We start from the raw sequence: 72,089 nt of genomic DNA, 5'->3' as shown, positions 1-72,089 counted from the left end.
TTTTTTAGGTGAAGTACTTCTTGACTGAATTCGAATTCACAGGATTAGGCAGGTTCTTGCCATCCATCTCGGTCAATATCAATGCTCCTTCAGAAAAAGCCTTCTTTACCACATAAGGTCCTTCCTAGTTTGGCATCCACTTTTCTCTAAAGTTCTTTTGTATGGGAAGGATCTTCTTCAGTACCAAGTCCCCCTCATGGAATTCTCTGAGACGAATCTTTTTGTTGCAAGCTCGCATTATTCACTTCTGGTATATTTGACCATAACGGATAGCTTTTAGCCTCTTATTTTTTGATCAAATTCAGTTGATTATATCGGGATTAGATTCATTCTACTTCATCTAGCTTTAGTTCTGATAAAACTCGAAGGGAGAGAATCTCAACTTCAATGGGTAAAACCACCTCCATTCCATAAACCAATGAGAAGGGCATTGCCCTAGTAGAGGTCCTGATAGACGTCTTATTAGCATAAAGTGTAAATAGTAACTTCTCATGCCAATCTCTATAAGTCTCAGTCATTTTTCCCACAATCTTCTTAATATTCTTATTGGCTACCTCTACTGCGCCATTCATTGTAAGGTGATATGGCGATGACTTGTGGTGCTTGACCTTGAATTTGCTACAGACCTCTACTATCATGTTGTTGTTCAAATTTAATGCATTGTCAGATATAATCCTTTCTAGCATCCCATACTGACATATGATCTCCTTTTCTAGGAATTTGCTAACTGTCGGTTTTGTGACGTTGCCGTACGAAGTAGTCTCTATCCACTTGGTGAAGTAATCAATTACTACGAAGATGAACCGATGCCTATTAGAAGCTTTTGGCAAGATCGACCCAATGACATCAATGCCCCATATAGAGAAAGGCCATGGGGAAGTCATGACATGAAGAGGTGAAGGAGGCACGTGAATCTTGTCTCTATAGATTTGGCACTTATGGCATTTCTTGCCATAATTGATACAGTCTCCTTCTATGGTGGGCCAATAATATATGAATCTCATAATTTGTCTAGCCATTGTGAAACATTAACTTGTGTTCCGCAGACACCATCATGGACCATTTCTAAGATTTGCTTAGCCTCAACAGCGTCTACACATCTTAGCAGAACCTGATCCTCCTCTTTTATATAAGATCTCTCCATCTAAGACATAGTCACTGGCCAGCCTTCTCAATGTCCTCTTATCATTTTCAGTTGCTTGGTCAGGGTACTCGTGATTCTTTACATATTGCAATATATCGTGGCACCAAAGGTGGTCGTCCTTTTCCTCTTCTTCGATGTTGCAAAAATGAGCCAGAGCCTTATAAATGCTCATCTGGATAGGTTTCACATCCCTTTGTTTGTTTACTCTGATCATAGAAGCTAAAGTAGCCAAGGCGTCAGCCATCTGATTTTCATCTCGCGGGAGGTAATAGAAGGTGACGTCACCAAACTCCTCGATTAATTTGAGAACCAACTAAAGGGTGCTAGGGTTTCTTTTTTTTTTGAAAAGATGTTTAGGCTTTGGGCTTGTTGGGCCACTAGGGTTTTTTGTAATTTGGGCCTGTTGGGTTTGTTGTAAATAGACTTGGTATTTGGAATTTTTATTTGTTTGGTTTTATTTATTATTTGTATTTTGTCTTGGGCCCGGGCAGAATTGGGTCATTACATGCTCCACTGCAACTTCAGGGAGACAAGATTTGTAACCTTTAGTCTGCTCCACTGTAACTTTAGGGAGATAAGACTTGTAACTTGAGGGAGAGAAGACTTGTAACTTGTAGCTTTAATCTATTCCACTACAACCTCTGGGAAAGAAGATCCGCTATCTCCAGTCTGCTCCACTGCAACTTCAGGAAGATAAGACTTGTAACTTCAACTTGTCCCATTGCAACTTCAATGTAATAGGGTTTATAGCTTTAATCTACTCTATTGTAACTTCAGAGAGATAAGATTTGCTATCATCAGTATGCTCCACTGCTACTTCAGGGAGATAAGACTTGTAACTTCAACCTGCTCCACTGCAACTTTAGGGAGATAAAGTTTATTATGATCTATTCTACTGCAACTTCAGAGAGATAAGATCTGAAATTTATAGCTTTAATCTGTTCCACTACAACTTCATATAAATAAGATTCGCTATCTTCAGTTTGCTTCACTGCAACTTCAGGGAAATAAAATTCGCTATCTTCAGTTTACTCCACTACAACTTTAGCGAGATAAGACTAGTAACTTCAACCTGCTCCACTGCAACTTCAGAGATATAAGGTTTGATATGATCTGCTCTACTGCAACTTCAGAGAGATAAGATCTGTAATTTTATAGCTTTAATCTGTTCGACTACAACTTCAGGGAAATAAGATTCGCTATCTCCAGTTTGCTCCACTCCAACTTCAGGAAGATAAGACTTATAACTTCAACTTGTCCCATTGCAACTTCAATGTAATAGGGTTTATAGCTTTAATCTACTCTATTGCAACTCCAGAAAGATAAGATTTGCTATCATCAGTCTGCTCCACTACTACTTCAGGGAGATAAGACTTGTAACTTCAACCTGCTCCACTGCAACTTTAGGGAGATAAGGTTTGCTATGATCTGCTCTACTGCAACTTCAGAGAGATAAGATCTGTAATTTATAGCTTCAATTCATTCCACTGCAACTTTAGGGAAATAAGGTTCATTATCTCTAGTCTGCTCCACTATAACTTCAGGAAGATAAGACTTGTAGCTTCAACCTGCTCCACTACAACTTCAGGGAGATAAGGTTTGTTATGATCTTCAATACATCCCACTACAACTTTAGGGGTATAGGATTAGTGGCTTCATTAACCTGTTACACCATTCTCTGGGTAACATGACCTGTAGAATCCATTTCATGGGCCTATTTATGCCAAGTGAATAGGATGTCATGAACAAAATGAATCAAATGTTCCTAACTAGATGTGTATGAATGATATTTGCATGAATACAAAATGTTATTTTTTGAGAATGATCATTTTTTAATGCTTAGGTTGAAATTGCTCGTTGTTCATCAAGGTTCTATCACTGACGCATTAAGCTACCTTCTTACTAAGCTGGTATCTTTGACAGAAAACCTGAAGAAATAACCATAATTTAGATTATTCTTTCTCAAATGTTTCCAACCCTTAGGTTTGGTTAGTTCTAAATAATAATCTTGTTTCAGGTCCTCATACTATTTAGAAGCTTTTAAAGTAATATGCAGAACTCCTTTTGCTTGAATATTATTAGTCCATTAATCGTTATTTCAATGAAAAATGCTTGACAAAGATTATCACAATGGACAGGATGAAATTTTATTGAGAGCAAAGCTCGAAATGACTAAGTTAATCAAGATAGCAAATTTTGCTAAGATACGAAATGAATAAGATGAAAACAGGTACCCCCAGATACCGTAGCATGAGCTTCTCTGCACAAAACTTCTCGAGGACCCTTTGAACTTGATACGTGTTTAAAAGTTCTAGAAGACTTTGTTGATGCCTCAAGATGTAGCATCCCATCTTCTTATTAATTCAGAGAGGACAAGACTACTACATGCCCCCCTTTGATCAAAAATTTGAATTGCCCACTCCTGGGTTTTCAATTCAAAACTCCATTGGTCTCAATGCGCCATTTGCGGGTTTTCACATTGGCCTCTTCTTTTCCTTTTTTTTTCTATTCTTTTTCTTCTTTTTTTATGAAATATTTTTTTGATTGAATCTGAACTCATAGGATTAGACAATCCCTTGGTATCCCTCCCAGTTAAAATCAACGCTTTTCCAAATAAGGCCTTTCACTTTCTTCTGAAGTCTTTTAATATGAGAAGGATCTTCTTCGATACTAGGTCCCCCTCATGGAATTCTCTAGGGTGAACCTTTTTTGGTGAGCTTGCATAATTTCTTTGGTATATTTGACTATGACGGATAACTTGGAACATTTTTTTCAATCGAGATTGGATCCAAAAAACTCAGAAGAATCTCGACTTCAATGGGCAAAATCGTGATAAGCCAAAGAGAAAGGCGTTGCCCGGGTAAAGGCTTTTTTTATCGTACCGTTCATTTTGGGGCGATATGGTGTTAATCTTGAACAGACTATAAACTTCTGATTTCGTGCTGTTGTTTAAATTTAGTGCATTGTCAGATATGATCCTTTTTGGCATTTCATACCGACATATGATTTCTTTCTTCAAGAATTTAATTACTGTCGACTTTGTGACGTTGGCGTAAGAAGTGACCTCTACCTACTTTGTAAAGTAATCAATTACTACGAAGATGAACCGATGCTTGAAGTTTTTAGCGATATCAGCCCAATGACATCCATGCCCCACATAAAGAAAAGTCATGGATTTCATGAATTTCATTGATTCTTTGTAAGGTAGGATTTGTTTCTCATCTTATTCTACCATCCCTAACAAATCAGGAGATAAGCTACAGTCTCGGTTATCTTCAAAGTCCTATGGTTCCTCTACACACATATCTTGCTCAAAAGGAGGTTCTGAGTCAGTAGCAGTGTCGCTTATATCATTGATATCTAGAGACTTGTTATAGGGACGAAGGAAGATCCAAAGAACAAAAGAATCGAATAATATTTATTTGTATAATATGATTATGAATGAAATGGAAACAATAAAAGAATATTTGCTCAAAGTGAGAAACAAATATGCATTTTATTGAAATAAAGATGTTAGGCATATGCCTATTTCACAAAAGGATTCTTATTACTTCTACGCTTAGAGTAACAAGTGTGTTTTGAACATTACTCTGAATTAGCTCTAAAAACTACAGGAATCTCTTCCACAGTCCATTTGTTCAGAACACTTTCAGGTATATAAGGGTGAATGCCTGATAAATTTTCTTCCAAAATTCCCTCTTCAGATATGGCGTTGATGTTCAAATTCCCTGACATTCCTTTCAGGCCTTTGACTTCTACAAGAAATTCCAATTCTTTATTATCTATTAGGCTTTGCACCAAAGCTTTGAATTCAATGCACTCTTGGATTTCATGGCCTTCTTCAGCATGGAACTCATAGTAGCTCCTAATCTCTTTTGGTATCTCCTCCAAATTCTGAATGATTAACCCCATTTCTATCATTTTTTTCAAAACTCATTTAAGTGGGGTTTTTACTTCTGCAATATTGGTTTTGGTTCTTTTTCCTCCATTATCAATTATCGCGTTTACCCCTGGGTCTGAATGACTGGGTAACGAATTTCCTACCACATTAGGTCCTAATGGATCATCAAATTTCACGATGCCTATCTTGATGAACCTTTCAACTAACTTTTTAAATATAGTGCATTTTTCAATTAAGTATCATGTTATTCCCGCGTGGTATTCGCATTGGGCATTCATATCATACCATTTCGAGAATGGAGATTGCACGGGTTTCGAGTAGAACGAATATACCACATGCACATCAAATAGATTCTGATATAGCTCTCTATATATCATCGGGATGGGTGTGAACTGGAGTCTTTCGGTGTTTAACTTTGAGTTAGATTCTTACCTTAAAGGGACTTGATAACTAGTGGTTACGGCCCTCGACTGGCCTACAGTGACCGATTTGGAATATCCTTTATCATACATGTTCAGGTTATTCACTTCATTTTTCCTTGTTCTTTGGGGTTGATCTTTTGACACTTTCTCCCGCATCTATCTTCCCACTTCTTATTACATTTTTAATCATTTCACCAGACATTACTATATCTGAGAAGCTCTTCGTAGCACTTCCCAACATATGGTTAATGAATGGGGCTTTCAGAGTGTTGATGAAAAGTATCGTGGTTTCTTTCTTCAGAAGAGGTGGCTGGACTTCTGTCGCCACCTCTCTCCATATTTGGGCATATTGCCTAAAGCTCTCACTTTGCTTCTTTTCCATATTCTGCAGTGTAATTCTGTTAGGTGTCATGTCTGTTACATGGCTGTATTACTTCATGAAAGCCTATGCCAAGTCCTTCTATGAATGAATTTTGACACGACTCAGTTGGTTAGACCATTTGGTAGCTGACCCAATCAGACTATCTTGGAAGCAATGAATTAACAATTGATCATTATTAACGTATCATGTCATTCTTCGGCAGAACATAGTGATGTGAGCTTTAGGATAACTAGTCTCATTATGCTTTTCAAATTTTAGAATCTTGAATTTCGGTGGGTGTACTAGATTTCGGACCAAACTCAAATCTCTAGTGTCAACCCCGCAATGGTAATCATCATTTTCCATTGCTTTTAGTTTTTCTTCCAACCAACTGTACCGATCTTCAAGTTGTTTTGGCAGTTCCACCCTTACTTTTTCTATTTCTGCCATTTCGTCTAGATCAGGAACTACAGGATTGGTTGAATTGTCCCCCGGAATGGAACCTAAGCCTGTCCGGTAGTTCATTTGTACCAAGGTACCAGTCTAATATTGTTAGGGTTTGATAGTAACAGGTGCCCTTTGTGGATGCGCGTCTGGTTGTGCCTGGACAATTAGCAGGGTAAAACCTAGAGGATAGGTAGGGTTTTCATTATCATCACCCTATTAATCGTGGTACCCTTCCCTTTTTCACGTTCTCCAGCCAGCAACTATGCCAATTGGCTTATCATACTCCTTTGGGATTCCAGTATCTAATCCCTCATCTCTTGTAGTACTCTCGCTAACTGTTCTTGCAGTTGCGCTTGCAACTGGTCTTGCATCTCCTTTTCAATCTGTTCTAGCCTTTTCAATCTTTGATTCATTGCTTTGGTTTTGCGGCGGATACCGTAGCGATATTTAGTTGGTGGACTTTTGTTAGTTTCAAGGGTAACTATAACAATTTTGATTAATTAGGGTCATTTTGTGAAATTTAATGCATGCAATGAAATGTAATGCAGATGAATGGAATGAATACAAAAAGATGCTTTGATTCTGATTCAATTATATTAGAACAACTTTAGTAGAAAACAAATCTCTTTACATAAAATAGATATTTGCATATACGACCTTACCCTAATAGTCAAAGTGAAAACATCGATCATCTTCATCATATCCGTATGTTAAGATCAAATCTCGCAAACTTTTCAAAGGGGTGCCTCCTCTATCTTCTTTTTGCTTGATCCAAGCCGTGACCCATTGTTCATTCATCCTCGTGATGCTCATTAGCTTCTTTAAGAAAGTTGGAATGTTAGTGGCTCTTGAATAATCTTTGTCAGTTTGAATTCTCAGGCAATGAATCAAAGTCGTGTATTCATTCATCAGACTATCACCCTCCCTCATTACGTTTTTCGGACCATATTCGGACAACCGCATTGTCTTCCACTTTATCAAGAAATCCATTTTCCATGACAAGCTCTCTATTTAGCAACTGAACGTGAATCAACACTTCTTTTTTGATAAAAATGGCATGCAATCATAGTCAAAGCAAAATAAAGCAAGTCAGTATTAAACACAAAGTTAGGATTCAAAGCAAACGAGAAATAAATAAAGCACCTATTCGGGTAACCACTAGGGTTTGGCGTGGTTCTATCTAGGGTAGGCTTTTAAGGTTCATTATATGTGGTTTGGTTCTAAAGCAAAGATACCTGAACCAGCAGATTCCTCGATCTTCACCCATTATAGGCTCATATGGACCGAGTTCAGTTCAGGGGAATACATTTCCTTATGACTGCACGGAGATGAAAATCTCACGGAGACATAGGTACGAATGTATCTCGAAAGCGATCCACTATCTTGCACGGAGGTGAAAACCTCACGTAGGAATAGTTTCTCACACCTACTTAAAAGGGTATAATCGAGCGGTCATGTAATGCAATGTGCAGAAACATATCAACAAAATGATGAAGATCGTTACAAAACGGATGAAATGCAACAAAATGATCGTAAATTTAAACCATATTTTCAGTTTTCAACGAAAGACAAAAAGTGATCAACACGTGGCTTGACTCTCTTATTTTTAGTTCCCTAGTGGAGTCGTCAAGCTGTCGAAACTATTTTTTTGTAAAAAGGGTCGACTTTGATTTTGAAAACGAAAACGAATATGGGAGTCGCCACCAATCCTTTTTATTAGGTGTGATCGGATCACCTTATGATTTAATCATTTTAATAAAAGATTTGATTTACTAAAATAATAATTTTCGGTCTACAAAAATTCAAGAAGTGGGTTCGGGAGTCGATTACGTATGAGGAAGGATTAGCACTCTCGTAACGCCTGAAATTGGTACCTAATTGATTAATTAATGTCTTAGTGTCAAAAATTGAAAACATTGAAAACATTTAAAATACGATCATTTGTTAAAATATCGCTTAATTGAAACTTTTTTTAGAAAAAGAGCGTATTTCACGTCAATCGAGAAAACAATTATATCCCGTGAGTTAAGACACAATGTCTTAAATCCTCGAAACGAGAATAAACACCAAAATTTTTATTTATTTTAAATGATATTTGATTATCTCGATTTTAGAAAAGAAATCATATTTCGTAAGTTAGAACACGATCTTTTTACTCCTGAGATTATTTAAAATACTTATGTTTAAAAAGGTTCATGTATTCAGATTTATCGAGAAAATCAAAACCTCGTAAGTTAGGGAACGACTTGTTGAATCTCAAAATACGACATATCGCTTATTTAAAAAACTTATGTATTGGGTAATGATTAATGTAACACGAATTGGTAGAAATAAAGTACGGCGTTGATATGCATGGCAGAATAACAATAAATGCGTTAATGTGAGCGATAATATAAAGAATGAAAATAAAATAAAATAAACGAGCTAAAAATAAAAAGACAAATAATAAGGATAACAAACTACAAATTTGAAGCTAAAGACCTAATATTAAATAAATAAGTAAATATTGTATAAAACAATTTAAGAATAATAATATTAATAATAATGATGATGATATTAAAAATAATATAATAATAAAAATCTAAAGTTTTAAATTATATAAGATGATATAAATAAATGACATGATATAATAAAATAAATGTATTTAAAATATTTAGGTAAATAAATAAAAAAATATAATAGAAATAATAATGCAAAACTAATTTATTTAATAATATGGTAATAATAAAAAATAAATAAATAAAAAGGAAAATATAATAGTAATAATAATAGTAAAATAATTAGTTTTAATAATAATATAGCAAAAATAACAAAAAGGGACTAAATTGAATTTTAAAACAAAAATTTAGGGCAAATCAAAAAATAATAAAAGGAAAAGGACCAAGTTGAACGCGCGAATAACAAGGAGGGACCAAATGGGAAATAATCCCCACCCTCCAAAACGCGTAGTTTCAGAGTGGACCAATTTGTAAATCAAAATAAATTATAGGGCGCAATTAAAAAAAGGAAAGAAACTTGATTGCAAACCATAAAAAAAAAAGCAAAATGGCTAAAAGCACAAGTAGCCCATTAATAAAAAACACGCGGATCCTCCTAGGAGGGTCGGGTCGCGCGCGGGTTAGCCTTAAAAATGATGTCGTTTTAGGGCTTTTTAAACCCCATCAAAACGGTACCGTTTTAGCACCCTATAAAAGTCAAATTTTTTCCCAAAAAATTCATTCAGCCCATTATTTTTAAAAAAAACTTTAAAAAGTCTCTCAAGACTCTCTCATCTCTTTCTTTTTCCGGTCAAGGGTTCGACCGTTGGCGGTCGAGCCGGCTGCCAGCCACCGTGGAAAAAAGAAAAAAGAAATCTCTAATTTTTTGATTTTGACCCTATTTTACTTTCTGCTTCAAAAATAAGAAAAAAGAAAAAGAAAAAAAAGAAATCTCTAATTTTCTCCAAAGAACCGTCGCGTCGAACACTAAAGTCTCGGGTTCCCGACACCAGAAAGAGCCTCCGATGATGGAGGGAGAGGAAACGTCCCCGGTAAGTTTCCTATTTTTATTTTTATAAAATAATAAATAAAAAATAGAAGATTTAACTAAAAAAATCACCTTTCTTTTACTTTGAATTCTTTTTCTTTCAATATCCCCTTCGAAAAATTTACAAAATATTAGTTACAGCTTTGATAGCTGAATTACAAAACGATTGGTCTCTATTTTTTGTTTTTTTCTCTGTTGTTTTTTCTCGCGTGTTTGTTGCGTGTTGCAGGAGTCCATCTTTCCTTGCAGGTAGCGGTGGCAGAGGTGTCAGGGGCTAGGTGTGGCGGCAGCAGGCTGGGGGCTAGGGTTTTCTTTATTTTTTTTCTGTTTAGGTTGTGGGCTTGTTAGGCCTTAGGGTTTTTTTTTTTATTTTTTTGGGCTTATAATTTGGGTCTGATGGAATGCTAATATTTGGGATTTTTATTTATTTTTTTGTGTTTGTTTTTTTGGTCTGATTTGGGCTCGAGCAAAGAGCAAAATAGGCCCGTTACAAAATACACTGGAGAAAGAGAATAGAGATAAAGCTCACAAGTGTATGTAAGAAGAATGTGAAAATATTAAGCTCTAAGGTTGTTTGATTGCTGTTTTTTTTTCTTGAAAGTGTTTTTCTTGTTGTTGTAGGTCTTTGGAAGATGGTATTTATACCCCCTAATAGATTTCAAACCACTGAGGTTGTTGGTGTAGTGAATATGGCCATTTGGGATGTAAAACTAGAGCATTTAATTGGCCTACAACTTCGAGTATCGATACCAGATAAAAGGGTATCGACAATTTTTGTAATAAATATTGATTCAATGACTGTTTGGATTTATTAATCAATACCAAAAAATGTTTTATTGATACTTTTTAAAATAGGTATCGATACTGGATCGATACTTTGTAGGGTTTATAAAAAACAAAATGCTATTTTGGTATTGTTTTTAAGAAATGTATCGATTATTTTTCAAAAAGTATCGATACCAAAAAAATGGTATCAGTAATTTTTAGGGTTTTTGAAAATAGAATGCATATTTGGTCCCGATTTTTCAAAGAGTATCAATAATTCCAAAAATATCGACACTTGTCCAACTGGAATCGATACTTTTTTGACTTGGAGCAATTCCGACTTGTTTGAAAATTATTTTGATGTGTTAAAATGATTTTAACTTGATTGAAATCATTTTGATTTGGTTAAAATCATTTTCACTTGATTTTAAATTTGTTTCAAAATTTTCTAAGAGTTTAATGTAAATATTCAAAGTTTTATTTCTTAGGCTTCAAACTTAAAAATCATTTTTTCAATTTTAACTTATATTAAAAAACACTTCAATTTATTATATCAAAATCTTTTATCAAATAAAGCTTGGTTTAACAAACTGCTAGGGAAGGTGTCGAACAAGTTTAGGGCTGGTCGGATCGAGTTGAGATGATTGGAGGAAAACTTTGAACATATCGAGGCCTCCACAAGTGACATTGAAAAGGAATAATTCGCGCGCATTAGTTTTGAGGTTGATTAAGGGTCTGCTAATGCCAGATAAATATCGTAATCTATTACATTTAAGGTGGCTACTACTAGTAGCCGACTTGAAAGAAGAGGGACGACTTAGTTGGGGATCGACAGTGCTGGTGACATTGTACCGAGAAATGTGTTGAGCAACGATACCGAAAAAAGCTAAAATAGGCAGTTGCATGCTTATTCTTCAATTGTGGGCATGGTATCGACTACCATTTCTACGCCCCCAAGTGCAAGTCCTTTACGAATTCCTACTCGTAACATGGTAAAATTCATTTGATAAAATTGTTTCTATTTAGGAATTTTCATTCTTATAATTTTGAAATAACATATTTTTTTGAATAGGTGGAATAACCCCGCGAGACACAACGATATATCGACCGAGCTCGAGGACATTCGACTAACTTTAGGTCAACAAATCGAATTCATAAATTCGTATTGAATGTTTGTATGGATGTCATACGGGGATCCGAGGATTCAAGAATACGTATTGGTCAAAATTTTGGCTGACTGCGACATCTGGCACGTGAAAGTACCATTGATTGTTTTTGCAACGATCGAGATGCACGAATCCGACTGAGTGATGCAACAGTTCGAGTGTACGCAACATATTCCGCCACAACCTCAGGATCTCGATGACCTACACAAGATTGACATACAAGGGAGACTCGAGGAAGATTCGACAACATTCTACAAGAAATATATCGAGATTTGACAGCTCAGGTACGACTACTTGCCAACTCGTGAACCATTTCTCACGCTAGACTTGGCGACATCTTCAGATTACATGGATTGGTTCGGACATCACGGGAAGTTGTATTTACTTCGGCTTCAGAAATGAGTAGGCAACACCGCCGTAGGAGGCCAAGATGAGGGCTCATCAATCCCAGGTCGGGAGAAGATGCCGTAGAGGGATCAATATCTGCTCTAGATGCACATGAGGACCCGGTGACAAGTTAATAAGGTTATAAAGATTTAAATTAGTTAAACGTTATAAGAAAAGAAATGATATTGAATTGAGATATGCATCAATATGCAGAAGGACTGTAAATGAGCCCTGGAGGGTGAATAAATTGGGAAGAGCTATTAGACTCAAAAATGATTGAAATGTTCAAATGAAAGGAAACATATAAGCTTAATTGTGATGATAATAAATGATATGTGAGAAGTGTTGAATTGTCCATGAATGTGATAATGAGATTTGAAAATGATTAAACATTGTAAGTTTGAAATGTAGACATTTATATACGACATTGGATATCGAGAGTAAGAATAAAAAAATTGTGAGTTGACTAATAACAGAAGAGCCAATTTGATAAGTTAAGGAATGAATCATTTGATGTTGTAATATAATGAAACATGATTACATGTTATAAATTAATTAATTGTAGAACTAGGTTTAGCATTGTGATAATGATATGAAGTATTTCATAATTTATTTAACTATTGATTCACTAGTGAATTATGTATGTATATATATAAAATGTGTGTTGAATAAGATTTGGTTATAAGATACACTTGTATTGATTAATAGAATAAACATTGAAATTGTATGCATTTCAATTATTGCTTATATCATTTGATTTGAATTATAGAAATGCAACTTGGCTTTATCGCTCAACACACGGTTTTTGTTTTCTGTGTGCAGGTTAAGTTCAATTTGAGATCCCGAGTATTTACTTCAGCATTCGGTCAAGATCCCGGACTCAACAATATTTGTGTAGCTACCTTTTTATTGATTAAAAGGCATGTACCTACTAGGTTAAATAATGTTAGTTAATTATTGTTTAACACGTTTAATGCTTGTTTTGAATGAATTTGATTAATTAGTGGTATAATTCGAATAGGAATGATCGTAGTCACTTTGACAAAAAATGTGATATCCTGTAGCTCGGACCCAATGATCAGGTCGGGTATACGGTATTACAATATGATATTATCAAATGATAGATAACACAAATCAAATTTCTAAGCGTTTGTTGTATAGAAGCCATCAATCCACAATAAGCTTTGCTTTCGATGATTCGCCTTCCTCTTCTTCAATGTAACAAAACATATGAATTTATCAAAACTAATGGTGTGTTTGATAAACTATTGGAAATTTTCATTTCGTTGAAAATAAAAATTTTCAACATTTAATATCTTAAATGTGTTAAAAAAAGTGTTGAACAAGATAAATAGGTAGGTAGCTCCTTATCACTTAATGTAGAAAATATTAAGTTAGATTTTATTTCATTAAAAATTGAAATAAATTATCCTTTTTTTTAAATGATATCTTCAAATTAACATATTTTTTTCTTATCCAAAATAATATAAAATATTAGATTAATTAGATTAAATTTAAAAATAAATAATATTTTAAAAATCAATATTTACTTTTATAAAACGATTTAATTATGTTCAGTATTTATATTTATTAATTTATTAAACAACTTTCTAATATAAATTCAGCATTTACAAAGTTTTTAGCTATAAAAATTCAGTATTTAATTTTTTATAACACTTAAAGTTTTAGTTTATCATCACTCCTCGTCCTGAATATGGAGCAGCTTTAAAATTCGTGGCTAGCATCCACCCCATTAATGGGCCTACTGAATGCGAAGGATTAATTACTAGAATCCCTCCATTAGATATCTCGAGAAATAAAACAAAAGTTTTATTTTATCAAACACTCCAAGTCTAAATCACTAATTCTATGACAATTAGTCCAATTTTAATCTTAAACAAATTTTTATTATTCTAAATCAATTTAATATCTTAAGAACTTTTATTCAAACAACAATTAATCCTCAATTATCCTAAATTAATGCAACGAATTCTTTTTATTGATTGAAATTAACCAAGATTCAACAATCACTTTTCTTGTTCTAATCTTTTAATTAAATTAGATTATTTTTAAATTTAATCCCAAATTAATGTTAATCTAATCTAAAATATCCCCCCAAATTAACCATATCCACTCATGATTAATCAATTAATCTAAATTTAACTAAAACTAAATTATCCTAACTCACACCAAATTCAACTTAATTATCATTCTAGGATTCAAGTATCCATAAACTAATTCTATCAATATAATTAACTAAATCAATACAACATGAATCCAATAATAAAATTGAAAAATATATTACCACTTGAAGCCAAAGAATCAATTGGCAACGTCAATTTGGAATCAATGGAGAGCAATCAATGGGCAAAAGGTGCAGCAAGCAGTTGCTGATTTGGATGGCTAATTGAATCAATTTTCGAAGAACAAAACGACAAAAAATTGGATGACTTAGGTAGCAAGATGGTTGCCGATTTGAGCAGTTCAATTGGACCGTTTAAAGGATTTGAAAGCAGCGGAAATCGGCTGAAATTGAAGGCTGAGCAAGGCACAAGGAGTGGCGGCAAGCAGCTGAATTTGAAGTGAGCAACAACCAAATTAGTAGCCAAAATTAAAAGCAAAGATCAGCTAATTAGGATGGCAAATGAGGGCGTAATTTGGACGGTCAAATAGCAGAGCTAGTGCAAGCGGTGGGGAGCAATTCATACGGTAATTTGCAGCAATAATTTGAAGCAAACAATAAAACAGAATATGACATTATAAGGGAGGTGGTATCGAACGAAATAGTGGATGTAGTCGAAGTAGTATCAAAGGACAACTTTGTGAATTTGTTTACTAAAACTCTGGTAGCTAAGAGTTTTGAGAAACATGAAGAGGACATAAAAATACAAAACATGACTCTCACTTCACTAGGGCAAGTTAGAGACTGTTGGAATATAATGCCCTCATTGTAATATTTTCCTCTATGTATACTTGCATATTTTGAACAAATTGGTTTAATAAAATATCCGTTAATTACATTAATATCCTTTGTATATTGTTCTCAATGATTGTTGCATGCAAAGCAAAATGAAAGCAAATATTGGCTCATAAATTATCTAATGTTTAACTAATACTAAGCAGTATTATGTGGTTGGATCGTAATACAGAAAGACAACTTATATTAGTAGATAATTTAAACATGTCCTTAGTCTAATTGGAAACAAGCCAACCAATTGAAAAACTAGAAGAGAGGCTAAAGTGAAAAGTAATAAAAAATGTAGTGATATTTGAAAGTAAGTGTTCTCGTGATAAAATTTATTATCTAATAAGTGAATTAATTGATAAATAAGAGTGAAAGTGTGTGATATACTCATAAGTGAAATATGAAAATGTACACTTGAATGTGAAATGTGTAACTTAGTTGAGATAAGAACTTAAAAAAGAAAGAAATAATTACAAGAGAATAAAATAATGTGAAGTCCTAATAAACAAGGTAGAACTAGTGAGATATAATTGACAAGCCATGAGATATAATTGACAAGTCATAGAAATACCCTTAGCACGCTCAAGTGAAAGTGGCACTTCGGTGCTCTAGTGATTGAATGTATCCTACTCAATTCTCCTCCATTTACTAATGGCAAAGTGAAACAAATGTTAAGTAAAAAGAGTGCCAAGTGAATCAAGTGTCACGTGAAGTAAATGAAGTAAGTGATATTTAACTTAAGATTTGTTATTATAAATGAACATTTGATATGTTAATAATAAAGTGACGATGAGTTATAAAATGAATTAGTCTACTTAAAAGAAATTTATATTTAATGTTAAGTTAAGAATAGAATTCATGAGTACTTACTAAGCTTAAATGTTGCTTAACGCGTTATTTTTTAATACATAGATTCTCAAAAAGTGAACGAATGCAAAGAGCTCGAACAAAGCTAGCCAAATCATATCTCATCAATAAGGTAAGAGTTGTGAAGAATGAGTTCCAAATTTATGGACATTTGTCGTGGCATGTACTTAGGTAATGAAAGTGTTGAGTAGATAGTCCTTTGTCATTGAGACTAGTAGTGAAAATGTTTTGAGAACTTAGTGATTATTTGTTAGAGATTGAACATGGATGAACCTATTATGTTGTGGATGATATTTTGAGGTTTTTTTAGTTTAAAAATGTTTGAGAATGATTGAGTTTAATTATGGTATGAAATGTTACGTTTTGAAGTGTTTTTAGGTTTGAATTTAGCTCCCCGAACCTAAATATGGTACAAAGTTGGCAAAATGCAAAAATGAATAGTACATAGGAAGAGGTATTGGTACCTCTACCTTGTTTTACTTAGATTTGGTTGTTTTTGCACTGAAAGGGCCCAAACAACATCCTTTTTCAACAAAATATTAGAATTAGTTTAGAAATGATTTAAGAAGTCATAAAAGACCTCAAACAAGTCTAGAAAATAAATGAAAATTGAGTGAAGTGTTTGACTTGAAATGTAGCCTTCTTTACTCGAGTCTAAGTTTGGACTCGGATAAGGGGTATTAGAGGATGATGATGATGAGAATGGTCTCAAATAAAGTTTTTAATAGTTGGGTTTTAAAAAAATAGAAAAAAAAGGTAATAAGATTTAAAAAGAATTGAGAGAGAAAAACAAAGGAAGAAGAAAGAAGAAAACTTCTCTTCTTTTCCACCCTGGTTGGCCAAGCTAAGAAAAGAGGGCCTTTTTCTCCTTTTTACAATATTTTGGTATTAAAAAATTACCATTTCAATTTATTTTCAATATAAAAATGGTTTTAATAATCAAATATCATCTCATCATCACACCTGCTAATAAACAATAATATTTTAATACCCTTAGGTGCCAAATGAAAAAAATACTTTCGATGAGTAAAATTATCATTTTGTCCCTCATCTCGCATTTTTATTCGATTAAGCCTAGAACATTGTGAATGACTCATAATATGCATTGAAGATATTTCAAAAGGCCAAATCCAAAAAAATTGAAAGAATACAAAATTATTGTATCGAAAATAAAATTTTTGAAAATTTACCGTATGGAAAGTCAAAAAAATTTGGGCACGTACAATCAATTTATCAAACCAATGTGCATTCCTAATAAATTTTGTTGGATCCAATTGTGAATTTCATCCCTTTATTTTATAAAATTGAGATATAAATCACTTTATTTTGATTTATTAGAATTTGGCCCTTATACTTTATGAAAATTGAAAAGTTAGTTCAATTGTTGATAAACTTGTGAGCTTAAATTGTTGATTTTTACTAGTACGTTGCATATAGATTATTGGATTATTTATTTTAAATTATTGAATTGTTGATTTTCAGGTTTGAGATTTAACAACAAGGCTTAGCAATATTACTCAATTGGATTAACTTTTCAATTTTTTTAAAGCACAAAGATCAAACTCTACATATAAAGGGACTAACTTATCGAATTTCATAAAGTAGAGTGATCAAATTTATATTTAGACCAATTTTATTAAAATTGTTTTAAGATTATTTTTAAAATTTTTTTTTCATATCATTACATCTTGACATAAAAAATTAAAATTAATAAATAGAGTAAAAATTTGTATGTAACAAAATATTATTATAAAAATATATTACCTAACATTAAAAATCATAAAAGCAACACAACCTAATGGCTTAGTAAACAAAAATTTAATAAAAAAAATAGACAATCAATTCAGGCTACACTCAATTCAGCCTTCAATGATAAAAAAAAATCAATTACCTCTTTTAGTTACCGAAAACCATAGTTGATTAGTTTAATCATTATGTTGTTGAAGTTACGAGGAGTTGACATGTGCCATGCCACGTAAATATGTCACGTTAACATTTAAAAAAAATAAATAAACATTCTAAAAAGTTATTAAAAATTAATGAAAATGTATTAAAATGAATTTGGATAAATAGTTGTCCATATTTCTTTGAATCTGGATATATATTTGTCCAAATTCATTTTTAATGAATGTAAAATTACAAAAAATCTATAAAATTATTAGTTTTTAAAGTTTTTAAAAATTAATTAAAATGTACATCCGAATGAATATAGACAACTGATTGTCCAGAACTGTAAAAAATTATAAAAAAAATTATTAAAAATTCTAAAAATTATATATATAAAAACATATGATGAACATAACTTTAACAACCATATAATAAATCGACATGTGATGATACATATGTGTTGAAATATCAGAGGGAAATTCTTTCCATTAGCGCAAAAATATGGTGAAAAAACCTTTTATCCTATATATATATATAAAAATCATGGTTATCTTTTCTCAAAAAATTGCATTATTATTTGAATTGAATTAGTTTTTAGACTCCAGAAGCACTGTTGGAGGGTTGACAAGTGTCTTATATAGATATAATAAAATATTAAAATAAAAAAGACGCATAAAAAATTTTAAAATTATTTGTAAAATAAAAAAAAAGACACGACTAATGTACCAAATACTTGTATTATAACCTAAAAACAAATAGTATTAGCCCATGCCTGTTTGTGTATGTTTTTTACTCCACTAATAGGTTATAGAATAATTATCCATATATATATATATATAAACATATCATTACCTATTGTTTTATTCTACAGATGTTGAAGCCATATTCATCCGTTGTCCTTATATACATATAATTTCTAAATTTTTATAATATTATACTCGTACTAAATTAATTTGAATAGATAGATGTGTGAAGCAAACCTTTATTTATCCTTATTAATTTGGATATATATTTTTAGATTTTTTTAAATTTTTTACAGATGTGGAGTGAACATGACATGTCAATTTCTCATGGATTTTCGTTAATGACAATTTTCATTAATAGAAAGAGTCAATTAAATTTATTTTTAGTCACTGAAAACTCAACTAAATGCACTCTTCTTCATAAAATATTTAATTGAATATCTAATTTTTTACCAATGACTTCTATTTTTTTACTAATCACATTTTTCCTTTAAACCTTTAATTTAGGGAAAAGAAAACATGTATATGTAATTATTTCATAAATATAATAAGAAATTAAAGAACTTTAGAAATTTGGGGCGGCGCAGATGAAAATTAATTAACTTTTAAAGGAAAAGGTAGATTAGGAGAAACAAAACCTAATGTAAAATACTGCAAGAAAGACAAACAGCAAAAAGTTGGAAAGAAGTCTCTGGGTTCAGACACTTATTCAGTAGCGTTCAGACAATCAAACACAGTCAAGCTTAGGTTTCCTTGACCCTGAATACAAAAGTATTTCTAAATCTTCCGTTGTTAACATTAATTAAATACTGCTTATTTATTATAAGGAAATAAATTATAAAAGATCGCATATTTTTCATGATTTTTAAAGAATATTCAGTAATTTATTAAAATATTTCATTGTTTTTTTAAGGATACTGTAATAAAAAAACACATGCTTTGTTTATTTTATTACCATAAGAAGGAAGAAATAATTAATTTGAATTAAAGTGAAACAGTGGGTGTATTTAGTGAAGCTTCAACCGCGTTTTCTACTTTCCTTTCCCTGCTGTTCTGGCTTCCACATTTATGTACAGAAAGTTCCTGTGGGGCTTTTGAACTTCTTTCTGCTGTTTTTTCTCCCAATATTCTTTGCACTGGATTATTAGTTTAGTGTTTTCTTTTTTCCCTTTTTCTGCAACTTGGATCAGGTACTTCCTTCTCTTCACTTCTTCCACTGGGGACCTTCTTTCCCTTTACTATTGCAAGTTTGGCTTCCATGTTGTTTGAATATGCAATGTTTTTAGTTCTGGGTATTTTGGAATTACTGTTTTCTTGCACTCTGTATTTTCATTGATGTGCTTTGAATTAGCGACATCAATGTGTATTTTCAGTTGATATTATCTACTCTTCTTATCCACTTCCAACTATGGATGTTCTCTTGTTCTGTTATACCGCTTTCTGGGACTCTCTGTTTCAGCAAAAGCATACAAAATGGTGTTCATAAAATACCAAAAAAAAAAAAATACTGTCCTTAAACACCAATACCGCTTTGGGTACAATGAATCTTGCTAGTACTGGGATTTCTGCTTCCTCGCTGAAGAGATGATGCATTTGATGAATGAATGTTATGCAATGTCTTGTTCGTTTATTTGGGTTAAACTACGTGCCCAGTCCGTGTACTTTAGGCTTAGTAGCAAATTAGTCTCTCTATTGTAAAAATGGACAATTTAGACCTTGCACATTCAATACGGAAGCAAATATGTGAAGTTATAAATGATGGTATGGTTAAGAATTGATGAATGTTGATTTCTCGTGTTTTAAAGTAATCTGAACAAAAAATGAGCACTTTTATCATTTTCATGTTTACAAGTTTAGCCTTTTGCTTCAGAAATAAAGGCACAAGGATGAAATTACTCACTTTTATGGTGAAGAGATCAATTTGCTTTTCAGCCTATAGTACAGGGACCTGCCGGTAGTTTAACCATTTATTTGTAAGGAGCCAAAATAGGTCCATATCTGCTTTTACTGTCCTGTAATACATGAATGAAGATTCTTTGTAATGTGCCTTGAATGGTTATATGTAACGTTAGCCTTGTGCAGTTGAATTTGGTGTGTCATCTACCTGGTTAGTACGTTTCAGCTTTTATCTGAATTAAACTATCTGATTCTGCTTTTGTTTGCAGAACACGTAGCATTTAAGCGCTGCTGAGAACAAACAGTGCGAGACTGGCTATTTAGATTGAAGCTTTTTAACAATCAAATGATCCTTGAAAGATGTCTTGGAAGCATGCTCCTGGCTCTAAGCATGCTCTCCAATGTGCTAGGTAATTTAGCAAATTTGTTGAGGGTTTCTTTTTTTGGTCAGTTTCTATATGGGATGTTGAATCTGTACATTTTGAGGCATCAGTTGTAAAAAATGACAATCATTATAATTGATATTTCTAGTTAATGAGATTGTGTTTCGATTTTACTTATTCTAATAGTAATAACTGTTTGTACTTCTAATGGCTCAAATACTGCTGTTGAACGTCTTTGAAAAATTGAAACCATGCTAGTTGTAAAGTTCCTGGTAATAAGTAGTTCAAATTGGTTTAAGGTTCAATTTTATTTTCCTAGTATTTAAAAGGTACCTATCAGACATGCTGTCAAAGATCTAAGGACCATTGAGATCAAAGGTCTTCTTTTTGGCCTCAACTTGTTTTGAGCTTTTCTTGTGTTATGCATTACTAGGTGTTTGTTTCTTTCAGAATTATGGAGAATGATGGTGAAATATTGAGGCTTTTATAGCTAGGGTAGGTAGTTCATTGAACATTATAAAAGTAATCAACCAATGGTTCCTTTATTTACTACTTTTCAAGAATAGATTGAAGCAAAAGCAAATGGGTAATCTACATTAAAAGGTCATGTAATAGTGTTTCTTGTAGATTCTTACTGACTAGAATCTTGGTTACATAGGTGCATTTGTTGGGGTAAACATAGGTACTGATGTTTCCAGCATGCCGCCAGCTTCAGATGTGGTTGCTATTGTCAAAGCCCATCAAATTACTCATATACGACTTTATGATGCTGACCCTCACATGCTGAAAGCCCTTGCTGGAAGTGGGATTGAAGTAACAGTCGGAGTGACAAATGAGGAAGTCCTAGGAATTGGAGAATCCGCCTCAGCAGCTGCAGCATGGATCAACAAAAATGTTGCCGCTTACATGCCTTCCACCAACATTACAGCCATTGCTGTTGGCAGTGAGGTTCTTACCTCAGTCCCTCATGCTGCCCCAGTTTTAGTTACAGCTATGAATAACCTGCACAAGGCTCTTGTAGCTGCTGATCTCAATTTTCAGGTTAAAGTTTCAACCCCGCAATCCATGGACATCATCCCCAAGCCTTTTCCCCCATCTACTTCTACCTTTAATTCCTCTTGGAACTCTACAATATACCAGCTTCTTCAGTTTTTGAAGAACACGAACTCCTATTACATGTTAAATGCCTATCCGTATTATGGTTACACTAATGGAAATGGCATTTTTCCAATTGATTATGCTCTTTTCAAACCTCTTCCCTCTGTCAAACAAATCGTTGATCCAAACACTTTGTTCCACTATAACAGCATGTTTGATGCAATGGTTGATGCAACCTATTATTCTATGGATGCTCTCAATTTTTCTGTGATCCCTATCGTTGTCACAGAAACTGGATGGCCTTGGCAAGGTGGATCCAATGAACCTGATGCTACTGTGGAAAATGCTGAGACCTTCATTAATAAATTGATCCAGCGAGTTTCCAATAATTCAGGTCCACCTAGTCAACCAACTATTCCCATCAACACATACATTTATGAATTGTTTAATGAAGACAAGAGACTGGGCCCTATCTCTGAGAAAAACTGGGGGTTACTTTTCACAAACGGCACTGCCGTTTTCCCTCTGAGTTTAGGTGGTCCTAGTCAGATCACTGGAAATTCTACTGCAGTTTTCTGTGTGGCAAAAGATGATGCTAGTGAAGATAAGTTGCGAGATGGGATTAACTGGGCATGTGGGCAAGGCCAGGCCAATTGCAGTGCTATACAATCAGGGCAGCCGTGCTATCTCCCGAATAACATCAAGAACCACGCATCTTATGCTTACAATGATTATTATCAAAAAATGCATACTGTTGGTGGGACATGTGATTTTGATGGTACAGCCACAACTACTACAATCGACCCAAGTAAGTTCGCACAAGTTTTCTCTTCATTATGCTCTTATTAATTTTATCTGCAATATTTATCTGTTAAAATGCTTAAGTAGAATTTTAACTTTCAATCTAGTGAGAAAATTTTGCTAGCATGCTTATATGCTGCTGTTTAAAACTCCAGGTTTTCTTTAAATAGTTGATGGTTCTTTAATAAAACCAATTGTTTATTTTGTCATTCGACCTAAAACCAATTGCAATAGCTAGTGAAGTCCGACTTGAATATAACACCACTTGTTTTATTTGTTTAATTTATTTTGGTTGCTTTACCACCTAGCTTGCCCCCCTCCCCTTTTTGTTAATCATTTTATCTTTAGGTGTTGATCAGTTTGAGGTTTTAGCTTTCTAGATTTTATAATAAAGGGAAACTGTTAGGGAATTTAATAATTGCCGATATACACGACCACTACAATTTGTTAAAAATGTATATACAGTCATTGTCGACATGGCATTTTTGTTGAGTTGTCACTTATCATTACATTGTATTATCTTTTCTTCATTAGACAAATATAGATTAGCAAGATTCTAAAGTTGATCAGAATAATACTTTGCATACCAACAAAGTGTTGGGTGCAGTAGTAAGTCACGTTGCACTCCCAAAAAAAGAATGTGGGTTCGAACTTTGGAGATGATATTGTTGGGAGGTGCTGCTACAAACCCCGAACATGGATAGTAATACAGACATTCCAAAAACATAGTACTTTACATTCTTGATTGAAAAAATTTAGGATACTTTAGATCTAATCAGGGCATTAACTTTCTACCAACTAAGCTGATTTGCCTGTGGGCATCAGCCATTAGCTATTGTTGCAATTGGTATGTTAACAGTATTCTCAAGACTAATTTCGGATCCATGGATGTACATTGCCTGTGCCTTGGTTAGATTTTTTTTTTTTTTTGAAGTATGTTTCGGTTTGATAACCATATTACATTGTAGGGGAAATCATAGTTAGAAGTGTATGCATGCATCTATGAATAGTTATTACATGTTTTCTGTGTGCCGAGTGTCTTGAGGTTTTTTCCCCTATGAAAGATCTATATTGCTTTGACTTCTCATTTAAAAAAAAAAAATACTAGTGTCCTACATGTTTTCGAACATGGATATAGGGATATGATTCTCCAAGAACCCTCCAAATACATGGAAAAAATTGAATACACCCACTTGGACACATATCCTGCTGACACCAAGCCTGAGTAACATAGATCAAGATTGTTTCCTTCCAAGTGTTATTTATGTGAAAATATGCTCAAATTCTTTTCTATAAGCCCCCATATTGCATTCCATTGCTATCTTATTGTGTAATTGTTATGTATTCTTCCCTTATTTTTTACTTTTTAGATTAATATCCAGCTTAATCACTTTGAATGGCTAATTACTGCATTGGTGGATAACTTGTGCAGGTTATGGATCCTGCATATTTACTGGAAGGTGGGGTTTCAAATCTTTTACTGTATGTGATTCGTAGTAACAGTGTTTTGCTTAGAATCATGACATTGTTTTTTCCCCTTTAAACAGTTCTAATTCGAGCACGGGTAGAGAGTCTTTGCCTCCTACAGCACTTGGTCCAATAAGTCCCGGAGGGAGTACAAAGCTTCCGCTGTACAAGATTCAATTTCTAATCTCAGCAACTTGTCTTCTTGTAGTCTTGCTATGACACTCGATTTACGCCTCGGTGGTGGACTCAAACTGCGATGAATCATTCCATTTGATAGGCAAGATTAAGTGTGATAGAGAATGTAATGAAATCCACTTAAGTTCAATAATGACCGATGGTTATTTCTTTCAGGGCGGTGTTCGCACGTTCATCCTTACCGCTTTTGATTCCATTTTTAAGCTAGTTCATCGGTTTTACTTATCAGTTGCCTTGTGGTATTTTATTACATTTGCATTGCATTGCATTGTAATGACCTTGAAGTGGTAGTAGCCATTGTAGCATTGAATTTTTGGGACAGGAAATGAGAAAACTTGGATTTGTTAGTGGGTAAACTACTAATTTAGTTACTTATATTTTATTTAAGTTGCATTATGGTCACTGAACTTTTAAACCTTGCAATATGGTCACTAACTTTATTGATTTGTTACATTTTGATTACTAATTTGTTAATTGCATAAGTTAGATTGATATGTTATATCATTATTTCAAATGAAAATTTTAAGTTAAATTATACCGTTAGTAACTATACTTTTTTAAACGTTTGAGCAATTTTTTTTTTCTCACGTTCTGTTCTTTTTCCTTTGTCGCGAAGAAAGCAATCACCACTGAGCCGCTTCATGTAAATTGAAGAGATTCTCCTAAAATTTAAAGCAATATTTCTAAATATCTTGAGTTGAAATGCAAAAGAATAAAAATGAGACATAAATTTAAATCTGATCATGGGTTGGGTTTAGGTTGAATCAATGCAAAATTTTAGGTTCATTTTCTAGACTCGGGCCTAATCTGGCCCAAAAAAGACTTAAAATTTTGTCTAAGTTCGGTTAAGATAAAAACTGCTGAACTCGAGCCCAACTAGATCCATTTGTATTAAATTTCTTTATATAAAAAAATTTTAAAAATATGATAAATCAAATACACTAAAAACATTAAAATAAATGTTTCCCAACAAATTGAAAATACAATAAAAAAATTATACTTAAATAATACTAAGATAGTTACAAATTAGCAAACAAATGTCTCTAAAATAGTGGCATAATTAATAATAAAACAAGAATTATACAATATTCAAACAATAACAACAAAATTGTAGCAATATAATAGCAAAATGGTAGCAAAATAGCAATAAACAGCAACGGGGGAAATTTTTTTAGCCAAATTTTGGTTGGGTCAGGCCCGAGCCAAAAAATCTTACCCAATATCCGGCCCGTTTAAAAAATGAGCCTTACTTTTTTTGTCCAAACATATTTTTTGGGTCTATATTTGTAATACCCCATAATCGACCTAGACGACAAGGCCAAGCCTGGAGAGTTACAATGAATGACAATCAAAACACACTCTACAAATTATATTCAAACTCTGTTAAAGTCATATAAAGTTTTAATAAAGATAAATTAGTAATTCATGATTATCATCCAACTAACTGAAACAACGAAACAATTAACATTATTAATAATACTAAATGATGTAAAACACATAACCGAGCTCTCCATTCGCCGACCCATTCAAACCTGTGATTTACCTGAAATCCATTCAACAATAATTGAATTAATATATCAGAAAGGAACCAACTATTTACATATTCAATAAGGTATCGGTAAAACTAAGATATCTAAGTGCAAATGTTGATTCAGAATCAAGAAACAGTTCATTCGATTGCAAATCAGAATCATACAGATAGATAACAATTCATACTGTAGTCAGTTGTAGAACAGAACAAAATAGATGCAATTGCTTAATACTAGTCGCTCCACACCATCTCGACCCACCCAACATATCAAATAGTGATGCGGAAACCCGGATCTAGACACAAGAGAACACAAATTAGAAATAAAACGAGAATAAATAAAATTAGTTAAATAATAAATAAATAAATAAATAAATAAAAAAGGATAGATTTGCCCTATGGAACCCTTGGTTAACTTGTAACCAAAAACGCCAATGATTGAGCGGCTCCCTACGAAACCCCTAGAAGAAGAACCTCTAGAAACACCGATGAACGGGAAAGAAATTTGAATATTTGCAACTCCGAAATACCCTCGAAAGTAACAAACTCCAAACTAAATAGCAAGAGAAGAATCACTCTACTCTAAAAATTTGCCTCACACAAATTTGAAAAAAAACAAATACTCTTCTTTTTATTCTTCTCTCAATGTGTAGAAAACAAGCCTATTTATAGGCAAATTACAAGAGTAATTGAATCCTAATAAAAACTCTTTAAAGAGTAATTGAATCCTAATAAAACTCTTTAAAATTATCTAAGAAAATAAATAAATAATAACCTAACCAATAAAATTACTTAACTCATAAATGATGTGTCCCAACCAATGAGAATTAAGTAAATAATAATAATAATAAGATACATAAAAAATTAATCCACCAATTTATGGGCTTTTACTATTCCAAGATTGGTCCAGTGAATTGCATTCCCATATTTATCAATGTCACGAACATGATGAATTAAATTTGTCGCAACAAAGTCTTGGACAAAAGCATTCATCTTTGATTTTAATTGTCGTGCCTTGCTTCGAGTGATTGGACCACTAGGAAAGATAACCCTTTGAGTGTCACCTCCTTGGCTCGTATCAAATAGGGTATTTATTACCCTTCCAGCCCTACACACCATACAGTGTCGGTCTGAAACGTTTCAAAGAATGCAGTCTAGTTGCAAGATCAGAACACAGATACCAGTGAGTTATCCACTATTTCAGAACATAATACTTCCACCTGATTCAATTCTCACTCGATGGATATGCAGACTTTACATGACAGTTAATACAGAGTTTTATGCAAATACTTAAATATTGTTCATACTCGAATACAGTAAATCAATTTCATTAACATTAAACAAACGTAATACACACTGATAATCAATACTTAGGTTTCAAATAACAGAATATCAGTTTGTACAGTTTAATTCAGTTCAAACGGCCTCACAGAAGACTTGTATTCGGTTTGAGCGATGCTCGAGACATGACAAAATTTCATAAACTGACCCACACACCCGTGTGGTCTCATACGGCCTGGGCAACTGGCCTGTGCGGCTCCATATCGCGACTCAAGCACAGGACCAATAAGGGGACATATACTTAACTATTGAACCAACAAACTCATTCTTAACATAGACTTACACAGAATTGAGCTTAAGCCAACAAGTCAAGGATAGAGGTTAGTTTAGAATAAAATAGCTAAAACTTTCTTAAGACATGACGCGAACTCCTAACTTCAAACACATAAACAGAACACATAACCACAGATACAAAGACTTAATTACTATAAAATTCCACAATTAAACATCCAAATTTTGGGGTGTTATAATATTTTTGCCCATACCCTCTCACTTTTCGAGTGGGCCTTCGGGTCTAGGCAGACAAAATCATATATTTATGTTATGTTTTTAATTTTTTTCTCATTTTATATTTGTGTAGTATAATGTGCATGTAATTTTTTTTTAGATTTATCAAATTATAAAAATATATAAATACCTCCAAAATAATATTTGTCTCTTTATAAAAAATATAAATTATATAAATGTGTAATTACAATTATATAATATTTGTCACTTTATAGTAAATAGTAATTTTTAAATATAAATTATATAAATGTATAATTACAATTTATACTACCAAACATGACATAAAGAATTATGAGGTAATTGCACATGGTCGCCCAAACATGTTTAAGAATTACAATTCTTTGTAATTAGAAGAGAGTGTAACTACTATTGCACTGTACTATTCAAAAAACCTTAAATAAAGAGCTATTTTTTTTTTTGTAAAATTAGAGGGTCAAATAAGTTATTATGCTTAATATACACATAAGATGCAATGGAGGGTTGCATTTGCCTCCCTCAGGCTTGTTTATGCTTACTTGACAAATCTTTTTATTATTTACACATATACAAATTAATACATCAATTTAATCTTTATATTAGTAAAAAGAATTAAATAAACCAAAACATTAATAATTTAATATTTATTTTTTAACAAAATTAATATTTTAAAACTTATATAATTTTGCAAGTTAAATATTTTGTTTGGAATTAAATTGTAAATTTTTTTGTTAAAATATATTGTTATCCCTTTACTTTTACATAATTTGAGATGAAACCCCTATAGTTTAAAGATTAAAAAAATAATCTTTTTAAAAAAAATTAAAAATCATATTCCAATTATATTAATAGTTTTCATCAAAATTTATTAATATTTTTGGACAATCATCTGCGGACAGCCAAATTGGCATATTATTGATTAGACTGAAATTTTTAGATTGAAAAAGTAAAACGAATTAATTGTAAGTTTTTAAGAATAAACACCAAATTTCAAATCTTGTTAAAGTACAAGGACGGAAGAGACATTTTAACCAAATAATTTTGGTTAAAATTTAACGTTAAACCATTGGTTTTTTATTAATAAAATTAAAATTAATACAATTAGTTTCACATATAAGATAAGTTGATTAGGTGGCTCACCGTCTTTTCTTGCACCTAACTCCCACTAGCGGCTATTATTAAACTCGTGTCATAGTTGGATACTACACTCAGACTTGGGTTTCAGTGTTAGCAGATGGCGAAGAGGCTAGGTGAAGTGGGGTTAGAAGATTTGTACAGAGCAGGCGGGTCAACCATAAGCATAAAGGAAGCCACCCACATGTACCAAGCCATAGCAGCAAGCAAAGCCTCTGACCCTGACCCAAGACGGGTGTGGAAAGAGGTGGTGAGTAGGAAAGTCTTAAAGCCATGGCACCCGCATCACCTGCATCAGTTGGTCTACTATTCTGTCTATGCCAACTGGGATGTCTCCATCAATGGCCCTCCTCTTTACTGGTTTCCTTCCCTGTATTCTCTCTTCCTTCTTTCCTCATTTGCTATTTCCGTTGTGTGAGTCAGCTTTCAGGCTCCAATCGTTATGAATTTATTCAAATTTAATACTTCTCCAAGTGAAGAACATCTATGCTGAATTTATGTTTTACTCGTATATTTGAGGGATTATATAAATATTTTTCAATTTTAGGAGTTGGTACTTTTGAGATAAATATCAAAATTATATATCAACTTTGATACATTAACTTTAATTTGGTGTATTTATACACATCAAGTTTAATTTTGATTCAATTTTCACATTTCATTAACCCGTTATTTATAAGGCCCAATTTTACAGATTCCGATTTCCTACATTATTTGCTGTGAGTTAAATGAGTTGAATCTAGTATATCTTCTACTAAACTAGCCTTTTCTTTTTCAGAGATGAGTCCAAAATTACAAACCTGGGACGAATAATGGAGATTCATGGCCCAAAGCTTTTAGGGACTTCATACAAAGACCCTATTGAAAGTTTTAGCCTCTTTCAGAAATTTTCTGTCCAGCATCCTGAGGTAAGCACTTATTTTTTTTCCTTTGTAGATTGTGAGGCAAATGATCATCTAATATATAAAGTTAAGAGGGGGTCTTTGAATGATTTCAGACTTACTGGTCTATCGTTCTTGAAGAGCTTTCAATTGTATTCCACAGTTCCCCAAGTTGCATTCTAGATAACAGTAAAAAGCTGGAACCTAGTGGAGCATGGCTTCCTGGTGCAGTTTTGAATGTAGCTGAATGTTGTTTATTGCCCTCTACTCACCCTACAAAAGAGGATAACAGTTGTGCTCTTGTGTGGAGAGAAGAAGGCCGTGATGATTTGGATGTGAATCGCATGACATTAAAGGAACTTCGTGAACAAGTAATGTATGATCCTGTCACAGTTTGCAATCAGATTGTATGTTCTTCTGGGCTGCTTTCTTTTTCTGTGTTGCATTAATATATGTGAACGCATAGATTTTGAAAAATGAACCACAGGGTGGTTGCAAATGCAGTGGATGCCACATTCTCAAAGGGTGATGCAATTGCCATTGACATGCCAATGACAGTGAGTGCTGTTGTTATATATCTGGGAATTATATTAGCTGGATGTGTTGCGGTGTCCATAGCTGACAGTTTCGCGGCCAAAGAAATTGCGACTCGTTTGCGTGTCTCTAATGCCAAGGCTATCTTCACTCAGGTATATTTCTGGCTATCAATTTTTCTTTAAAAGGGATGCAATTGCCAAAGAGTATGAACCAAGCCATCCTACAACTTTCTGCTTTCCAGTGCTTTTTTTGCATTGGCTGACATGTTTTAATACTATGACATTTGATGCATATTAGTTGTAGGAGCGAGTAAGGTAAAATTACCTGCCCTGCATTAGGAGTAAAATTGCATTTTGCTCTTTCAATTAAAAAAATAGATAAATTAGTCCCTGTACATTATCAAAGAGCAAATTGATCCTTTCTGTTAAAAAAATTATTCATTTGTACTGTTAAAAATTGACGTAGCTGACTAAATAATTAGTCGGTAACACGTGGCATGCTATGCGTACCTCATGTTGACGTGCATGGATCAATTTTTAGTGGTAGAAATGGATAAAAAATTTAACAGAATGACCAATTTGCTCTTTGATCTAACGTATAGGGACTAATATTTATATTTTTTTAGTAGAAGGGGCAAAATGCAATCCAACACCTAATGTAGGTACCTTCATGATACTTTTATCATGCTAGGAATTATCTTGTCGTTAATTTCTGCCTTCTATCCGTAGGACAAAAATGTTCATGAGGAGGCAATAATTGTAGTTCTACTTTTTATTTGGAACCCAAGACTTGTAAAAGACAAAGGAAATTAAGAGAACGTTGCTTAGACAGAGGTAAGAGTTATAATCTACGAAAGAACTAAACAAAGTTAATCCCAATTGATTCCTACAAATTTTCCAACTATATACAACTAACACTTTCCCTAAACCTAAGTATAGATATTGATAACCACGGAATTAGATGAGATAGTAAGAGTTTCTCGTATATTAACTAGTGGTTGAAGGTTAGACCATAGCCTTGAGTATGGAGCTGCTTTAAACTTTGTGGCCAATGTCTACTCCTTTAATGGGCTCTTCACCCTAAGTATGAAGCAATTTTAAAACTCATTACTAGTGTCTACTCCCTAATGGACCTACAAAACGCGGAAGATTAATCATTGGGCTCGTTCCAATAGAAATCTTTAGAAACCAAAAAAAAAAATATAGATATTGATCATGTCCAACTTGTTACATAGATGGTCAATTAAATTTTCATTCAATGCCTTTTGTGAATGAAAAACGAGTTTGGACTGCACAATGTTTGATTATAGGTATGGAAAACAATATAAATTTAAAATCCTTTAAAAATTTGTAAATTATTTTGAAATGTTTATAAACTTAAAAAAAAATTAAATGAGTATTTTTTAGTAAATTTGAGGTTATATAACGAAACAAACTTATCAATATAATCAAGTCAATAACCAAAATTACATAGAATGGAAGTATTGTATCAATACAATCATAAACAGATCGATGTATCTAAGGACATTTATTGATACATTTAAGAGTTGTATCAATACATCCATGGTGTCTTTAGATGTATCGATACACCCATGGTTGTATCAATATAATGCTCCCCTTCTGCGCAATTTTAATTACTAACTTAGTTGTATTGATATATCTCAAGCTTGTACTAATACATAGTCTCAAAATTGCTTTAAAACACTCAAAAACATTTTCAAAGGACTTTGGCGTCACTCAAAATCTTTTTGTATATTTTCTAAGTCATTTAGAAATTTCTTTTTGATTTTAAGAACACTAATTTTAAGAGTTATTAAAATAAATTTTACAAATTTGATTAATAGATTTTAGAATTTATTTTGTTATATCAAAATAGTTGAAAATAAAACCTAAGAAAAGAAATTTTGGGAATTTGAACCACCTTCGATAAAATCCTAATTATCAAATTTAAAATAAAAGGTAAAATTAATGGTAAATGCCACTTTTTTTTTCAATTTTTTTAGCAAATTAGATCGTTTTTCACCTCATATCAAACGCGTTTTTCTTTGACAATTTAACTTCCTTGATCAGATGGTTTGAATGTTGGAAAAAATTGGTTTAAAACGATTTTCTGTCACAACGGAAAAATAAAAATTTAAAAATCAAATTATTTTGTGATATGTATAGCAATAATTTTTTCTAAAAAATACTTGTATTTTGTATGAGACTAATCCTATACGTTCTTGACTTTCAACTGAATGATCTTCTCCACTATTCTTGTACTGAAAATCGCTTTGAGTGTAGGCTCGAAAAATCACGAATCAAACACAAAGCCTGGAATAATTTTATTATTTTCAGTAGGAAAGTAAATCTTTCTCTATAGAAATCGATAGAATTGTTTTTCCTAGAAAATTGAATTTATACTTAGAAGATAAAATCTGAATATTTTCGGGAAAAATAACAATATCTCAAAATATATGTGTTTATCTCTACCAGTTCCATCTATTTATAGGGAGACATTGAAGAATTTTGGTTGAATCAGTAGAATACAAATAATACTTATTTAATAGAAAAATAAGTCCTCTTGTTCTACTAGGAGAAAAGGGCGACTAACCTTAGTTAATTATACCAGGGTTGCAACCCCTCATACACATTATGAGGGGTTTTGGACCTCTCCTATATAAGGTCCAATTATACGTGCTTCTTGGACTTTTAACTCAACACTTTATAATTTAATCTAACCCAATATATGTTTTTCTATTTCCCAAAATAAATATTATTTATTAAATTAATTTAAATTAATTATTTTCCAATTAAATAATTTTCTCAATCCAATTCTAATTTCATTAAAGTTAAAGCAATTTTATTGTAAAAGAATCTATGAGAAAATATGTTTAATTTTCATATTCAACATATTCACAATGACCAATTAATTTAATTTCATTTTCAAACTTCAATTATTAAATAAAAATTAGAAAAAATTAAATTAATTTTCAAGTCATTTCTATACTTAGTAGAAATCACATTCACTTTCGAATGTAATATATTTCTCTAACTTTATCATATCTATCAATTTTTGTTCATTTGATTCTAAATGCAATTTGTTTCTGGTTTCAATGAGCTAGCAGAGGGATCGATTGAACATATGTAACTAAGGCTCAAATGACTTATAATTAAGTTCCAACTTTTCGCCTGTAACACCCTATACCCAACTCGAATCACCGAGTCGAGATATCAAATGTTTCAACACATGAACACGTAGCAAGAATTTAAAATAATCGACGTATAACCCTTTTCCTATAACGCTTCTTAGTATTTTATTAAGTGTCTTCAGAATAAAAGAATTAAAAGAAATGTCTAAGAATACATCAAACTTTTAAAATCAATATATGACATTACAATTTAGAAACTTTGCTAAGGAAAGATTCTTAAAGCGTAGTGTAATGAATGCCTATTCCTTAGAATGCTCTCTGTATGCATAATATTGCAATTCGCATTGCTACTCTGGTGCATTTCTAACTTGGTCTCCCTAGGCGCACCCACTCTTAAGTGGAATTTGCAACATAACCAAACTTGATCGTCTTATACACAAATTACCTTAAAGCAATTATTGTTGATATCTTTATTTTGATTATTTTGGATTTTCTTTCTGTCTTCGGCGAATACCTTTCCAATATCGGATGCATGCTATACGCCAACTTTCATACTTGATCATCTTATACACAAATCACCTCATAGGAATATTTCAGAATTCACTACTCAATACGAATCTTATTTCCTTTACGACAAGCAGCTGCATTTCTCATAGCAATACCTATACAAACTTACCTTCTGCAAATTTTCACTCAGATGGTCGTTGAACACTTATTCCAGAATGGTGTATTTACAAATATTACTCTTGGCAGATACTCATACTAGCGGATCTTGAAGATGAACTTCATATGAATTCTCAAAATAAATTGACAATTATTATATTACCAGTCAAATCACATCTTATTTTGATGGATGATACATTTTAAATCATTCCAGGGAATCCCAAACAACCATGATACAAATAGACTTCAGATAACCTCTGTACTTGACACGTAAATTACTCATATTTGACGAATACCAGATAATTCAGATTACTTCCTTACATATCATAAGCAAATTCCAATCTGACATTTATTAGACTACTCATGATTTCGAATACGTCAAATTACCTATATTGACAAACTACTGTGGCAGGTTTGCCTTTTAGAGAACTCTTTCAAGAAATGTCTTCAAGTCATAATTAATTTCTTCCATAAGTCTAACAAAAACAGAGACACTTTTACACTTACCAGCTTTTTATCATATCATCAGCTAGAAGAGAAGTTTTAAAGCTTACCTAGATCACGAAACAGAAGTATTTGACTAGATTTCACTTCAAGGATGTTACATAATAAGTCACACAAATATCACAGTATATGCCATGTGGGCTTTGTTGCGGAAGCGACGATAATATTAATAACAATATTATCAGAAATATTTAGATAATTATTATGCCAACAATTATACTAAGAAAATTCCCAGTTAAATTGGAGGGGTCACAAATGGTCCCGCTTAAAACCCAACAACTAGACAGAACTCACTTAGATATTTATAGCAATAATAATTAAATAAATATAACCAACATAAAGCTATTAAATATAAGCAAACAACTAAGAAATAAAATACCAGAGTTTTAACGAGGTTCGGCCAATTTAGCTTACGTCCTCGGACACTACCAAATTAATATTTCCTCTAGAAATATTACAATAGAGAAGATCAACACCAAGTTACAATTAGCTACTTGGATTTTTGGGATGATAAAACCTAAGGGGGAAGGGTTCTATATATAACAAACCAAAACCCCCTCCCTTTCTATCTTTACCTAATGTGGGATATTGCCAATATTCAACAGGCTTTATAGAGGATTACATGTTTACTATTCCGTTGGACTATATTAAAGGGTGTTATGGGGTTTCTCCCACATTTATATATATTTTCATGTCATAATTTGTCAATTTAGTCTACATCTCACTGTAGGCATCACCATGAGTATTTTTATTGTTATATAATGTCATGGGTCTTCGCCACATGGTCTTACACATCCTCATATTGTGTTCTTCCAGTCCAATTTACATTTCACCAGAGGCTACACCATGACTATTTTTATTGTCATATAATGCCATGGGTCTCTACCACATGGACTTACACATGTTTTCATATTGTGATCGACCAATATGGTTAGCAATGCAATTGCCCTACCAAAGGCATCACAAATGGATGTTTTACTTAGAATTCACTTACCTAGATTTCTTCACACACCTGACTAATTCATACACTCCCATATTGAAATTTTACATGCATACTTACCACTCAACTTCTTATTCAAGCAATATCTCACACGTATCATCTTACACATGCAGAATCTTTCCAATACTTCACGTACACACTTACACCCATCAGTTATATTAAATGACATCAATATACTAATTTCCATTATAATCTAACATATATGAGTCAAAATAAAAACATACATGAAACTCACATTCACTGTAGCTCAAAATTCTAAATCTAATCGTCCTTCCCGAACCAGCATTAACAACTGCTTAAAAGAACTAGAAACTTCATTATAAAACTCATTTACAAATAGTTTATTGACATCTCAATTACAATAGACCCTCATACATAACCTCTTAATTATAATCTATTATTTTATGTTTCTTTACATCCTTACTCTTTTAAAATCGTAATATATAGAGCTATCAAACTTACCAAGAGGTTGAAATATCCACAGATTATCCCAAAATCCTTAGCTTCTAGTTTAATGAAAAAGGAAAGAATGCTTAGGTTTAAGAAGAAGAACCTGAATGTAAAATAGAAAGAAGAAATGTTGTCTCAAGGTTCCCTTCTTACCATATATATATACTCAATTTTCCCAAGTGGATCTTGACAAGTGTTACATGCATACAAAAATTGTCCCTTAATTGGCCTATAAAAACCAAAAGAGTTATAAAAGAGAATCATGTGTCGATGCTAGTTGACCAATCAATTCAATTGGCTCATAACCAAATATCGTTACAAACCTACTTAACATAGTTTTCAAGCAACTAGGCGTATTATACCTAGGTGGTGACTCACGTATGGCGTGGTCTTAAAGACAGTTTAGTCCCTTACAACTTTCTCAAATACTTAGTAGGTGTTTCATGTCCAGCCAACACTCTGAGGCGTAACCTTCTCTTGTCGTACTCTTTCCTAAATCGAAGAATGTCCCAAGATGAAGTCCTTAGATACTTGTACAAGCAAATACCTTCTGCGCCAACTTTAGTTCGCCAAAAGTTTGTAGATTGGCGAACTACACTACTAAAGTTCGTCAAAACATGTAACATTCATGTCTACACGCCTTCTTCTTGGATATGCCAAATTTGGGGTTTGACATCACATATTAATTATGAACTCATTTAGCCACGAAGTCATTCAATTATAGTATCATGACCGAGTTATCACCAATTAAATATCTTTACGAAAGCTACTTGATCACTACTCATCCAATAACATTGTCATAATTCTGTTACCGTCATAGGATATCCTTAATCTCTTTTAGGATAAAATCACTCTCAATATGATCCTATTTTATCTCATGGTAACCATTACATCTTCCTTCATGAAAAGTCAATAACTATAGAATAATAGTTAAGTCATTCATCACAAAGACAAATGACCCGTGACCATGTTTACTTTTCATCTATCATATAATGCCAATGAGAGGAAATTATTTACCCATTTATTAGGCTATGAATTTCACTATTGCGAATGGTGCTACATACTGCAGAAGTCGTATACCTAATACATCAACTTTTGATTCTTTATCTATTTGAACTTAGGTTTTTACTTACATCAAAGCATACGACTCACGCATACATAGCCCATCATGCACTCAGGATTAAGATACGCTACACTATGAATATCACAAGTGAATAAACTCATAAATGAATTCAGGGTCTATTTTACTTAGGTCTTGTTTGATGTATTGTTAGTCCAATCAATCACATCTATGTATCTGCCTTCTAGGAGTCATTTGCTCCGATGCTCAAGATAAAACATCTTTTCAATTGGACTTGATAAACGACATACGAGTCTTTCAATCAGTTTTCTCATTTCCAATTAGACTAAGAACATGTTTAGGTTTATCTACTAATACAAGCTATTTTTTCATATTACAATCCAACCACGTAATATCGCTTAGCATTTGTTATACATTAAATAACCAACAAGCTAATATTTGCTTCCATTTAATGTAATTCATGGACAATTTTAAGGGTATTAATATAATTCATGGATAATTTTATTAAATCAATTTATTCAAAAAAATAAAAGTATACAAACGAATATACTACACTTAGGGCACTATATCCAAAATTAAATGCTTGCATTTTTCACTCATATGGCTTAGGTTTGAATACTTTTCCAAGTTTATTTGATTTTTTTATGAAATGAAGAGAACAAAAATCAACAACTAACTAGTTGTGATCAAAACATCCTAACCTAGAAGGTACCAAACACCAGGTAAATGTTTATCAAACATATGGAGTTGCAGATCCAATTCAAAGTTGTCAAAGTTATATTTAGCCAAAAATCAATAGCTCGATTCGTTTCTCGACTAATATGAGACATTCATACTTTCCAATCCTGATAGCAAGTTCATTAATGATCTAAACCAACGCCAATAATCTACTATTAACCATGTCATCATTCAGAATTGAACAACCAAATTGTTGTCGCTCTCCACCATAACTTTCTTCAATCTTTTATTCAAATCAATTGAAAGTCCATGAATTATTGCCCACAGCTTTGCCTCAAGTATTAAAGCAATTCTCAATCGCCACCCATATCCAACTATTAGTCTTTTTACTATTGCTCAAGAGCTATTTAAAGCGACAACTCCATCACAATTTAGTTTAACCCAATTTGGAGGCGATAATTGCCATCGATCAATCCTCATATCGCTACGACTCTGACATTATGCTAGGGCATAATTCCTAGAAATCAACAAGGCCTAACTTCAGTAACAATCAACAATATCATCCGTGCTATAGTTCTCCCTTTGAAAAATCCTTGAATTATATTTCTCTTAAAGCCACCAAAAATTGACTACAAACAATGTTTTCCACTCAGCCCCTTTACACTAAGTCATTGAACCATTATCAAAACAATTAAGCAACCAAGAATATATATTAGAAAAGCTCTCATGCAAGTTTCTACGAAATATCCTAGTCCAAACTGCACGATCAAATGTTCAATCTCTTAGCACCTGTATCACACTCGCAGTCAACACCTTTTAACGTTGGTGAGAAGTTTGCCTTTCCATAAGAACTATAGAAATTGTTTGATTCTCTAGAGGATTGATAGTTTTCATAAAACAGGCTAAAGTGTATCTTTTGGTTCCAATCTGCCATCCATTAACTATTTTTATGCATCTGAAATAGTTAACTATCCAGCCTTAAACCCCCTTCACACACATATTTTTCAACTCCAATAGTGTTAGTCAGTGCGAGGACTGAAGTAATCTGTAAAATAATTGATTGGTCTAACACAAGGGCAACCGAATCCCATTTTCAATTCCTATAGCTATCCACTATATTTGAAACCCATTTGAAACCCAAACATTCTTTAAACCACTAGCCTTTCTATTTTAGTTTTGCTTATTAAATAACCTATATTACGCAACCAAACATCCAGCCAAAATCCCACACTTCTCCCATTACCTAACGCCTAGCTAATGTTACTTCGAAACAACTCTCAGACTTTCAAAAGTGAGTGCCAAACATAAGAGCAGTTACTTCTACCAATGGAGGGGTAACCACCTTTAAGGTGGTATTTGCTTTTAAGGACTTGGACCCATAGCTCATTATCTTTGGTGAAAATGTCAATCTCCAATTTGAAAAGAAAAGACTTATTTTGATCACATAGTCGCCTTAATCCAAGACCCCCATTCTCCACATGTTCACAAACAGAGTTCTATCCCACTAATGTGAACCTCAAATGAAATGCCGAGTAATTTTATCATTTTCATTACACACACCCACAGGAATCATGCAAGTCTGTATAAAGTAATTTAGAATGGCTAAAAGGATAGCTTTGGCTAATGTCACCTTCCCTACCATGAAAAGTAGTTTTGCATCATAGGCATTAAGTTTACTGTGAACCTTGTCCACAACGAATTAAATGTGATGTGTTACCCTTTTGTGTAAAAGCGACATCCCCAAATATGTTCTAAGATCCTCGACAACTTGGAATCCCATAAGACGATCTAATAAATTCGCATCTTCATGGTTCACATTTGAAGAGAAATAAAACTTCATCTTCTAGAAATTAATACGGTGCCCAAAAAAGCAACTAAACTTATTGAGAATCAAGCTAACCAGATAAGCCTACTCCACATCTGCTTCACAGAAAAGTATAAGGTCATCCATGAAGAAGAGGTGTGATACCATTGGACTTCTCTTAAAAAGTTGCACTGACTTCCAAGACTTATCTTGAACTGCACCATGAATCAATTAACCCAATTTTTCCATACAGATTGCAAACATATAAGGTGATGGTGAATTCCTTGTGTAGGTTGGAAAACTTCAGTGAATGAGCCATTCCACAAAATCTACATAGAAAAAGATATATAGTGCATAATAATACAAATTAATTCAATTGGTATTCCAACATCAACTAGATAATCTTGCATAAAGTCCCATCGAACACAATCATAGGTTTTTTTTAAATCAACCTTGATCGTCATCCATTTTTTTTACTTTTGTGAATTCTGATTGAGTGGATTAATTTTTCGAATAATAATGTTGTCAGTGATATAACAACCCAACACAAAGATGACTTGGTTAGAGGCCACAATCTTTGACATAATTGGCTTCAATCTATTCACAATCACCTTAGTCAAAATTTTATAAGGCATGGTGCAAAGGCTAATAGGGACATAATGATATAAATTCTTAAAAGAGACTATTTTTGGGATAAGGACGATAAGGGTTTGATTCCAAAAATGGATCCAATACTCTTCCATAAAGAAATCTCAAATTATAGAACAAATCAAGGAACCCACAACACTCCATTGAGTTTGATAGAATTGCGTATGGAATCCATCAACACCAGGTGCCTTCAAAGGGGCATATTGAACAAAGCCTTCAAATCTCGTCATTAGTAACCAGGGACTTCAAAAGATCAAATTCATACTGCCTAATCTTTGGGAAAACCCCTCTATCTGGGAATTGAGCCTCAACATCTCCTTCAACAAAATACAACTTATAAAAATAGGACATGACAATAGATTTAAGGATTTTATCGTCATAGCACCAATTAACCCCATCTAATCAGAAAGTTTGAATTTGATTGTGACGACGACTGGTAAATTTTTATCTGTAATAAAGGTTAATCCCTCCCATAAAAACATTCATTTAGTAAGGTTTGGGTTACATAGCAAACTGTCACAATAAATTGGTAATAAAAAATTATAGATGAACAAATTGTGTATGGTTGAACAAAACTTCAACAGATATAAAGTCCTTCCATAAAATCCAGATGTTACCAACGAAAATTTTTGCTTCAATTCGGTATGAAAACGAAAACCTAATTTTCGAAATCACACAATTTACTTGTCGACCACTCAGTCGAGGTCCAAGCAATGCTACCAATGATGGACTGAAATCTCGAACATATTCAGCAAGAGTACAATGAAATTGAATATGACCCGTACCTTGACAATTCCAAATAAAAAACTTACAATTCATAAGAAAGATAACCATGCCTCAATCAACTAAAATTGAGTCAACATCGACCACCGACTCCTCATAAGTACTACTTGAACTTCCCAACTCATTCGCCATGTGATCCGGTTCAGAATCAATTCCTCCACAATACCACTCATTGTATCATTGACTAGAATATCCTTACGAGACCCCAATTAAAATTTAACCCCTCACCCTTGAACTTCTTTTTTAGCTTCTCTCCATTTAATAATATTTTCATTTTTATTGGACGGGGAAATGGCAGCAACCATCATGAATCCGTCACTTGCTCCATCTGGAACCTTCCTTTCACTACCCATAATATTAGGGTGAGTGTTTTCCTCCACAGAAACAACACAATGACAAGATTGATCAAGAGATGAGGATATTTATCTAGCTTGATGATGCAAAAGGTTGGGTTCGAAATCTCCTTCCCTTTCTCCAACAAGCCTAGAGCCATGATCATTAAAGACCACAATAGTACCCTTTAGACCCTAAATATCACCTTGGACATTTAACCTAAAGCCTACTGATGTACTACTCTCACCAAGCCGTTCAAGATGCAATTTATGCATCTCCAACCCCGTACTTTGCTTCTCTTTACCCAATGCCCATAGCTTTAGGCCCAGATTTTGATATCTCTTTCAATTTCCCAATAGAAGGTAAGTTTTGCCCAAACACAAAATTTCATGCTTTACTCTTGCTTTTTCTTAAAATATCTTTTGAAACATCCTCCTAAATTGTAGATAGCACGTCAAAATTAAATTTCTCGGATTTGGTGCCTTGATTTTCGATGCTTGAAGAGTTAACTATTTTGGGATAGTTTTCTTATCCTACGCTTACCACCATCCAAGAGCCCTAACTCTCTTCCTCCTCTTTATTTTTGATATTCACAACCAATGGTTGCTTTCTTTCAACAACTTCTACCTCATTGTTCCTTATACCAAGCGCAAGACATCCCTATTTTAGATGACCATAGTACTCACACTGAAAGCATAAGTAGGGAGTGGCTCTTATTCAACCCTTTGAAGTTGGCCATCAATTCGGATCTTAGAAATCAAAGAAAGCCTCAAGTCAACATCGGCAGCCATGTGAGCGAATCGAACTCTCGTCCCATTATCTGTATTATAATCAATACGAATAACATTCTCAATCACTTCCCCAATTGCGAGCAAAACACTTTTTTTTATACATCAGACCAAGAAGACTCGGTAAGCGAATCCTAGCAACCACATTAAAGGGGGTACTCCTGCATAGTGCTAAAGTTCAGAGTCCATGGTTGTACTATCAAATACTGACAAAATATCACCTAATGCCCAGATAAAACTTTTATATAATCTTTAACATATCTAAATTTGGCCATTTTCAAGATCCATTAGTTGAAACGTCTGAGATGGTTTCCACAAGATGAAAGTCTTGCTCAAAAGGGTGTTGAATCCAATGTCCCGACCTCAAAGTTTAATGATAATCGTCTTTGACATGCTATCGCCTATAAGTTAATGCACCTGATTAGAAAAATTACTTGAGGGAATTCCTCCATTATTATCAGTAACATCACCCTCCATCAATTCAATATCCTTCACAAGGCTCTCACCCAACGGTTTGCTCTGCCCAGATTGGTTTAGGATTTTGTCTCGAAAGAACATTTTGTCCACCCTCGCCGCTTCCATAATAACATCATCCTTGTCAAGATGGTCTTCTTCCCATAGCCGAAGTTTCTTCGTAGCCCTACCAACTTTTTGCCCCTCCTTGTGGTCGCCTTTTTTTTTATTTTAATTAAGGTTTTTAATTATTAAACATATTATTTTCAAGTTTTTAATTAATAAACATGCTTTTAAGTTTTTTAATTTATTTTTCATATAGATAGAATAATACCATGAAAATAATTTTTTTTATATATATCATTATGCTAAATATATTTTATTTTTTAAAAGCATCAATTGATTTTTTAATTAATTTTTCTTTATATATAATTTTTATATGTCAAATACTTATTATTTTTTGGTCATTGTAGGTATAGTAAATTCTAATATATAAAATCAATTTATTATTTCAAATATCATGAGTTTTAGTAAATATAAATTTTATATGTGAAATATTTATTTTTCTATCTATATAATGAGTGTGACAAGTTTTAGTATTATATATTTTTGTATGTGTATCTGAAATATTTCACATATAAAATGAATGATATTTAAAAGAAAATTTTCTTTTGAAATATTTCACGTATAAAAATAATAATGATATTTGAAGTAATTATTTGATTTTATAATATTAGAATCTACCATACCCACAATATATCTGCAAAAAAAATATTTCACATATAAAAATTATATTTACTAAAAATAATTTTTTTTGAAATAATTCATTGATTTTTATATTAGAATTTACCATACTCATAATGTGCACGAAAAATAAATATTTAACATATAAAAATTATATATAAAGAAAATTATATAAAAAAAGTAATTGATATTTTTAAAAAATAAAATATATTTAACATAATGATATATATATAAATTAATGGGGGGATTAATTATGTTTTTCAAACAAAAGTTGTTTTACACCCTTTTGTATCTCTTTGTACGATTAATATTTTAATGATCTAACTGTTGAATTTAGTATTTTATTCATATAGATCATGCATATCAAAATTGATGTAAATTAAAAATTTCCAACTATTTGTTTTATATAAAAAATATTCAGTCGTTAAATATACATTAATATATTGAGTATTGTAGATTAATATGATAAAAATATCGGATTGATTCAAAAATTTACATGCATGACAAGTATAATTATATCGGTAAATTCGATGGTTTGATCATTAAAATATTAACCATACAAAGAGATATGAAATGGTATAAAACAACTATAGTTTTACACGTTTTACTCCGGTATAAATGGATTCTTTCCCAAAAAATAATATTTTCATTACATAATTACATAATTATTGTTTTTTGTCTATATAAATAAAGAAGTACAGGACCATGTTTGAACCTTGGAGATGACATTGTTAGGAGGGGCAGCCACGAATCCTGAACATAGACCGTAAAACAGACATTAAGTATATTTGTTAATTAAAAACTTGAAAAAATCATGCTTATTAATTAAGAAATTTTTTTAAAATAAAATAAAAAGCTTGAAACGACATGTATTAGGGAAAAAACCAAATAATCAAGGAAGTTGAGTGGAAATATAAGCATTTAACCATCCAACCAAATAATCTATATTATAAATAAAAGAACTTTGGTATCCTAAAAAGCATATTTTATGGAACGCGCTTTTTGTCCGCCTATTTTTTTAAATAATGTAAAAAACAGTTTAATTCACTTTTTTTTTATTTGTGGCATTTACCACTAATTTTGCCTAAAATAAGAAATGAACAAATTAAACTAGAATAAAAAATAATAATGAAGATATTGAGGGATTTTTTCTTGTATTTCTCAATGATTTATATTACATATACAAGCCCAAACTAGGGCATAATGAAGGAAAATTCTCCACCAAGGAAAAAGGAAATAAAGGAGAGATCTAGCATATATATATATATATATATACCAAGATTCTCTTTGTTACAACATAGCAAAAATAAGAAAATCAAATCATAGCAAAAAAAACCTTAACTATCTCATTGAGAATTCCACAATTAAGAAAGAAAAATAAAGGGTAGAAATTGTCCAATTAAACCCTATAGCAAACACTAGTGATTATAAATATCAATGATTGGACAAATTCCCTACAAACCTCTAATTGATTTGCGACTAGAAACGTCAATTATTGCACCACTTGGAAACTTGAACTCAAAAAATTTTAACCCTCCCATTCTTGTATAAATTTTTTATGCTGGATTATGTAATCTTCTTCCTATATGCTGTCCAATGAACTTCCTTTCCTAGTTTTACTTTGTCTTGCGGTGCCAAAGTTTTCCCCATTTCTTATTTATTTTGAACTGACAGATAAAGGCAAGGTTAAGTGCATAGTTCTTATGGTGCTTAGCTTTCTATTTCACTTTCTTTTGACTCATGCTATGGTGGATGTATATTTGGCCCACTGGCTTTGCTTAAACTTTTTTTATTTGGCTTTGTATTGGAAATGATACAATTTCTTGCTTTCAATCTAGGATTTTATACTAAGAGGAGGTCGAAAGTTTTCTCTATACAGGTAAACTCCTTTCCCATGCTAGATTTCGCAATTTCTTCTTTCAAGTTTTAGCCGGTGGAAAATCCATGTCTTTGTTTTTCTATGTATGTTGCTTGGACTCATGTAAGAGTGTCAAGACGGGTATGATTAGATTTTGTCTAAGATAGTAGATGTTTGTAGGTCATGTTCTCGCATCCATGTGTCGGAGTCAGAGCAACATAGCTTTCTACCCTCGCTACGTGGGATGTTCCTTTAGGGAGCATTTTGTCCTATGGGGCAAGGAGCTGTATAATACCTATTCATATGAGCTTGCTTGTTTTGGTCACTTTCTCTTCATTGAATTCTTCAAATAACAGCTAAAAGTTACTTTGTGTATGAGTGATAGATTCCATGCATCTTTGAAGGTATGAAATGAGGTTCAACACGTAATCTTTCTTATGCAGTCGCGTTGTGGAAGCTGATCCATTTAAAGCTATTGTGCTCCCTGTAAGCGGGAACAGCGTAGGCATTGAATTAAGAAAACAAGATGTATCATGGAAAGAATTCCTGTCCATTGCCAATCAACGTCCAAGGTATTCTTAGGATATCATTAGATGGATGAAGTTTTGGAATGAAAGGATCTCTACCATTCTCCTTCATTCAAAATGGTTAACACAACTAAACACTAGTTACCTTTTTTGTGTGTGTGTGACAGATCCAATCATTACTCTCCAGTTTATCGACCAATAGACTCTACCATCAATATTCTATTTTCATCCGGAACCACAGGTGAACCAAAAGCCATCCCGTGGACACAACTTTCCCCAATACGATGTTCTGCGGATGGGTGGGCTCACAATGATATAAGAGCTGGAGATGTTTACTGCTGGCCAACAAATTTAGGATGGGTGATGGGTCCAGTTGTACTCTTCACATGTTTTTTAAATGGTGCAACACTAGCTCTGTATCATGGATCTCCTTCGGGTCGTGGTTTCGGAAAATTTATCCAGGTAATTCTTATATTTCTCTTTCCACTAAATGCTATGAAGGGATCTTCTAAAAGCAATTCTGATTTTCAATAAGCATATCATATCATCAAGGTTATAGCATCTGAAGGAAAAAATGATTCATTGGAAACAACAGAATTTGGCATTGCAAATCTCAGGAGCAATCTTGCTAATATTATACAACTGAGGAAGATTAAAACTGAAGTTAAGTAATCCTGGGTTTATCATAGCCTTATATGAAACACAAAAAAACCACAAGCTCTAATATGTTTCTGACGATATAGATTCTAGTTCTACACAACAATTACCAGAGAAAAATAAAATGATGCTGCTTTTACCCTCACAAGACGTCCTGTGAACTGGCTTTCCTTTTTGAGATTACCACTCTACCTTAACTAAATGTATTCGGATTTGGATGTTTTTTTCTTTTGAGTGATTCACTTATTCCACTTGAAAAAGAAATGAGTAAATTTCAGGTTTAAAATATATAAACTTAATTTTGATTTCATATTTTACTTAAATTTATCAAATTAGAATCTTTTAAATATTTATATATATTTAATATTTTTTAATTAATTTTACTTTTTGAATATTTATATATTTATAAAATTAGAGGAAATCTTTTTTTATAAATATTTTGAACTTTTGTTTTTTTAGAAGGACCAATTTGCACATTTTCAAAACTATTAGGGACTCTGGGTATTTACATCATCTTGTCATTCGAGTTGTAAAATTCAGCTCAACTCGAACTCTAAAAATCGAATTACTTATTCAAGCTAATTAAGAAAAATGAATAACTCAATTCAATTAACTCAAAATTCAAAAAAAAAATCAAATCAAATCGAGTTTTGCTCACCTTTAGCTCAGATTTTCTCGGGCTTGAGCCTTTTTGGGGTTGGATTTTTTTGGATTCAAGCTCGGATTGAGCTTTTTATAAATATTTTGAACTTTTGTTTTTTTAGAAGGACCAATTTGCACATTTTCAAAAATATTAGGGACTCTGGGTATTTACATCATCTTGTCATTCGAGTTGTAAAATTCAGCTCGACTCGGACTCTAAAAATCGAATTACTTATTCAAGCTAATTAAGAAAAATGAATAACTCAATTCAATTAACTCAAAATTCAAATTAAAAAATCAAATCAAATCGAGTTTTGCTCACCTTTAGCTCAGATTTTCTCGGGCTTGAGCCTTTTTAGGGTTGGATTTTTTTGAATTCAAGCTCGGATTGAGCCAGGCGGGCTCTGACAAATTAAAATACTTTTGGATATTCTAAGTTATAAATATTTCAATTTCGAATGCAATAATTAATTTTACTTTTATACCATGACAAAACAATTCAAATTCGCTCATAAATTACATATGTTTAATAAAATGCTTTTATATAAAATAATTAAACTGCTATTTATGTGTAAAATTTATTATATGGTAAAATTTATTATATGATATGTATATTAATTGACAGAAATATATTTTATTATTTATTATATTATACTAATAATTGAACTATTTTTATATTTTTTATTAAATTTATAAACCCCATACTCATTTTTCAAACCTAATAAATATACCCATAATTACCCAAAGTCAAAATAAACTAATTTTAGCCCAAATCTCAAGTCTAAAAAAAAAATTTAAACCAGATATCCAAATATAATTTATAAAAGTTAAAACCCAAATTAAAATCTAATTTAATAAAAACAATATTTTATTAAGATATCATTTTATGCTTTGTTAGTTGTACACACGCATTGCAATATACTAAATTACATATAACTATTGATACTACATCTTTTATTATAATCTATAGGAATAAATCTCAAATTTTGGTTTAATGTGCAATTTTATAAATAATATTTTGATTTATCCAATTCTCACAAACTACCAACATAATTATTGATATGACATCATTTTCTGTTTATATATTACATACACAAATAATTATATTTACCCAATATAAAAGTAAATTGATTTATTTATTTATTTAAATGTGTATGATTGAATCAAAATTAAAGTTTCATGTATATATAATACATTTGAACACAATAAAAGATCATGTGTAGATTATGTCATTATATATTTTATATTATAATTAAATTTAAATTTTATAGATTTAATAGTGATTAATTATATTATTTACTATACATATATAATTATACTATTAAAAATATTTTATATTCAATTAATGTTTTTAAAAATTTATTTCACTTTATAATTTAACATAAAAATTATATTAATAAAATTTTAATATAAATATGTAATAGTTATGAACACATTTTCATAAAATAAACAACTATCATTTATTTTTATTTTTATTTTAAATAATATCATAAAATTATATTAATTATTAATATCTATTATGGTTGTTCAGCTATAAATTCGAGTTTTTTCGAACTTTAGATTAGATTTATTTTGAGCTTTGGTCAAATTAATCTTGAACTCGAATTCTTATAGAGTCAAGCTTTCTTGAACTCAAAATCTGTTAGATTAAAATTTTCTTTATCTCGAATTGTTATAAGCTCAACAAAGGATCTTTTACCTTGCGAGCTCTAACCTTAACCCCCAAACCCCTGACTAATTGTACTATGAGGAGAACATTACAAGCTTAGTCCACTCCAACCTCCAACCTCCAACCTCCGGAGGTTTGCTACAGCTTGGTGACTGCTGAAATCAATAAGTTTCTTTTGCTATGCGGCAGGAGACTATGAGAACTTCCCTTGGTTTTGGTGAGATAAGGACAGGCCTTCATAGGGAAATGTAGCTGACGGTTTAAGTTGATATTTATAGTAAAAATGTTGGGTACATGCTACAAGTAGTAAAACATACTGGATACCACTGTTTAATATCTTAACTCACCTGGTTTTAATGTTGTTCTCTTGTTCAGGATGCTGGAGTAACTGTTCTGGGCACGGTTCCAAGCTTAGTAAAAACTTGGAAAAGTTCAAACTGTTTGGAAGGCTTAGACTGGACAAAGATAAAGTAATTCTTTTAAATTTCGAGCATAAATGTTGTTTCATGACTTGGAATCTCAACAAAATGGACTAAGAAATAAATATGTTTAGATGCTTTGCTACCACTGGGGAAGCCTCCAACGCTGACGACGACCTTTGGCTCTCTTCAAAGTCTTACTACAAGCCTGTTCTGGAATGTTGTGGAGGCACAGAGCTTTCATCCGCGTATATTCAAGGGAGTTTGCTGCAGCCACAGGCTTTCGGAACCTTTAGTACTGCAGCAATGACAGCAGGCTTTGTCATCTTGGATGAACATGGGCATCCTTATGTAAGAGCATATTCTGTCTTGTTTCTTTCTGTTGTGTATATTACTATATTTACTTTCATCTTTGTGACAGCCAGATGACAAAGCTTGTGTTGGTGAAGTGGGTTTACTTCCTCTCTACTTAGGAGCAACCAATAGATTGCTTAATGCTGATCATGAGAAAGTCTATTTCGAGGGAATGCCAATGCATAATGGAATGGTAAGGTCATATGCATCATTCTTAGGATATATAATTTTTTAGTAAAGAATTCAATATACTCAATGAAGGTAAAAAACATACAAACTACGAATGATCATGGAGCACCTTAATTGTACATTCTCGTGATTTTGATGTATGCACCGGCAGCGCCTAAGGAGGCACGGGGATGTCCTCAAAAGAACTGTTGGTGGCTATTTGATTGTACAGGGCAGGGCTGATGACACCATGAATCTTGGTGGCATAAAGGTACAGCGTTCTCTCTACTCTATTTAGTTATCTGATAATGATTCAAATTGAAGGTCTTTAAAGTATAGGCCTGCCTCATGACCTAGACTTTGCAAGCATTTTGGAGTCTGCTTGCCAGGAATTTCAAGAAGCATTTCTTTTACCATCGATGAAACTGTACTTTCGGTCCCTTAATGTTATAAACTCAAAAGCAACTTTAGCATGAAATGCAAGTCATTCCTGATATGCAGACAAGTTCTGTTGAAATCGAGCGTGTGTGTGACGGAGCTGATGAAAGCATCTTGGAGACTGCTGCTATCAGTGTAGCTCCACTGGGCGGTGGTCCAGAACAGTTGATAATGTTTGTGGTGCTAAAGAAAGAATATAGTCATCAGCCTGAGAAGTTGAAGATATTATTCTCAAGAGCTATTCAAAGCAACCTCAACCCTTTATTTAAGGTTAGGCTACAAGACATAAAATATCTTTTTCATTTTTATACATTGTCTGGGGACCTAACCTACCCTAACAATGTCATATTTAAACTCCTCCATAAAATTTAAAAATTACCAAGTTAATCCCCATTTTATCTAAGTGTTTACTGAACATGTCGTTTCACTTCTCCCAAGTGGTCTTGCTTGTTTTTCTTTTTCGCTCTTAAATGCAGAATTAGTTTTAGAAGACATCATTAGCTGGATTTCAGGTGAAGAGGACTGGATTTTAGTGGCATTTTACCACAAGGGTCTTAAGGACTCGATTTTGAAGAAAGGCAGCCCTATTTTTGGCTTTGCTACCATACCACCGTGTCATGTTCTAACTCTCTTTTGGTTTTTGACGATAACAGGTGAGCTTTGTTAAGATAGTTCGGGAGTTTCCTCGAACTGCTTCAAACAAACTATTGAGAAGAGTTTTGAGGGATCAAGTTAAGCAGGAGCTGTCCCCTCGAAGCAGAATTTAATGGCAACTTAGGTGGTGGTTTTATGTTACTCAACCCAACAACACCCAAATATGGATTTTCTTCCTCCCGAGTTATGGTTTGTAACATGAAATACGGTAAACAGAGATCATGTATTATAAGAATGGCTCCATTCCAGTTCCTGGAATTATGCACTTTGAGGGTACTTGATATCATGTGTACGTATAAATAAATATAGGCGTTGTTAAAACAGCTATAGATTGTTAAATGAATATGGCCTAGCTAATAAGCCAATTGTCGAATCTAAATTAGTAACAAATTTTACAGCATTTTGGAACATTATTGGTGACCATTTTCCACTTTTTGTACAGCATCAAGGAACCCAATGGTCTTCACCTGCATCTCTTTGTAATTTTATACGACAATATATGAAAGGTGAAAGTCTTATACAAGTCTGAAGAGTGCATGTTGGACACTGACAAAGATCCCTGTATGATAGAAAACGAGTAATTAATTAAATGATGTGACATTAATTTTTAAGTATTGTGACGTGTTTTTTAAATAAAAGGATATTTCAAAAGAATCTATCTCGGATCATTTAAATAAATTTCCAACTTTCTGTATATAAATCATAATTAGTTAGATAAAAATTTAGCCTTTTTATGTTTTTGGAGTAATTTTTGTAAAAAAATTCTTTAATCTTATATTAAAAATCATATTTGATTTGGTCTCTGATCATGATTTACTCCATTTGATTTCCTGATTTGTCTTCCTCGCCGTGTATTCTTTTCTTGTTGCTTTGGGTTGTTTCTGCTCCTATCCTACGATGTAGGGTGACTTATCTTTAAGAACCGTATCCAACATGTCTCAAGATTAAAAGTTCGGATCTTCAATTTCTTGATTCATTCAATTTTTCCAACAATATGAAGGATAATTTATGATGTTGTCCTCTCTACCGCTACCGTTGATGTGTCCAACTTGCCAGCTCAGGTGTTCGCCTTGCCCACATACTGCAGACTTGATGGAAGAAAACAAAGAAGCTCGAATTCTCATACTAACCATTCACAATGCCAACAAAAACTACTATTCTCTATCGGCAGCAAATGAGAGGTAGTCTCCATGATTCTAGTAGCTGGGTTTAATGTAGACACTACACAATACAGCAACACCAAGTTTCAAGTTATTGGGAATTATCCATATTTATGGAAAATCAAAGATATGGGTATTAAATAATAGAAAGTCAAAGATATGGGTATCAAATGTTGGAAAGTCAAAGATATGGGTATCAAATATTGGCATAATAAAATCTGAGATATTTGCAATATATGGTCCCTAATTGTAAAGTGACTTTGCAAGTTGATCCCTGAACCTCAACTATAAATAGGCATAACCATCTCTCATTCTGTATCTCAAACTTGCCATTCTCTACTTAAGGCATTGTTTTCTCTCTCTCTCTTTGTAAATTCTCACTTGTATTTTAGAGTGAAATATATTTGGTAGTGCCCGAGGACGTAGGCAAAATTTGCTGAACCTCGTTAAATTCTTGTGTTCTTTATTGTATTATTCTGCATGAATTGTGTGTGTGATTGTAGTGATTTATTGTGCTATTAAATTACGATTGAGGGATATTCTGGCTAGGAAAGACCTGGTACTTAAGCGATCCTTGTGATCCACCTCTCTTTCCTGGGAATTGAACTTAGTGTGATTTTTTAGTACAATAATTTTACTCTTTTACACGCTTCCGCACAACAATTGGTATCAGAGCTAGATTCGTACTTGGGGAATACGATCGTTCACGGCACTGTTCACGTACTGTAGTTGGGATTGAGGAGAAAAAAATGGAAAAGTCATCGTCAAAGACTACTGTGACCAATGCGAAATTTGAAGTAGAGAAATTTGATGGTACCAATAATTTTGGTATGTGGCAATGTGAGATCCTGGATGTCTTATGTCAGCAAGAGCTGGATATAGCCCTTGAAGAAAAACCTGACAAGATGGATGACAAGGAGTGGGCCAAGATCAATAGACAGGCATGTGGAACAATTCGCCTATGTTTGGCCAAAGAGCAGAAGTACTCTGTTATGAGGGAGACATCAGCGAAGAAGTTGTGGGATACACTAGAAGAAAAGTTTCTAACAAAAAGTCTTGAAAATAGGCTTTATATGAAAAAGAAACTTTATCGATTCACGTATGCACCCGGTATGTCGATGAATGACCATGTGAACTCATTCAATAAAATTTTAGCAGATTTGCTAAATTTGGATGAGAAATTTGAAGATGAAGACAAGGCATTACTGTTGTTGAATTCTCTTCCTGATGAATATGATCATCTTACCACCACATTGCTTCATGGGAAGGATACAATCACATTTGATGCAGTCTGTAGTGCGTTGTATAGATCTGAGACTCGAAAGAAAGATAAAAAAGATCACAGAGATACAACTACAGAAGTCTTAACAGTAAGAAGTCGTTCGCGCAGCAACAAATCTGGTAGAAGGAGTAAGTCCAAAGGGAGACCTGCCAAAGATGAATGTGCTTTTTGTCGTGAGAAAGGGCATTGGAAAAAGAATTGTCCTAAGTTACAAAAGGGTAAAGCTATTTCTGATGCATGTGTAGCGGAGCATGATGAGGAGTCAGACTTTAGCTTGGTTGGCATGGCAATGGCATGTCATACAGATGAGTGGATTTTGGATTCGGGATGTACTTACCATATGTGTCCTAATAAGGACTAGTTTTCTAGTCTTAAAGAACTAGAAGGTGGAGTTGTTTTTATGGGCAATGATAGCGCTTGTAAGACAATGGGAGTAGGTACAATCCAATTGAAGAATCACGACGGCTCAATTCAAGTCTTGACAGATGTTTGCTACATACCTAGCTTGAAGAAAAATCTTATCTCATTAGGGGTCCTAGAATCTAAAGGGCTCACAATCACTTTGAGAGATGGATTACTAAAGGTAGTAGCTGGGGTATTGACGGTGATGAAAGGCACAAGAAGGAATAATCTGTACTATTTAAATGGAAGTACAGTTATTGGATCAACATCAACAGCTTTTACGAAAGATGCAGATTCAGAGGCTACCAGGTTATGGCATATGCGATTGGGACATGCTGGTGAAAAAGCTTTGCAGAGTTTGGCGAAGCAAGGCTTGTTGAAAGGTGCAAATTCTTGCAAATTGGAATTCTGTGAACATTGTGTTCTGGGCAAGCAGACGAGGATAAAATTTGGTTCAGCAATTCACAATACAAAAGAAATTCTGGACTACGTTCATAGTGATGTGTGGGGACCTACTAAAGTGGCTTCTTTGGGAGGTATGCACTATTTTGTTACTTTTGTTGATGATTATTCAAGAAAAGTATGGGTGTATCTAATGAAAAGGAAAAATGAAGTTTTGGATGTATTTCTAAAATGGAAGAAGATGGTGGAGACCCAGGCTGGTCGAAAAGTCAAACGGCTTCGATCAGACAATGGTACTGAGTATAAGAATGATCCATTTCTACAAGTATGTCACGATAAAGGTATTGTACGACACTTCACTGTTCGAGATACACCACAACAGAATGGGGTGGCAGAACGTATGAATCGGACTATACTGGAGAAAGTTCGATGTATGTTGTCCAATGCTGGATTGGGCAAAGAATTTTGGGCTGAGGCAGTTACATATGCGTGCCATCTAATTAACCGGTTGCCATCAGCTGCAATAAATGGAAAAACTCCTATGGAGAGGTGGGCTGGTAAACCTGCTATTGATTATGATTCTTTATATATTTTTGGTTCCACTGCATATTATCATGTAAAAGAATCTAAGTTAGACCCAAGAGCAAAGAAAGCATTATTCATGGGTATAACTGGTGGAGTAAAAGGATACCGTCTCTGGTGTCTTGATACAAGGAAAATAATTTTCAGTAGAGATGTGACTTTTGATGAATCAACCATGATGAAGAACAATGATTCACAAAAGGATAACACAACCAGTGGCACTTTGCAGCAGGTGGAGCTTGAAAAGGTTAATGATGATCCAGCTAATATTGAAGGAACAAATGATGAAGAAGTTTCGACCCAAGAACTTCTACAACAACATGATTCAATTGCATATAGAAGGCCAAGAAGAGAGATTCGTATGCCTGCTCGCTTTGATGATATAGTGGCCTATGCACTTCCAATTGTAGATGATGATGTTCCTTCTACTTACACAGAAGCAAGAAGTAACTCTGATAGTGTAAAGTGGAAGCAAGCTATGAATGAAGAAATGCAGTCTCTTCATAAAAATAGGACTTGGGAGTTGGTGACACTACCTAAAGGAAAGAAGGCAATTGGATGCAAATGGGTATATGCAAAGAATGAAGGATTTCCTGATAAAAATGAAGTTCGATACAAGGCTAGATTGGTAGCAAAGGGTTACGCTCAGAAAGAAGGAATAGACTACAATGAAGTATTTTCTCCAGTTGTGAAGCATTCGTCTATTCGGATTTTGCTAGCCTTGGTTGCGCAATATGATCTTAAACTAGTTCAGCTCGATATGAAGACCGCATTTTTACACGGTGATTTGGAAGAGGAAATCTATATGACTCAGCCAGATGGATTCAAGGTTGCTGATAAAGAAAATTGGGTTTGCAAACTAACAAAGTCGCTTTATGGATTGAAACAATCTCCAAGGCAGTGGTACAAGAGATTTGATCAGTTCATGAAAGGGCAAAGGTATACAAGAAGTAAATTTGATCATTGCGTGTATTTTCAGAAGCTACAAGAAGGATTTTTCGTATACTTGCTCTTATATGTTGATGATATGTTGATAGCATCTAAGAGTAAAGTTGAAATTGAGAGATTGAAGACTCAACTCAACCTTGAGTTTGAGATGAAAGATCTAGGTGAAGCTAAGAAGATCCTTGGCATGGAAATATGTAGGGATAGAGCTCATGGCAGAGTTAGTTTATCTCAGAAGCAATATTTAAAGAAGATACTACAGAAGTTTGGCATGAACGAGCAGACTAAAGTTGTAAGTACCCCGTTGGCTTCTCATTTCAAGCTTTCTGCACAACTATCTCCTTCGACAAATACGGAACAAGAATACATGTTACAAGTTCCGTATTCTAATGCAGTAGGTAGCTTGATGTATGCAATGGTGTGTACAAGACCCGACATTTCACAGGCAGTTAGTATAGTGAGCATGTATATGCATAATCCTAGAAAAGGACATTGGCAAGCTGTGAAATGGATTCTACGGTATATTCATAAGACCATGGATATTGGATTACTGTTCAAGCAGGATACTACACTTGGTAAAGGTGTTGTTGGGTACGTTGATTCTGATTATGCCGGTGATTTGGACAAACGAAGATCAACCACTGGTTATGTGTTTACTCTTGCTGGAGGACCAATAAGTTGGAAGTCTACACTACAGTCTACAGTTGCGTTGTCAACCACAGAAGCTGAATACATGGCTGTAACAAAGGCTGTAAAGGAAGCTATTTGGTTACAAGGTATGGTTAAAACCTTGGGATTGGTCCAGGAGCATATTAATGTGTATTGTGATAGTCAAAGTGCTATTCATTTAGCAAACAATCAAGTCTATCATGCACGTACAAAGCATATCGATGTACGTTTCCACTTTGTGCGGGAAATTATTGATGAGGGGAAAATTCACCTTCAGAAGATTAAGACTGCAGATAATCCCGCAGATATGATGACCAAGGTGGTAACAACAATCAAGTTCGAACATTGTTTGAACTTGATCAATATTCTGCATGTTTAACAGTTGAAGAATGCACTATCAAGTGTTGTTGACAAAGGCAGAGAGAATTGTGTGAAGATAAGATTACTCGAATCAAATCTTCAAGGTGGAGATTATTGGGAATTATCCATATTTATGGAAAATCAAAGATATGGGTATCAAATAATAGAAAGTCAAAGATATGGGTATCAAATATTGGAAAGTCAAAGATATGGGTATCAAATATTGGCATAATAAAATCTGAGATATTTGCAATATATGGTCCCTAATTGTAAAGTGACTTTGCAAGTTGATCCCTGAACCTCAACTATAAATAGACATAACCATCTCTCATTCTGTATCTCAAACTTGCCATTCTCTACTTAAGGCATTGTTTTCTCTCTCTCTCTTTGTAAATTCTCACTTGTATTTTGGAGTGAAATATATTTGGTAGTGCCCGAGGACGTAGGCAAAATTTGCTGAACCTCGTTAAATTCTTGTGTTCTTTATTGTATTATTCTGCATGAATTGTGTGTGTGATTGTAGTGATTTATTGTGCTATTAAATTACGATTGAGGGATATTCTGGCTAGGAAAGACCTGGTACTTAAGCGATCCTTGTGATCCACCTCTCTTTCCTGGGAATTGAACTTAGTGTGATTTTTTAGTACAATAATTTTACTCTTTTACACGCTTCCGCACAACACAAGTATCAGATTTAAATGGTCTGACAACTACCAAGTAATTGTTTTTTAACTTTGTTTTCGAAAAGGAAACAACCAAAAAAAAAAACTTTGTACAAATTATATTTTTAATTCATTTGTTAAAGTAGCTTTTAACTTGAAAAAAAAAAGAGGGTATTATAAGGGATTTTTAACTTGGATATTATTTCTAACCCTTTGTATTTGCATAAATTACATGATTATTAATTTTGTAATTACATGATTAGTTAATTAATATTGCTTAGTGATAGCAGGCAAAAGGTATTAACTGATGTATACTAATTGAATACTGCATGAAATCATATATAAGAACTCTTATTCACTATGTTTATGTTATTGAGATTTGGACGAGCATGTTAGTTAAATGTATTTATTTTACTTACTGATTTTTGACATGCTAAGATTAGTACACAACAACTTGGTTTACTTTCTAATACTAATGATATTTTTATGAAAAATGTATAAACATATGTTTACGAAATAATATTCTATCTATAAAAAGATTTGGTATTTAAGATTTAAAAGTGTCCGTTATAACCCACCTCTCTTGCGTTAATTATTATTCTTATTCTAAGTTTACTAGAATTAGGTTATGATGTAAATATAAATTGATTGTAGTTGTGCTAGTAAGATTAAAATATATTTTTCTTAAAATATTTAAATTTAAAACCTATTATGAGTAAAAGAGTTCATATATGCTTTTACTTGAAAAGCTCGGTGGGAAACCATCTTATAAGAAAACTGGTAAAATATTTTTTGATTTTATAGAAGAATTATCTTCCTAAATTAAAATATTTAAAAGTGTGGATAATGATAATAGATGGATTGAGGATTTGGTTGGGCATCATTTGCCAAAGACCACACGAACAAGATTTTGGCTCCTCCTACTTATGGTAATTACGAGATGAATGGTATTTTGATTTGGGGCCATGCGCCTAATGGGGTTTATTTTACTAGGTTCGGATACAATTGGCTACTTCTTAACTCATTGGGATATGGACCGCATTGTGTTTATTGGAATGAAATTTAAACGTTAAAGATACTTTCCAAGATCAAGATGGTTGGGTGGAGATTTGGTCATTCATCCTGGCCACAACTATTAAATGTTATTTTTCCATCGTCAAATGACCCTCAATGTAGAAGATGCAGTGGTTCAAAAAAGTATATTATGCATTCCATTTGGGATTACCCTTTCTCAAAAATGGTACTGATTTTATGTGCTATTGATGACACTGTAATGCCCAATTATTGCCTGGGCTCAGTTGAATAAATAAAATTCAATATTTAAAGTCCAAATACATAGGCCCAACGTGGCCCAAATTGTTTTAACCTACTAAAACCTATACCCATTACACCGGTCCAAATAACTAAAGCCCAAACCAATTAAAACCCGAATCAGCCCAAGGCTAAGAAAATAAGAAACCCTAGGGTTTCTGGAGATCTCAGCGCCGCAGCCACTAGGGCTTTCCCTCGGCCCCACGAGCCACGCCTCCGAGCCACTCCACGCCAGCCTCTACCTTCGTACGCGCCGAGCCACGTCACACGTCTCCGTATCCGTACCTGCAATGCAACAAACACCTGTAACACACAAAGCAACAGAGGACAAACAAACGAAAAGGGGGCAGAAATCGACAGCAAATCAGAGAAAAATAGCAGAAAATAAGAAAAATGTAAAAAAAGGGGGATTCGGGGGAGGATTTCTTTTATTTTTTCTTTTCATTTTATTTTCTGTAACTCTAGCTATAAAGAAGCCAATACAAACACTGTAAAAGGGGGACGCATATTTGAATACAAAAAAATCGAAATACCGAAAGGTGATTTCTGGGTTTATTTTCTTCTTCATTTTGCTGGGTTTAGTTTCATTTCTTTTCTTTCCTTTTCTGATTTTTGTGTTCATTAATCGATAGTTAAGTGAGAAACAATAAAAAGAAAAGAAAAAAAACATACCTGGCGATAGGATTTCGGCCTTCTCCGTTGTCATCGGAGAATAGGTTGAAATCAGAGGCTGTTTGCATGCCTGAGGAGCGTAGAACGGCGCAGAGTCTTTTAAGTTTAGGTTTTGATTTAATGTAAACGGTAGTTTTAGGTTTTTTTAGTTTTAAACGCAGGACTTAAAACGTCACCGTTTAGAGCCAATATAATGGCATTGAAACGGCGCCGTTTTGAAGACCCGATCTGAACGGTGACCCGATCTGGGAAGGATCCGCGCACTATGGATCGTTTGGTTTATTTACTTAATGAATCCTTCCGTGTTTAATGAAATTATGATTTGACTTCTATTTTTGATTTGTAATTTATACCTTGTATTTAATTCTGTATTCACTTAGATCCAAATATAAACAGCGTTGTTTGAGGCCGGGACCGGTGGTCTCAAAACAGCATCGTATGACGCTAGCATCCACGCGGTGACCATCGGTCTATTTGTGCGACAAGTCCCCTTTGTTTTGTATTCTTTCAACCTGATTTTATTCAAATGTTTTTAATTTAGATCGTATATTTGAGTCCAATTTCATTCAGATCCACGGTTAGACGGCGTCGTTTTCGCTGGTGTGAATTGAGTTTGCAGACCTATGCGTTTAATTGCTGTTTTAGTCCCTGGGTTTTGAATCAATGACAAATAAACCTTCAAACATTTTCATTTTAATTTAAATCCTTTTTTGTTACGTTTACTATTATTTTTAGTATTTTCTTTAATTTTATAATTTTTCTTAATATTTTCTAGTATTCTTTTGTCTTTATGTTAGTTATATCTTTTACTTATCTCTTTTCATATTTATTACTAGTATGTTTCGTGATTTTAAATTTTTTTGTAAAAAATGACATTCAATTTTGTTTATTTATTTTTATTTGTGAATCAAATTCTTTGTTTAGGCGTTCTAGAGTTGTTATCATGCGTTATTTTTTAGATTTGTTATATTATTATTAAAACGTTGTTTCATTGCAATGCTTTAATGTTTTATCATGCGTTCCTACTATATAAAATTATTTTTATAATAATTTAATTTGTATAATTTATATAACACCCCTTACCCGTATTCAATACCGGAATAGGGTACGAGGCATTACCAAAACACATGCACTTGTAAACGTATTTAACCGAGTTATAAAATTTCATCTAAATTAAAACTTTCAAAACAATTAACATGCTCCTATAACTTTTCACAATATATCCTCAAAATGTTGTAATCATAATAATTAGGGCTTACGAGACCCGATACATACTCATGCAATTCAATGCTTCATTTCCATTTCCTTCAATTCGCAATTTCTCATGCTCACGATTTAGATCATATCACTAGCAATTTCCATTTAATTCACGTACAATTTAATGACATCAAGTTCAACACTAATACGTATTTACCATTTAACTCAATGTTTATTGATTATACCATTCAATAACACATTTATAAAATTCTCAATTTTGCAATGAAAATATCACTTTAGCTTGAATAACAACATCGTCCTGATATAAATACACTACCACTTATCCATTTACTTTAATTCTTTTGGGTCCATTTGTCACTTACCATCCTTAATCAAATTAGGGAACGGTTACGGAAAATTGAGTACTTCACTTTCACTTTACCATAGTATAACTATGGTCTTACGTACGATCACTTATCACTGATCAGATAAGTGTAGCTAGGCTACCACTTATCACTTTGTCACTTGATCAGATAAGTGTAGCTAAGGCTACCACTTATCACTTTCTCACTTGATCAGATAAGTGTAGCTAAGGCTAACACTAATCACTTTGTCACTTGATCAGATAAGTATAGCACTTATCACTTTTTCACTTGATCAGATAAGTATAGCACTTATCACTTTTTCACTTGATCAGATAAGTGTAGCTAAAGCTACCACTTATCACTTTATCTCTTGATCAGAAGTACTCAAATCCGGCGTTCCGCTTAATTTGATCATTTATTCGATTTTCGCATTTTTATTTTACTCTCATTTCAAAAATGAATACATTTCACCATACATTGTATAATTCATGAAATTAACATTTAATCATTAAATTTCAGCCATATGAACTTACTATTTCATTATCTTTCCACACTTGTTTCTATGCACATCACACAAGATATAAGCATATCATTCAACCATAGTTGCAAGCTAGTGTATTTAAACATAACTCTTTTTGGAACTCACTGTTGGATCGCCGGCACCCCTATGGCGCAGCGAAAAATAAAAATCTGACAATCTTAACCAGGGATCCATGTGTGAGGAACGAATCGGGGTGAAAGAGGTTGCGAAATTACCTAATGTTTATTCAGAGTAGACAGCAACACCTCAACAACGAGTAGTCTGATCTGCTGTCGAACCAAACCGCAATCTATCGTGATTCCGGCCTCTATATAATCCACCCAGTTGACTACGAACGGAAGGAATCCCCAAAACAGTTTTGAGAGTTATTTTTCTTTAAAGGCTGCTAGACTCAAAACAAAAAAAAACAGGATTATATATATCTTTTTGTTTTAGGGTTTTTTTTAAGAATTAAATAAATATAATAATATTTTAATCTGAAAATTATAATTACATTAATTATAATATAAGTTCGGTAAACCATATATTTATTTGGATTCTTATGCTAACCAAATTCATGTCTTCACTATACGTACAACAACCTTGTACATAATGTGTTGGAAATTTGATTACCGAATTAAATTAATTATATAATTAATTTAATTCAAGCGACCCCAAAAACAATACCAACTATGGTTTATTCCGTTCATTTCAACTATAGGGTGTGACCCTGTAGGTTCTTGTAACGTTAGCAGTAACACTAGAACGATTCTAATGCTACGAACAATGAGTGACATCTAGCAATGCATCATTGCTACCTAAGTCACAAGAGATCATGATTCGACATAACCTTTTTATGATTAACCTTTTATGCAATAATCCTTAAGTCCTTTATCTCTGGATTGGACACAAGTCATGGAATAGTCACACTTGCATTGTCCATTCCATGTTCCTTGATATCTTAAGCAGACTACGATATACAAATAAGTATGACACCTAATATCAACTTATTTGAGCATGGCCATGCATTTCTAGTCTCACTTAATCAAGTGGCCTAAGATATTACTCTCATTATGTAGGAGGGACTTATCCTATATCGACCAACCATATCCCTCTACATAGATTGTGGTATATCCAACATCAGTCTTTATAGAACAACCAGTTACGGTGTACGTTTGACTGTATCAAAATATACAACTCACGATGTTGGGATTATGATGATCTCAAGTCTGAGGATCATATAAATATTAATCATTATGAGTAATGTCGTGACAATTACCTAATAATCCAAGAAACATACTCATAACGGGTCAGTCCAATATGTTGTTCTCTAACACACATATTCATGTAATGATTCTGACATTCCATATCAATGATAACTCTTTATCATCAATTAACTACACGTTAGTCTTAATGCATTATCGTTGTCCTATCCAACAATAATACTTGACTAAGGAACTTTTAAGAATAATCATATTATTCTCAAGACATTATTATAAAACAGTTTATTTATATACACAGAAAAGAAACTGAAATAATAATGGTAACGCCTTATATTAATAAACATGATAAATTAAGTATGTTATTACAACCATCTCATGATTGATCTTTGGGCATACTCTAACACTAACCACACGATAAACCATTTCAATGCATAACTTATAAATTTAACGTGGCATAATCTAGCCACTACTTGGCCAAAGTCTAAGCATATACACCAAATATGTTAGCCAAATACACGTATAGCATAAGCATTATAAGCATGGATGAGCACAACATTTATTCATGTATCAGGCTTACCAACATGTGTTAATTCATAAACCATTCATGACATTATTTCATGTCAAATCATATACCGAATATACCATACACACATACTATGAAACTTTTATTTTCACACATAAGCTTAAACCATGACCAATAATGCACAAATATAAGCATCATTTCTATTTCATCGTTTATCAATTAAAATCAAGCATATGACCAATTATACACAAATCATTCATATATTTCCCAATTTTCCTCCTCCTCCTCTCCATTCCACATCCTTAATGTGTATAACACACTTAAACAACATTAGCTATAATTTCACTATTCACTCACATGTATATTCAAAACTGTTTATCCGAGTCAGAGTTACTAAATTATTTTTATCCGGAGCTACCAAGCTCCAAATTAAGATCCGTTAATTTTCCCTGAAATTAGACTCACATATATTTATACCATAAAATTTTCAGAATTTTTGGTTTAGCCAAATAGTACAGTTTATTCTTTAAATTTTCCCCTGTTTCGCTGTCTGACAGTTCCGACCACTCTTCACTAAAAATTAATTATCTCATTGTACAGAATTTGAATGATGTTTTCGTTTGTTTCTTATAAAAATAGACTCATTAAGGATTCTAACCATATAAATTATAACTCATAATCATTTTTTGTAAAATTTTTAATGATTTTACAAAGTCAGAACAGGGGAACCCGAATTCATTCTGACCTTGTCTCACAAAATCTATTATATCTCATTATTTACAATTTCATTGCTCACACCGTTTCTTTTATAAGAAACTAGACTCAATAAGCTTTAGTTTCATATTTTATTCATCCTCTAATTAAATCTCTACAATTTTTGGTGATTTTTCAAAGTTACACTACTGCTGCTGTCCAAAACTGCTTTAGTGCAAAATGTTGATTTCCATTTTGCCCCAAATTTCACAGTTTATACAATTCGGTCCTTTCTTAATTAACCCCTCAATTAATCTAATTTTCTCAATTAATACTCTACCTAGGCATTATAAGTTGTTACACAACTATTGAAATTCATAATTTCCACATATAACTCTATCTTCAAACTCTTTTACTATTAGGTCCCAAACATTCACTTTCTATTCAATTCTTTCAATAAAATCAGCATATGAACAATTTAAAGCTCTAATTTCATGATAAATCATCATATAATTCCAGCACATATTCATATCAACTTTCAACTTCTTTCATCAAATCAAAAACTAATGAATTTAACAAGTGGGTCTAGTTGTAAAAGTCATAAAAATACAAAAATTTCAAGAAATAGTCAAGAATTGAACTTACTTGTAATAAAAATATGAAGAACCAGCTTGAAGAAGCCCTTCCATGGTGTTTTAGCTAATGAGAATTCAGAAAAATGAAGAGAAATCTAGATAATTCCACTTTGGTCCTAACTTTATTAAGCAAATTTTACAATATTCCAATTTTGCCCTTAATTCTTCTTACTTTCTTGCTGATTTCATGCCTTTGCCGTCCAGCCCAAATAGACCTTGGGTCTATTTTTCTTTTAAGCCCTCTTCCTTTTATCATTTAAGCTATTTAATCATTTCCCAAAATTTTGCATTTGTTACAATTTAGTCCTTTTTGTTCAATTAATTATCGGAACTTTAAAATTTCTTAACGAAACTTTAATACTAACTTTTAACACTCCATAAATATTTATAAAAATATTTATGGCTAGGTTTAAAATCCCCGAGGTCTTGATACCTCATTTCGATTCTAATTATTTTAATATTTATTTCTAGTGCACTATTCACTATTTCAAAAATTTTCCTAATTTCACATTTAACTTATACTTACTAAATTAATAATATTTTCTACCCATTTGTCGAATTTAGTGATCTCAAATCACCGTTCCGACACCTCTGAAAATTCAGGCCATTACATTTTTTTTCTCGTCGGATTTGTGGTCCCGAAACCACTGTTCCGACTAGACCTAAAATCGGGCTATTACAATTTATCAATGATTTTAAATTATATTCTTTTAGACTAATTCCTATATTCTATTTATTCAAAATATTCAAATATTGCATTCATTCCAATATATATTATTATATATTATTTATAGTATGCTTATGAAAGATTCATTCTAAATCTATGCTTGTACGTCTTATAATATTCACTTCAAAATTCATTCAAATAAAATTATTTTATTTAACATCATTCTTAATTTTCTTTTAAATCTACTTCCAAACCCAAATGTATCGTTGCTTTTTTTAAAAAAAAATCATTGTTGAGATGATATATTCCTTACCTTAATGTGTCATTTGAAATTGATTATTGATTCTTTTAATTTTCAATTGTTAATATTGGTATTTGCTTAATGCGCTTAAAATTATTATTGTTATTTTTATTTGAATTTATCTATTGCTTGCTTAATATTTTTGTGTACGATTGGATTGCAAGTTATTCTATTACATTGTACATTTGTGTTCAATTGTACCATATTTGTTTTAAAAATAATGTTTCATTAAAGCATTAGAATCATTTTATTTCACAAATTTTCAAAAAAGGCTCTGTGTTAGCGATTCTCGAGATAATTGTGTCCTAACTTACTGGGCTTCAATTCTTCTCGATGAATTTGAATAGCCAAGTGTTTATTTTGGTAAAACCATATAATTTTAAAATAAAGCTTTTGAGGCTTCAAAATGTTGGATCCTAACTTACTGGATACGGCATTTTGTTATCCCGATTTTAAAAATAAAGGCAATGTTTGAAGTTTAGGAATTTCGAGAAATTGAACCCTAACTTACTGGATTCTGATTTCTCGTTTGACTTGAATGACCAAATAACCTTCTCAAAATACATGAATTTAAAAATTTAAAAATTAAAAAGGACAAATCTAATTTCGAAGATTGAATTTTTGCACCCTAACTCACTGGGGGTGGTAATTTATTTCTGTGAAATAAGTGCGTCTTATCATTCAATTTAGTTTATTTAAGTTTGCTCACCAAAAGATCGTATTTTAAAATCTTTTCAAAGTTTCGACATTAAGACATTAAACAATCAATTCGGTACCAATTTTGGGCGTCACGAGAGTGCTAGCCCTTCCTCATGCGTAACCGACCCCCGGACCTGTTTTCTCAAAATTCGCAGACCTAAAATTATTTTCAAGGTGATCCGATCACATCTCAATAAAAGATCGGTGGCGACTCCCATTTCATTTTCAAAGTCGATCCCTATTTTCAAATCAAATTTTAAAAATGGTTTCGACAGATAGCTTATTAAATGTTACTTTTTGTAGGGCCATTGGTTGGTTGGAGTTCTCCATGAGGAAGCTTGACAAGGAGGCCTTTACAAGCCTTTTGGTGGTCTTTTAGCATTTTTGAAATGGTAGGAACATTGATATTACTCAAGGAAAGGCAATGGCCCGCAAGATGCTGTTATTCGTGTTCGAACCTTTTATAGAGACTTGAGGGTTCACAACCTTATTCGTACACCCATTCTGCTTAGGAGGCCGAGGGTTGTGAAGGGAAATCTCGCGTGGAGAGCAGCTCAAGATTAATGTTGATACGGCTTGGCTTGCTAGGGAGCACCAATTCAAATCAAGCAATCCCATAGCTTTGAGATTGCTTTTATAATCAGTTATAAACTATAGGTAATAATTGCATACGGCACCCCACAAGTGGGAAGCCAGCTCATGTAGAAAGTTAATGTGGGGATGACACCCAAATTATTTTTGTTCAAATGAATGCTATCCACTTGCAAGTGTCATTTTCAACGAGTGTACGGTACCAATAAAGGAAAAAATATAGATAATAAATTTTATGAAATAGAGATATTTTTATTTTTCTATAGAAAATAAAATAATAATAGAGAAAACATGTTTAATTGAATTTTTTTCAAAAAATTAGAAAATGAAAAATATTTGTTTTAATTGCCTTCATTAAAATTATTTTGTAAAATTGAAAAAAATTAAAAACAATGATTTTTAACGTTGATGAATGGACACAAACACAAAATATCAAATTTCTAGTGGGGTTTAAATACATATAAATGTAGAAATTATTTTATTTCTCATTATTCCACTATGTGAAAAAAAGTTAAACAAACGTATTTTCATATTTTTATTTTTGGAAACAAAATTTTATTTGTAAAAACACCCTCTCAAGTCCCTATCAATTTTTTGATTTTGGACAAATTAGTCTCCCCGAGTAATTGAGTCCTTGTACTTAAAAGTGATATATATATATATAATATAGCAATATGAGGATAAAAAAAGGAAATAAAAAATAATAATCATGTTTACATTATAATTTTTTGACACATGACATTATTTTGAAGTGCTTCTTTACAATTTGGGCAAATTATCATTTTATTCCATACATTTTAATTCTTTAAGTTATTTCATACATTTTGTTTAAAAATTTTTATATGTGAAATATAAAGTTGATTTTAAGTAAATTAAATTTTTTATTTTAATATTTTACTTAATTGAATTAAATTTTAATGTTATAATATTAAACTTAATGAATATTAATTTGTTAAGCTTAAAGTATAATTTTTTTTTTAAAAAATACACATTAATAAAATTTATCAAATTAAATTTATATTTTTTAAATATAATAATAGTTAATTACATTTATGGATTAAAATAGAGCAAAGATAAATAAAAAATAAAAAAATTGGATAATAACAATTTTAATATTAAAACATGTAAATATAAAGAACAAACGCTAACACTCAGGTGGACACTTCCAAAGTATATGGCTCTGGTGAAAGAGCATATGCAGAATAGGTGATCCATGGTTTCGTCCTCAAGTATCTATTAGTTCATGAAGTTGCTGCTAAGTTTCAGAATTAGTAGGTTTCTAAATTCCATAGACCACGCTATCCGTCCAAATTTAAGATATTTTGAACAAAAATATTAAGCCTGAAAAAAAGGAGACTGACACATGCCTAAGGGGTGTTTTCATCATTTTAATTTCTATTTGCCATAGGGTTTTTTTTTTTTGAAGATAAAAATTATTTTCTAAAAGTGAAAATAAAAATGAGGAATATTTCCATAAACCCTTTGTTTCGTTTTATTCTTAAGCTTTTGCTATCCCTAGTTCAACTTGATTAGTTGTCCATTGGAAGAAGCAAAGGTGTGAGAAAGTCAATGATTGAGTTGTTTGATGCGTCACTCATCAACTTTGTTTTGGTCCCACATTAATACAAAAGAAGAAAAAACAAAAGTTAATTCACAACTTTGAATCGCTACCTCTATGGTAAATATTTTCACTTCTAGTCATAGCTTTCGTAAACACATTTTTTACATAAGCAACAATTAAAAGAATAGGGATATAATCATATTCTTTAACATAATAATTGATAATAAACTAATTTTTACATCAGCAAAAAAAAGAATAGGGATATAAGTTATAATAATCACTACTCACCCTACCTGTTCCAAACCTTCATCCTCCACATTGGTCGGCCTCTTGGATTTGCAAAATCTCATTACAAAGTACCATACGACTGTAACAAGTGTAACCAGACAACTCACTGAAAACACAGTTCCAGTAGCCACTGATATGATATAGACCAAAAACCCAGAAGGGATCAAGCACATCACTACCAAACCAGGCAACTTCATCGGCACTTTAAATGGTCTTTTCATTGTTGGCAACTTTCTCCTCAACCATAGGAATGATGCAAATTCAAGCAACATCCCTAAACTATATAAGAAATTAACTGAAGAAATTAAGGTAGTAAAGTTTATAAAAGAAACTCCAATAGTTATGGAAGTTGAGACCAGAATTCCCACCCAAGGTGTGTTAAACCACTTGGATCTTACCGAGAAACATTGTGGCAAAAACCCTAATTCAGCCATTCCTAGAAGCTGATAAACACAGCTGCTCAACTGTGCTTCATATAGTCCAATGATGGATAAAACAGCACCAATTTCAAGAAACACTTTTAACCATTTGCCTGCGATGATTTGAGCCACATCAGCAAAATACCCTTCAACCCAAGCTTGTTGATTGAGTGGTGTAGCCCCAGTAGCAGCTAAAAGAGGCACTAAGTAAGCTAAACAAGTGAGCAAACCAGCTGAGAAAAGGGCTTTAGGGAATGTCTTTTGGGGTTGCTCAACTTCACCTGCCAAAGTACTGGCATTATCCCAGAAGTTGAGGTTCCAAAAGAGGGTATTGAAAAACAATGACCAATTTTTTTCTACACCTTGATTACCCAAACTAATCCATCTGCTAGGATCAATCATGGGAATTGAAAACAAAGCCAATAATAGGAATGGGATGAGTGAAATAACACCTAAACACACGGCAGTGTAACCCACTATGACCAAACCTGTGTAGTTCAAGAAAGAAAGGAACAAAGTAGAGAAGAGTATAGCAGCATAGCGAGGCAGCCCCGAAGAGAGAAGTGGGAAAACTAACTTGATATAATCGACACAAAGAACTGGGTAGGAGGCTAAGTTGATAACCCCACTGAGGAATTTCCAAGAGCCCATAAGTGAACCCCAGAATGGCCCAAAAGCCCTGTGCGCCCACATAACGTAGCCACCGTTACCAGGGAAGGCGGTGGCCAGCTCAGCCGTGACCAAGGCCTCAGGTATGCTCCAGATGAAAGGGAAAATAAGGAAACCAAGTATGGCCCAAAGGGGACCAGCGGCACCCACAGCAGCCTCCTCGCCATATGCACCCCCGGATACCTCGAAGTAGATGAGGAAGATGAGGGGGATGATGGATAGCTTTTTGGGATTATGGATGGCGGTGGTGGTGGTTGGAAGAGTTTCTTCCTGGTCGAGGAGGTAGTCTTGGGCGGAGTCTTCCAACATGATAAGAGAAAATTTTCAAGTTTTGTGGGATTGAGTTTGGATTCTTGAATCTTGAATATTCATTGTTGAGTTATATAATGGTGATAGTAGGACAAACAATGCCTGCCATTTGCCTTTTGCTAACCAACGCTGGGCCCAACCTTTTTCTTTTTCCCCTGCCAATTGATGAAGTAGCTAGATCCTTTATGTTTTAAGGTGTAGAAATGGTAGGACAAAACTTACAGAAACCTACTTCCCCTAATCAGCATTTCCTTATTTAGATAAGAATTCATTTAGTAATAATAATTAATTTTCTCATTTTAGGTATTTTCTAAAAAAAAAACAAAACGCTTATATCTTATTCTCATAATTGAAAGTAAATTATACAATTAAAAGATGAAATAAACCAGCAGCACCTCCAGGCTCCAAGCACCATTCCTTATCATATTGCAAAATGAGTGGTGGAGCATTTAATTTAAACTGGGGCAGGGCCACCAAGTTGGGACTTGGGAGTCACATGTGATCCACTTTACGGTCTGTAAAAAGAATTCTGTATAACTTTTTTTACTTTTTTAAACTATAACTGGATTTTCCTTATATCAACTTTTATATAACAAGAAAAAACCATTTTTTAATAGTAATAACATCTGATAACGCACAAACCCCACATCCTATTTTATCTCTCCTCCATGATGATTGGAGCTACATAAGCTCCGCATGCTTTATATCTTCCTTTTTATTAAAGTAATAAAATAATTTGGAAAAGAATGTTTGAACCGAATAATCAAGGAAAATTATAAGGTTAAATCTAAATTTGGTACTTCTCCCAAATTGGTATCTATGGATTTTCGTCCTAAATTGATACTTGAATTTTTTTTTCTATCAACTAAATTGATACCTGAGCCTAACGTCATTAAGTTCAAGACAGATAACGGAATAATATTGTGATACGTGACATAAATGACATCATGATGATGTCATAATCTAAAATATTAAAAAAAACTTACTTTTTTTTCTTTTTGACTTTTCTCCCCCGATATTTTTTGTCCATTTAATTAATTTTCTTTTCTTTTATTTTTCTATCGTTTCTTCTTCTTCTTTCTTCTTTTTTGTAAAATTTCCACTAAACATTCTCAAGCCGCTCCGTCCAGCTCAATTTGTTACACCACGACAAATACCAATTTGCTGATATTTGTTAGAAAAATATACTAATGCAAAACAAATTTGTTAGCACTGAATGAAAAAATAAATCAAGAATTAAGAAATCAAAACTTACTGCACCACGAAAAAACCACTACCTTAGAAACGAATTCGCCCTTACTAGTGTAATCGTGTAGTGGACGTTATCCCCCAAGATTAACACAGTGCTTCAATATCCGTACACCCGAATAAGGAAGGTGGAACTCAATTGATATTGCTCTTCTCAGGAAAATCACTGTAGGATTAATTCCCAATAAAGTTTGGAGGGGTCACAGTCAGTCTTGCTTAAAACCTAAACTCCTAGACAAATTTTCCTCTAATGTGATTTAGGGAAAAATGACATAATTTAAAATGGAATAAAAAAGAGGCGAGAGAGAAAAGAGTTGTTGATTGCTACGTTTTTCTTTCTGTTGTGAAAAATGAGGAAAAACAACTCTCTATTTATACTAGTAACAGAAGGGTAAATAGTAAATATGCAAGGGCAAAAGAGTAAAGATCGTAGGGCTAGTTACAAAATTGACCCATTATTTCCATACAACAATCAAAAAATATTTATGTTCCAGATTTTTCGTAAGAGTAAAAAACAGGAAAAAGTAAAACTATTTTAAATAAATCATTTTTCTGAAAATAATATAATAATTTTATCCAAAAAGAAACACACGCGATACATGTCGAAGACACTTGCAGATACAGGCCGAGCCAGGCAAGCAGCAACGTACGTGTGTTAGGCTTATACCCCAATTACTCAATGAGAGTAAGAAGCAAGGCTATATATAAACCCTCTTAAAAGCCTATACATAACCAATGTGGGATATACCTATTTACCCACAATCCTTTGCATTACCAACAATCCTCCATTAATGCAAAGTAATTTGAAATTTTTGTAAACATCAGAAAGAGGAGAGATTTTCCAGTTAAAACGTGAGAAGAGCAACAACGAAATTAGTTGATTAAGCACTAGTATCTTGTGGATTTGAACTAGTACATAGTGAAATGAGTGATTTTTTTTATGCGAGTCTCAAAGTCCAATTTTA

The 72,089-nt window shown here is 32.9% G+C and overlaps 3 protein-coding genes across 6 annotated transcripts; 2 read left to right on the top strand and 1 right to left on the bottom strand.

Moving 5' to 3' along the window:
• The first annotated feature begins 19,519 nt into the window (after positions 1-19,519).
• LOC107914103 (glucan endo-1,3-beta-glucosidase 4) lies at positions 19,520-24,767 on the top strand. Its single transcript, XM_016842860.2, has 5 exons — positions 19,520-19,770; positions 20,746-20,886; positions 21,518-22,765; positions 24,191-24,218; positions 24,306-24,767. The coding sequence occupies exons 2-5, from the start codon at positions 20,823-20,825 to the stop codon at positions 24,442-24,444; spliced, it is 1,479 nt and encodes a 492-aa protein (XP_016698349.1). The 5' UTR covers positions 19,520-19,770; positions 20,746-20,822; the 3' UTR covers positions 24,445-24,767.
• A 4,146-nt stretch (positions 24,768-28,913) lies between these two features.
• Positions 28,914-51,142, top strand: LOC107914113 (probable acyl-activating enzyme 18, peroxisomal). 4 transcript variants are annotated; one of them, XM_016842872.2, is made up of 13 exons: positions 28,914-29,278; positions 29,685-29,814; positions 29,904-30,163; positions 30,275-30,476; positions 45,222-45,262; positions 45,685-45,813; positions 45,936-46,230; positions 49,112-49,206; positions 49,290-49,506; positions 49,577-49,702; positions 49,850-49,948; positions 50,179-50,385; positions 50,769-51,142. In XM_016842872.2, the coding sequence occupies exons 1-13, from the start codon at positions 29,007-29,009 to the stop codon at positions 50,880-50,882; spliced, it is 2,187 nt and encodes a 728-aa protein (XP_016698361.2). In that variant the 5' UTR covers positions 28,914-29,006; the 3' UTR covers positions 50,883-51,142. The 4 variants fall into 4 exon arrangements, with proteins under 4 accessions (XP_016698361.2, XP_016698369.2, XP_040955860.1 ...); XM_016842880.2 differs by lacking the exons at positions 50,179-50,385; positions 50,769-51,142 and having other exon boundaries at positions 28,939-29,278; positions 49,771-49,948; XM_041099926.1 differs by lacking the exons at positions 49,850-49,948; positions 50,179-50,385; positions 50,769-51,142 and adding an exon at positions 49,750-49,827 and having other exon boundaries at positions 28,939-29,278.
• A 17,138-nt stretch (positions 51,143-68,280) lies between these two features.
• Positions 68,281-70,109, bottom strand: LOC107914133 (probable polyamine transporter At3g13620). Its single transcript, XM_016842921.2, has one exon. It carries the CDS (start codon positions 69,874-69,876, stop codon positions 68,476-68,478), a length of 1,401 nt encoding a protein of 466 aa, XP_016698410.1. The 5' UTR covers positions 69,877-70,109; the 3' UTR covers positions 68,281-68,475.
• Between the last annotated feature and the right edge of the window lie 1,980 nt (positions 70,110-72,089).

The sequence above is a fragment of the Gossypium hirsutum genome, chromosome D08 (assembly GCF_007990345.1).
Source record: "Gossypium hirsutum isolate 1008001.06 chromosome D08, Gossypium_hirsutum_v2.1, whole genome shotgun sequence".
Classification (NCBI taxonomy): Eukaryota; Viridiplantae; Streptophyta; class Magnoliopsida; order Malvales; family Malvaceae; genus Gossypium; species Gossypium hirsutum.
The sequence above is the reverse complement of the archived record's forward strand: the minus strand, read 5'-3'. Positions and strand labels throughout refer to the sequence as shown.

Bases quoted from the DNA above. Each gene is read 5' to 3' on its own strand.
- LOC107914103 (XM_016842860.2), top strand. From the start codon at position 20,823: ATGATCCTTGAAAGATGTCTTGGAAGCATGCTCCTGGCTCTAAGCATG. The intron at 20,887-21,517 runs GTAATTTAGCAA...TTGGTTACATAG, and splicing joins CATGCTCTCCAATGTGCTAG to GTGCATTTGTTGGGGTAAAC. The intron at 22,766-24,190 runs GTAAGTTCGCAC...TAACTTGTGCAG, and splicing joins AACTACTACAATCGACCCAA to GTTATGGATCCTGCATATTT.
- LOC107914113 (XM_016842872.2), top strand. From the start codon at position 29,007: ATGGCGAAGAGGCTAGGTGAAGTGGGGTTAGAAGATTTGTACAGAGCA. The intron at 30,477-45,221 runs GTATATTTCTGG...CTTTCAATCTAG, and splicing joins CCAAGGCTATCTTCACTCAG to GATTTTATACTAAGAGGAGG. The intron at 49,703-49,849 runs GTAAGGTCATAT...ATGCACCGGCAG, and splicing joins TGCCAATGCATAATGGAATG to CGCCTAAGGAGGCACGGGGA.
- LOC107914133 (XM_016842921.2), bottom strand. From the start codon at position 69,876: ATGTTGGAAGACTCCGCCCAAGACTACCTCCTCGACCAGGAAGAAACT.